The sequence below is a fragment of the Arachis hypogaea genome, chromosome 16 (assembly GCF_003086295.3).
Source record: "Arachis hypogaea cultivar Tifrunner chromosome 16, arahy.Tifrunner.gnm2.J5K5, whole genome shotgun sequence".
In the NCBI taxonomy this organism is placed as follows: Eukaryota; Viridiplantae; Streptophyta; class Magnoliopsida; order Fabales; family Fabaceae; genus Arachis; species Arachis hypogaea.
The window spans coordinates 148,770,946-148,836,977 of NC_092051.1; the positions used below are offsets into that span (position 1 = coordinate 148,770,946).

At 31.1% G+C, this 66,032-nt stretch overlaps 6 protein-coding genes across 10 annotated transcripts; 2 read left to right on the forward strand and 4 right to left on the reverse strand.

Moving 5' to 3' along the window:
* Window positions 1-16,359: 16,359 nt before the first annotated feature.
* LOC112697794 (protein DCL, chloroplastic-like) lies at window positions 16,360-19,670 on the reverse strand. Its single transcript, XM_025751119.2, has 3 exons — window positions 19,331-19,670; window positions 18,102-18,216; window positions 16,360-16,788 (listed from the first exon to the last, which is right to left on the reverse strand). Exons 1-3 carry the CDS (start codon window positions 19,540-19,542, stop codon window positions 16,612-16,614), a joined length of 504 nt encoding a protein of 167 aa, XP_025606904.1. The 5' UTR covers window positions 19,543-19,670; the 3' UTR covers window positions 16,360-16,611.
* A 3,407-nt stretch (window positions 19,671-23,077) lies between these two features.
* LOC112697796 (F-box protein At1g47056-like) lies at window positions 23,078-25,634 on the forward strand. Its single transcript, XM_025751122.3, has one exon. It carries the CDS (start codon window positions 23,708-23,710, stop codon window positions 25,394-25,396), a length of 1,689 nt encoding a protein of 562 aa, XP_025606907.1. The 5' UTR covers window positions 23,078-23,707; the 3' UTR covers window positions 25,397-25,634.
* A 1,807-nt stretch (window positions 25,635-27,441) lies between these two features.
* On the reverse strand, window positions 27,442-33,769 carry LOC112697795 (transcriptional repressor ILP1-like). Of its 2 annotated transcripts, XR_003151307.3 has the most exons (7): window positions 32,005-33,769; window positions 31,080-31,247; window positions 29,635-30,305; window positions 28,624-28,912; window positions 28,103-28,392; window positions 27,743-27,979; window positions 27,442-27,645 (listed from the first exon to the last, which is right to left on the reverse strand). XR_003151307.3 is itself a non-coding variant. In XM_025751120.3 (6 exons), exons 1-6 carry the CDS (start codon window positions 33,187-33,189, stop codon window positions 27,796-27,798), a joined length of 2,787 nt encoding a protein of 928 aa, XP_025606905.1. In that variant the 5' UTR covers window positions 33,190-33,769; the 3' UTR covers window positions 27,442-27,795. The 2 variants fall into 2 exon arrangements, 1 of the variants encoding a protein (XP_025606905.1); XM_025751120.3 differs by having other exon boundaries at window positions 27,442-27,979.
* Window positions 33,770-34,551: 782 nt separating this feature from the next.
* LOC112697797 (mannose-P-dolichol utilization defect 1 protein homolog 2-like) lies at window positions 34,552-38,288 on the reverse strand. The gene is made up of 8 exons (XM_025751123.2): window positions 37,804-38,288; window positions 36,845-36,998; window positions 36,252-36,324; window positions 36,091-36,157; window positions 35,870-35,929; window positions 35,375-35,435; window positions 35,216-35,257; window positions 34,552-34,955 (listed from the first exon to the last, which is right to left on the reverse strand). Exons 1-8 carry the CDS (start codon window positions 38,071-38,073, stop codon window positions 34,849-34,851), a joined length of 834 nt encoding a protein of 277 aa, XP_025606908.1. The 5' UTR covers window positions 38,074-38,288; the 3' UTR covers window positions 34,552-34,848.
* Window positions 38,289-41,631: 3,343 nt separating this feature from the next.
* On the forward strand, window positions 41,632-45,134 carry LOC112697798 (uncharacterized). Its single transcript, XM_025751124.3, has 7 exons — window positions 41,632-41,946; window positions 42,109-42,162; window positions 42,309-42,434; window positions 42,570-42,678; window positions 42,825-42,866; window positions 43,009-43,065; window positions 43,923-45,134. Exons 1-7 carry the CDS (start codon window positions 41,783-41,785, stop codon window positions 44,538-44,540), a joined length of 1,170 nt encoding a protein of 389 aa, XP_025606909.1. The 5' UTR covers window positions 41,632-41,782; the 3' UTR covers window positions 44,541-45,134.
* Window positions 45,135-52,947: 7,813 nt separating this feature from the next.
* On the reverse strand, window positions 52,948-57,403 carry LOC112697799 (cysteine proteinase mucunain-like). Of its 4 annotated transcripts, none has more exons than XR_011873559.1 (5): window positions 56,630-57,370; window positions 55,461-55,696; window positions 55,103-55,368; window positions 54,269-54,903; window positions 52,948-53,414 (listed from the first exon to the last, which is right to left on the reverse strand). XR_011873559.1 is itself a non-coding variant. In XM_025751127.3 (5 exons), the coding sequence occupies exons 1-5, from the start codon at window positions 57,108-57,110 to the stop codon at window positions 53,328-53,330; spliced, it is 1,398 nt and encodes a 465-aa protein (XP_025606912.1). In that variant the 5' UTR covers window positions 57,111-57,403; the 3' UTR covers window positions 52,948-53,327. The 4 variants fall into 4 exon arrangements, 1 of the variants encoding a protein (XP_025606912.1); XR_011873561.1 differs by having other exon boundaries at window positions 54,269-54,797; window positions 55,021-55,368; XR_011873560.1 differs by having other exon boundaries at window positions 54,269-54,804; window positions 55,021-55,368.
* Window positions 57,404-66,032: the final 8,629 nt, after the last annotated feature.

Sequence of the window (66,032 nt, forward strand, 5' to 3'; positions counted from 1 at the left end):
ATGATGAAGGATTGAACAGTGATGAATTAGAGAAGGTATCGAGTGAGGATGATGAAGCCAGCAAGAAGAAATTTCCCGTTCACAAGGAGTTGAAGGATATGAGTAAGTATAAGTGGGAGGCTGGAACTCTCTATGCAACAAGAGAGGAGTTCAAGGAAGCTGTGACATCATATGCTGTTCATACTGGGAGAAACATAAAATTTCCAGTGGTGGACAATGTCCGGGTGAGGGCTAAGTGTGGAGATGGTTGTGAATGGTTTGCATATGCGGTGAAGATGGCCAATGAAGATAGCTGGCAGCTAAGAATAGTTAATGATCATCATTCTTGTAACACTGTATTTGACATAAAAGTGATGAAGTCGAAGTGGCTGGCGAAGGTCTTCAGGAGAAAAGTAGAAGAGAATCCGAAGTTGAAGCTGGGCACCATACAAAGTAGGACTCTTAGGAAGTGGAATGTGCAGATTTCAAGAGCAAAGGCATTTCGGGCCAAGCAGATTGCACTGGTTGACATTAATGGAACTTTTAGGGAGCAGTATAGAAGACTTTACGACTATTGCCATGAGTTGCTGCGCACCAATCCTGTTCATCTGTGAAGCTGCATGTTCAATTACCTCCAGCAGCCCAAACTGAGCACCCCAATACAACAGTTGACTTAAGTCCACGATTTCATAGGATTTATATTTGCTTAAAGGCTTGCAAGGAGAGTTTCATGAAGTGTAGGCCTATGATAGGGCTTGATGGTTGCTTTTTGAAGACACCATATGGAGGATGGCTATTGGTTGCTTTGGGGTGGGATCCGAATGACCAGATGCTACCTATAGCATATGCAGTCGTGGAGGCTGAGACAAAAGATTCATGGACGTGGTTCCTCTCAAACCTAATTGATGATATAGGAGCGGATAAATTATTACGTAGCACGTTCATGTCTGACCAACAAAAGGTAATTTACTAACCTGTATTTTAGTGTAATTAGTTATAATTAGTTAATTAGTTAATGTTAATGTTCTTGTAATGTTCTTTTATAATTAGCACGTTCATGGCTTCTGCACTATATGTTATTGTTCTTGTAATGTTCTTTTATAATTAGCACGTTCATGGCTTCTGCACTATATGTTATTGTTCTTATAATTAGCTAGTCATGTGGCTTATGCACTATATGTAATGTTCTTTTATAATTAGTTAGTAATTGCTGTACCTATATGTTAATGTTCTTGTAATTGACTTTTATAATTAATTATAAATTGCTGTGAATTAGCTAGTCATGTGGCTTCTGCACTATATGTTAATGTAATTGTAATGTTCTTTTATAATTAGTTAGTAATTGTTGTACCTATATGTTAATGTTCTTGTAATTGACTTTTATAATTAGTTATAAATTGCTGTGAATTAGCTAGTCATGTGGCTTCTGCACTATATGTTAATGTAATTGTAATGTTCTTTTATAATTAGTTATAAATTGCTGTACCTATATGTTAATGTTCTTGTAATGTTCTTTTATAATTAGTTATAAATTGCTGTGAATTAGTTAGTCATGTGGCTTCTGCACTATATCTTGCTGTTCTTGTAATGTTCAACATATAATTAGTTATATGTTGCTGTTATAAATTGCTGTGAATTAGCTAGTCATGTGGAGAGCTGCACTATATGTTAATGTTCTTGTAATGTTCTTTTATATATAGTTATAAATTGTTGTGAATTAGTTAGTCATGTGGCTTCTGCACTAAACTAATTATTTGATCATTATATTAAAATTGTGCACTTTGCACCAACAGGGCCTGGTGCCAACGTTTGATGAATTACTTCCAGGTGTTGATCACAGATTCTGTGTGAGACACCTTTATGCCAACTTCAAAAAAAAATTTCCAGGGCTGAATCTTAAGAAAAGGATGTGGAAAGCTGCAAAATGTACATATCTAGCAGCATGGGAAAAGGAGTTGATGGAAATCCGAGCCATTAGTGAGGGTGCCTATCGACACTTGATAGGAATTCGTCCAAAGTATTGGACTAAATCAAGGTTTGAATTCTATCCTAAATGTGACGCTCTTGTCAATAATATGTGTGAAAGCTTTAACTCTGCAATTGTTGAATCAAGGGAAAAACCAATATTGACAATGCTAGAAGATATTAGAGTTTATTTGATGAAGAGATGGGCTGAAAATAGGGTACTTATTGAGAAGTATAAGGATGATATTCTTCCTAGGATTAAGCTTAAGTTACAAAAGGAAATAGATGCTTTTAGGTGGTGGTTTCCGGTTGCTGCCGGTATTTCAAAATTTGAAGTCATAAGAGGCAGGGACAAATTTGTAGTGGATCTTCTGAAGAAAGAGTGTACTTGTAGAAAGTTTCAAATGACAGGTTTACCTTGTCCGCATGCAGTTAGTGCAATTAATTGTGCTAAGGATGATATTCGAAAATATGTTTCAAGCTGTTACACTAAAGCTGCTTATGTGGCTTGTTATACCCCCATGATTAACCCTTGTAATGGACATACAATGTGGGAGAGAACTACCCACCCAGATGTGATGCCTCCACCACATAGAGTGCCAATTGGGAGGCCTAAGAAGAAAAGAGCAAGGGGGAGGGTGAAGAACCACAGGGCCCAAGCACATCTAGGCTGGGGTTACAACAAAAATGCTCTCGTTGTCTGAAATTGGGTCACAACAAGCGAGGCTGCCCTCTTAGAAGGCCAAACGTGAGTACTTGTCTAGTAAATATAGTTTTATACATAACACTGTTTCTTATGCTGTTTACCTCTTTATAACTGTAACTTGTTGCTGTTTTTTGTTCATGTCCATCATAGGAAACAACTGCTGCCCCATCCTCAGCATCGCCAGCCCAAAACAATAATGCTGGAACTGCTACAACATCACCAGTCCAGCACAGCACTGCAAGAAATGCTGGATCTACTGGCTCAGTGCATAAGAGTACCAGGTTGGCTAGTGTTGCAGCAAGGCCTAATACCCAACCAAATGCACACAAAAAATTTCAGCCACCAAGACCAACTAGAATTCTTAGGAGCAACTCTACTTCAACTGCACAGGGACAACCCTCATCACAAGGGAGTCAGACTCAGAGTGCTCTCACAGGGTCTTAGTTGTGTCACATCTTGTGTTTGGTGTTTATTTTGGAAAATTGAAAAATGTTGGCATTTTGTATTATGACTTATGACTTATGACTCCAATTCTTCCTTTGTTGCTGAATTATTTTGCTTAGGACTTATGTAATTAAGTTTTTACTTTGGTTATGACTTATGTTAACTAGAGATTATGTTGATTAACAACTTATGTTATTTTGATAATGACTAATGTGATGGATTCCTTCATGCAAATTTATTTTAGTGCACTGCTGAAATTATCCCTCATTACTTGAGTTTGTCTCTGCCACAACAGGTTCTTAATGCCAATTTTAGTGCCAAACTATTTTAATCCTTTCAGAGATATTTTTGAAACATAAATTAAACTTCAAGGACAACTATATTAACAAGTTTTCGAGTTGAGTACAGTTTTGTAACTGATTACAATCAGTCAATCTATTCTTACTTCTGCTAATTTCAGCTGTCCCAAACGCATTAATACCCTAATCTCAAATGGGTTCCATTCTTCACCCACAAATAAACCATTAAAATCACCATAAACCAACTCAACACACCAAAAATAACAGCCACCAACAGTTTGCATTTAGCATAAACTAATTTAGTCTTCAAGGTGGAAATCTTCATCTTCAACCTTGCAACCTCAGCCTCTTCTGTCTCTGCAACTCCATCTGCCCAGGAAAAAAATGTGCACTCCTTCCCAATCTGCAACATAAACAAAAAAAAAGAACTTGAAGAAAATCATGAAGACATCAAAATAAAAAGCACTCAAAACTAACATCAAAGTATACACAGCCCCAAAATCTCCGGCCGGGATTTTCTGGTGTCTTCGACCATCTCAGTACAGGGGGTTCACCACAGTTGCATATAAGCGTTCGTCGTCTCCGACTGCTTTTTTGTGATGATACCGAGCCTTGGGAAGCCATTCGTTAGGGTTTCTTATTCTTACACACAGTGAAGAAGATGAAGAGGAAGACGTAAATGAAGAAGTTAATTTTAGGGTTTGAGGTTGTGATTTTTAGCCATATCATTTTTGTAATATAAATTTTTAAACAAAAAATTAAAAATTATTTTAAAAAACGTTTTAGAAATGACTCACACACATAGTTGCCACATAGAACTCCTTTATTGCCACGTCACTAACGTCTGTTAGTGATTTCAACGCTGTTAACGTTCAGGGATAAAATTGATGCAAATCGAAAACTTTTGGGATAAAATTGAAACAAATTGAAACTTAGGGGTAATTTTGAAACTTTTAGTAAACTTCAGGGACAAAAAGTATACTTTACCCTTAAAATTTACACCTCTGCTGCAGATTTTAACCCAACACTACCTGAAAGCCACTTGTTGTCCACAAGACCAAAATTAATTAAACTCTCTCTGGTGTATTCAAAATGTCTGATTTACAGGTACTATAATATGAAGTGGTGATCCAGAATTCCAAATAGATTGGAACCCATATATGACGGTCTGCATAGAGATCTGCATAATACACCCAAACACAGACTATAAATACACCCGATAAAAAATTAAATTTACACCTCTGCTGCAGATTTTAACCCAACACTACCTGAAAGCCACTTGTTGTCCACAAGACCAAAATTAATTAAACTCTCTCTGGTGTATTCAAAATGTCTGATTTACAGGTACTATAATATGAAGTGGTGATCCAGAATTCCAAATAGATTGGAACCCATATATGACGGTCTGCATAGAGATCTGCATAATACACCCAAACACAGACTATAAATACACCCGATAAAAAATTAAATTTACACCTCTGCTGCAGATTTTAACCCAACACTACCTGAAAGCCACTTGTTGTCCACAAGACCAAAATTAATTAAACTCTCTCTGGTGTATTCAAAATGTCTGATTTACAGGTACTATAATATGAAGTGGTGATCCAGAATTCCAAATAGATTGGAACCCATATATGACGGTCTGCATAGAGATCTGCATAATACACCCAAACACAGACTATAAATACACCCGATAAAAAATTAAATTTACACCTCTGCTGCAGATTTTAACCCAACACTACCTGAAAGCCACTTGTTGTCCACAAGACCAAAATTTAGCAGAAAATCATTCCAATTCCTATCAAATGAGTCTTTGCTATGAGGGTTTCATTTTTCCTCTTTGCTACATGTAATCAATTGATTCTTAATCTCGTTTTTCTTCCTATTTGTGCTCCACTTCGCCCTGATTCAGCTGACAATCTGAGGTTGAATCATCTATTATCTTCAAAACGAGTTCAAACTTTGATTTCAGAAACCAGAAAATCGAAAAGAAAACGAAGCTGGAGTTACAGAGAGAAGAACTAACGTCAATGACGAAGAACAAACCAATGAGAAAGGAGAAGAAAAGAACGATCGAAAAACCAGGGGAAGACGCGCGAGAAGAAGAACGATGAAATTTGGAAAGAAGGAAAACAAAGAAGGAAACAAATCTTTTAAATTTGGTAGTTATACAAACGCGGGATCTTTGTATAGCGCGTGTAAGTGACGTAGGAGTTGCAACGCGTTTTAGTGGATTAGACGTTAATGAACTTGTAATAGTTACAAGCCCTAATCGCTTGTATACTGAGCTTTTCCCTTTAAGTAAATATTTTTTATGTAAAATTAAATATTTGATGGTTATATTGTTTATGAGACGATTGTGTTCTTTATAAAATGATTATGTTGTTTGTATTAAATTTTTAATTTACATATTTATTAGATTATATAATATTATATATTTGTGAAAATCTGCATATAGGATGAAATACTTACGGATTGACTGTGGTAGAATTAAGATTTGATTATTCTCAATCTATAAATAAAATAGAATTAAATTTTAGTAACAAATTCAACCTGTAAATAGAATTAGAGTTGGGTTAAACCCTATCCTACCCTACTTATTATCACTCCTATAAATAATTGTATTTGAATAATGTTAAAAAGATAATAATATAACATTATTTTATTTAACTTAATATTTATAATTTTATATATATAATATTTATAGTTATATTTTAAATTATTTATTTAATGAGTAATAATTAAAAAATAGAATAAAAAAATAAATAGATTAAAGAAAGCCAAAGAAAACCCAAGTTAAAATTCTATAGTTCTTAAACTATGACACAAATATTTTTTAATTATTTTTAGTGCTAGAAATTACCTAAAATTTTGACTAACAAGTAAAGGTAAGATTCGTACAATTACAAAAATATCTACAATACAGTGGCAATATGGGAAGTTGTAATAATTATCTTCCTATTAAAATGTTGCATAATTGTATCATGAAAATATTAATTACTAATTAATACTAGAATTATTTTTTGGTGATTTTATATCTAATGAAACGATCTAGACTGCTTGCTACTTTGCTTGACGGTATTATTCGTTTTGACTCTTAAATCGTTAAAACGATTCATAAAAAAAATATCTATATTCTTATAATACATATTTGAGAGCCACAAACTCGTTTAAAACGTTTTTTTTAAGATATTTTTAAATAATTAAAATTTAATATATATAATTAATTAAATCATATTATTTTTATTAAAATTAGGTAAGATAAATTAATTTGACCGAAAAAATAGTGAATTAAATCTGGTCTAAATTAATATTATTTTTTTATAGAAAATTATTACAATACTCTTATTATAGAAAATAACTAAAATACTTCTATTATATATATTAATTTTGAGAATCCTAAATTTTAATCATTTACTTTTTGTCGTCATAGGATTAGAATTTAGAGTTTTCAAAATTTATATATATATAATAGGGGTATTTTAATTATTTTCTATAATAAGGGTATTATAGTCATTTTTTATAAAAAATAAATTTAGACCGGTTCAATATTTGATTCACCATCTTTTCGATCAAATTAATTTGTCTGACCTAATTTTAACAAAAATAACACAATTTAATTAATTTTATATACTAAATTTTAATTATTAAGAAACATCTTTAAAAAAAGACGTTTTAAACATCTTTATCTGAGTCGCTCCCTACATATTTTATTTTCTCAAGAATTCATGTGACACCTTACATCTAATCTTATATTTGGTTGAATAATAAAAAAACATTGCAGTACAAATTCATATAAAATTTTCACAATTCTTAACAGTATCATCATGATGCAACTGGTAGCTAGGTCAATAACATACACAAGCTAAACAACCACATAGCCTACAATTAAGTCAAAAGCAAACAAACTCATTAGATACCCAATGAAATTAATTTTTTGAGAAAAAAAAAAGATTGGAAATTCGGAATAAATAAACAAATAACACCACCACAAAGTCCTCATGAAATAGTATACGGCAATTGAATCATTGCTCCAAACAAGTTGGTTTCTGTACACAGTTGTCAACAATACAAAAAAAATTAAATAAAATTAATGATTCCAATAATATTTGTAACTTGTTAGCTATATATATGGCACCTAACCAGCTATGCATGAATAAGAACAGCCCATAAAGATAATAAACTGTTAAACCCACTTAAAGATAATAAAAAAAAGTTTATTAAATAATCTTGGCAGTTTTGATTTATATTTAGTTTATAAATTAAATGTGGTCCAATAATGAAAAAATAGTTTAACTTATTCAAATGGTAATTATTATTATTATTATTATTATTATTATTATTATTATCAAAATTAATACCTTTATTGTAATCAAATAGTTCGATTATAATACCTAAGGGTGGCAAGCGAAGAAGCCCGTTCCGCCCCCGACAAAAATTTGCCCTTTAGCGGGCTGGTCTGCTCTGCCCCGCTTAATGAAGCGGTCCTAAAATTTCACACCGTCCCGCCTAATAGTGGGTTGGCAGACTTGGCCCGCCAAATCTATTTTCTTTTTTTTTTTAACTATTAAATATTATATAATATAAATTATAAAAAAAATTAAATAATATATATAATTTCACAACTATTTTAATAAATTTATAATTTCTAAAGATATAAAAAAAATTATAAATTTTAAATTAACAAATATTAAAGTCTTTACAATTATAAATATGTAATAAACATAATCATAAACTAAATTTTTTGAAACAAAATAATAAAATTAATATTATCCAAAGTAAAATAAATATTGTTTAAAATATATAATTAAACATCTATAAATTTAGAATATAATCAATCAAACGTAAAATATAATCGAAAACACTAATTAAATGGAAACTGAGATCTTGTTAAAACCTATTTCAACATGATCATATCAAATATGTTGAAATTAAATGGAATAACAAATTGTTGATTGGAATAGGAGTAGTTAAAAAAATTTGAAATATTTCATCTCCTAAAATTGAATGTCTTTCAAATTTATATTTTAATCAATAAAAACTTAATTTGAATAGAGAATTAGTAAAAATTACACTTGCCATTCTCTTTGTTTTATTGCTTGTTTGCTAATTTTTCTTCTACTTGAAAAATCAAGATGCAATTTTAAAATGCAAAACATAAATGAACTTTTCATAAAGAATCGCACATGCAAGCTTCTTTAGAATAATGCCAAAATCCAAAGAAGATTTTTAGAAAGAGACGTGAATGTGGCCGTTTTCTTCTTCCAATATCGATGAAGCATTGCTTTCCTTAGTGAGATAAGATAATGGAGAAATGCAACATTAAATTAAACCAATTCATAAACTTTCAAATTCAATTACTTGTAATTACATGTATTACTTTTCAATATACATTATTTGTAACTATAAAATCAAAGTATCAAACACACAACAAGAAATTGAGTTTTGACTGTTAAGTCACTTACAATTAGAAATGTATATGAGTTGGATCGATCTTATTTGATTAGATTCGAATCTAATTTTAATATTTTATCGATTTTTTTTTAAAAATTAATCCAATGTTAAATTTATCTAAAATTAATTAGGTTGACTCAATATAAAATTAGTTATATAATTTTGTAAATTTTATATGATAAATTAAAAAATTATTTTAAAAATTAAACTTCATAAATATTATATTATATTTATAACAAAATAAATTATTTTAAAGTAAAAATAATAACTCATAATATAAAAAAATATTAATTCATATATATAAATATAGTATTTTATTATTAATTTTATCTCAAAATATATATCTACATTATAAAATACAATCTCAAGTCTCTCCGAACTTACTCGAAAAATGATCCAAATCTAAACTAATTAAAAATAAAACTGAATCAAAATGACAAACTCAAACCTAACAAAATATATTTTAAATCTGTGATAAAATTGTAAAAGAATAGAAAAAAAAATGAAAAAAATTTATTGAGTGTTGATTGATTGAATTGTCTTGTAAATTATGAAGATAAAACTAAATATATATAGAGTATTGACTTATAAAAGATAAAAATAAATAAAGATAAGATAAAAATAAAGATAAAATAAGATAATAAAAACTAAAATTATAATTGAATTATGTATTTTATTGGACTAAATTTGTGAACTACGAAACTTTTTTATTATTGTTATAGGCTAAAATAAAAGAGTAATTTAATAACCTGAATCGAATTGTAAGATGGACCGTTTCTTAAACAGCCCTGTTCAAAACCTATTGGCGAAATCATAATAGCAATAAACGTACATAAAAATTAAATCTATGAATAATAATGTCACAATTATGGTAGCATACACTTTCCAACACCATTTACTACAAATACATAGCACAACACAGGTCAAGGACAACTCGATGATTCTTCTTTTTTGGTACGATAAAGAGATGTCTCTGCAATCTCTCCATTACAATAAATAATTGCAACAGAGCACCAGAAAATAGAACCATTGATGAAGCAGCAGGCAAAAGACACAGAGTGCATGAGCATGCTTTTTTTTATTTTCCCCTAAAAAATTTCTCTCTTTCAACATGTGGCATGCAATTAATAATATCGATAAAATGAGCAAAATAACTGTTTTTGTAGTGTGTAAAATTCAGCACGTACTGTTTGAGACATAAGCATGGTAAAGGGTTAATTTTTTCCCTAGGCACAGTAGGGATACAGAGGAAGGCGGGTAGTGGCTCACCAATCTTTAAAATTTTAAGAATTTATATCTTATGTATTTAAAGAAATAAAAAATATTATATAATTTAGTAGTTTTATATATATTATTTATGAATTTATGTTTTAATTATTTAATTTATTAATATTTTTTACTTAATTAATTTAATTTTATACACTCAAATCTTTGTATTTTTTAAATTATTTTTTATATATTTATTTTTATATCTACTTTTAAAAAAATTATTTGTTCTTTTACTATTAATATATATTTAAATAGTTATATTTTAATAATTATATTGTGTATTTTAGATATTTTTTTTGTAAAAAATACACATTTCTTCTAATTTACATTCTTAAAAAAATTAATGTATTTTTTTTATTGTAACTTATTTCGACTATCATTTTATTTTAATATTTATGTCTTCTATTCTATAAGACCAATAAGAATACGGTGCCTTTCAAGTAATTAATAGTTTATAATTTAATTTTAAATTTTTTAAAAATTTTAAAAAAATTAATTTTAATTAATAAAATATGTGATAACTTTTTAATTAAATATACTATAAATTATTTATATTTTATAATTTGATAATATATTATTGATATTGTTTTTTTATGTAACTATCATGTTAAAAATAAAATTACAAAAAAAAATTTATAAGATTTTTTTTATATATAGATAAAACTAATTCAATAATTACATATTATACTTAAATTACTTTTATGTAATAAAAAATAATTAAAAATTTTGTCTAAAATGTAGTCCTTTCATAATAAAATTTACGGATATGTTCCTACCTAGTTAAGTAGGTGCTTTATTTCTTTTTCTTTTTATTGACAAAAATTTAGGTCAATTTAACAATGATTGTTTTACTAAAATTTGAGTATATAATAAATAATTAAAAAATGTTTGTTAAATTATCTATCAAGTAAACCTTCGAAATTTTAACTGTTCTCAAAATATATTATCAATTAAACCTTTTTTTTTTTGTCTAAATTAAGTTATCAAACATTCAAACTTTACTCCTCTTTTATTATTTTTCTCTTTTTTATTCATTTATTTTCCTCCCTTTATATCAACTTTCTTTTTAATCTTGTAATAGGTTACGAACTTTATTCCTTCTTTTCTTTCTCTCATAACTAATGTTAAAGTTATTGATTTAAAAAATTATAAAAAAAATTGTATACTAATAATAGTCTTAATATATTACACATATTAGAGATTAATTAGATAAGTTCATACATACATATATAGTTCTCTTTTTTCCCATCTCTTTATTATTATTATTATCAATTCTTTTACATCTAGCATAGGCTCGCTCTCCTAGGAATTGAAGTTGGTCAATAAAGAGAAACATGCGCGGAATAGGGCTATGCATGGCATACATTAAATACCTAATGTTAGGTATGTTTAATTATAAATAACCAGGTATACTTTCATTACATATATTTATATTTATTTTTTTGTTGGTGCAATTTACCATAACAATACTCTTTAATAATTCTTAATGAAAATAAGTAAGGAATGAAAGATTGAAAGTGAAAAGGTGATGGTAGATATATAGAGGTAGTTCTGGAAGCTAAGCTAGTCATTCATGGTTTCTAGCACACTACTAAAGCAACAAACCACTTTTTTTTTTCTCTTCACTGGCCTTACACAATACACTACTACTTTTAGTACCTAACCAATGTTGTTGGAGATAATACTCAATTTGGTCTCTAAATTTGCATGCAAGTCTCAATTTAGTTCATATAATTTCAATTGCCTTTATTTAGTTCTCAAATTTCATGAACATAATTCATGTTAGTCCTTGAAATAATTTTCAACCTACAAATATTAACGGAACACTGTTGTGAACATTCGGATGCCACACTAAACTTTGTAAAATGATGTCGTTTTAGTTTTGGCATTCAAATAAGCCAAAAACAACATCTAAATGGTGCTTATTAAAATTTTACTTAACAAAATAAGTGATATAATGCCGTTTTTTAACTATTTAAATATCAAAACCAAACATGCATCATTTTACAAGTTTTAACGTGACATTTGATAATCTATAATAGAGCTCCATTAATATTTTTATACTAAAAATTATTTCAGAAACTAATATGAGGCATGTTTATAAACTTTGGAGACTAAATAGAGGTAACTAAAACTTCAAAGACTAAATTAAAACTCGCATGTAAATTCAGGGACCAAATTAAGTATTAACTCAATGTTGTTGGTAGTGTTTAAGAAATTGTCAATTGACCAAAAAATAAATAAATATTTTAAGTTTATTTGTTACGTGTAATAATTATCCAAAATATACAAATAGAATGTGGTAAAAAAAGGAACAATAATTTTCAAATTTATAAATCACATAAACAAAAAATCAATTTTCATTTAGAATATATGTTGAATAAAATACACATTAAAATATATAAACAATATATATATATATATAATATACATGACTATTTAACGATTAATTTTTAGTATATACATGATAATTTTTAATGAAAAAGTAACATAACGTCATAACCCTGCTAGCAAATAGTAACAAGAAACACAACATTGGCTATTGGCAAAGTGGTGCAATTGCAAAGACCAAAGAGAAGGTGACTCTTAAAAAGAAGAATGCATACATCAGCCAAGACCATGCAAATGGAAAATCTCATTATTGCAATGTGGGTTGTGTAATAATAATGGCCCACATGGGATCGTGTTAAAATCATGGTCCGTCACTACCCACATGCTGGTCCACGATACATATTCACTCATTAATCATAATGTTTTTCCCATAATCATAAAATTACATAACAACAGTTTATGAAAAATAAAATAAAATAAAATTACATGACAGTTCATTGTACATATGAAGAGTCCTATAATGTGAAATTAATGATAGCCAGGGTTTTGACTTTTCTTAACTCTCATCTCATCATCACTTGTCTTTTATATTTTTACTCTTTTGGTTTTAACCTTAGAGTTGTTGTGTATAGAATTGGAAAATTTTAAAAAGGAAGAGGAATGGAAAAGAGGGGGAAATGGATAGGAAGACTTGGTGATTTTTTTTTTTTTTTGGAATCTTTTAAAACTGCTAATTAGTTTGAATTAGGAATTGCAGTTAAATGAAGTTTTAGTCAGGGCAGAGGTAGATGAAATATTAGAAGGGATAAAAAATATTTACATAATAAAATAAGACTAAAATAAAATTTTAAAGAGAACTAAACTAAAATTTATATATAATTTATATGTAAAAAATTAAAATTAGAAAGATCATGGCCTCCTTTGCCACTATGTGGCTCCGCCGCTGGTTTTAGCAAAATATATCAAATCTATTGTATGTAAAGTTAGTGTAAGTTTATTTTTTGCTATGACCAACCACTTCTAAATCATAAGTAAATTCTATATAATGAGTTAATATTATCAACATGAATGACCCGCCTAAAAAAAATCTTCGTCACTCCCCATCTTTTTCATTCCATATTATATTGCTCTTCAGCATAATTGGTTAATTTTTATCAACTAAAAAAATTTAAGGCAATCATCAAACAATTATTATTATTATTTCACTCACATCGAATGTAAAGTAGCATATTGTGTAAAACCAATTTTACGAAAAAAAAATGAAAAGTTTTCCTGGCTTCAGGCATTAGTATTCTGTTTTCTACATTATTTAATTAGTAGTTAAGCTACTTAAACATGAAATTAAAGGTGACATTCATATGTCTTTTTGTCTTTTGGGTCAAAGTGGCATTCGCTACTGCAACACATCAAAGCAGTTCAATGTACAAACATCTTACGACTTAATTTGATATCATCTTAGTGGTTAATTCTATAGTTCACAATTTATACTTACGATCTGAAGGTCACATAAAAATAACTTTATCCTTGTCTTAATTGATATTTAAATTTAGCTCAATTTTACATAGTAGAATTATATATTAAAATTATAAAAAATATTATCAAAGTTTTACCAAGACTCAACGAGTGATTAGATAAATAAGAGAAATAAAGGTTAACCATCAACTACAATAATTAGTAATGTCGCATCGTTTTGGCAGTGCAGTAACCTCCTTTACTTTTCATAATCATCACAGCTGCATGAACTTTTTACCTATCAAATTCCATTAGTAACTGGCAAGACTAGACATCTCAACTTAATAACTGTAATTACTTGGCGCATAATCATTTTCTAAACCAAAAAGGTTAAACCAAATGCAAAGAATGAAAGGACAAAGTCCTTTTAAAATGCATGCCTCTTACACTTTGGACTATTGTAGTGCATTTTCCATTTATATTGCTTGATTCATTAACTGTTCCTCAAGAGTAGTAAGAAACTAAGAATACAAAGTATGTGTTTTGATGTGCAGTTGAAATTTTGAATATCGTTGCTGTATTTTTTAGTTTAAAGTTTAAAGGAATATTCTATGTAACTAACACATACTTCTCTACTATTATATTAGAATGGGTGTGAAGCTTATTCTACATAGACTTTATATCTAATTCAAGGGAAAAGATCTTTCAAAATCAAGAGATTAGTAAAATGATAAAACAAAAGTCGTCATTGAATTAGTATTTTTTATTATATGTGATTCCTACTACCTTGAAGAGCTTAATGCCCACTTTTTTAATATATCAATCTTCTTATTTTAAAAGAGCTTGTTACCGAATTCAATCTTGTTTAATAAGACAGTAAGACATTGTTTGATATATTGTTGGATATATGTATCATCCTCACCTTTTGGAACCAAGACTCAGCTGTTATAAAAACATGACACTTTCATGCAACAAAAGAAGCAATTTAAGGTGAAAATAGAATGAAAAAAGGAAGAGTCTGCCAAAGTACCAACTAAGGAAGAAAAAAGTTATTTAATAAACAATTCTTCAAATTGGCAGTTAAAAAGAATCAACCTCTCCCAGACAAGAGTACAAGACAGTTCTCCAACTTCATGTTAAAGATTAAAAATAAAGCCTTGAAATTCAACTCAAGGAAATGGGTGTATTAAAAAAATTACTATAATATGGTCACATTTTACCATATGAGAATGGTGATTCTGTTATAACGGCAGAAGGTTTGACTTATCAGTTTTGTCTGCAAACCAATACATTGAAAGAAAGATGTTCTTGTCTTGGGATCAAGAAACACATTCAACTAAACACCTACAAGATAGTCCAAACACAGTTTCCCCCATACTTTGACTTGTGCAAAGGTGCCTCTGAACCTAGTTGGGACAACCTTGCCCCTGCTGAGGTTGACCCTTTTGACTCCCCCCAAAATCTCCAACAGACTTTGTCTTACCTCAACCACTCCTAAAATAGCCCGTGAACAATATAGCTGTATACAATCCAGAAAGAATGGGATATGTAAAATCCAAGGATTCAAATAGGTTACCGGGTAATACTACGGTGAAGAGGAAAGTTGGGTGAAGAGTGAAGATTATTTGTTTTACGATAGAAAAAAAATATTAAAAACCATAAAAACATCTTATGAAATGCACACTTCCCTTAAACATTTAACTACAATCTTCATTCTTCGTCAAAGAAATTTCCTAAGTTACCACTCATTTTAGGAAAATTTTTATAGACTTGTGATATTTACATCCTCAATGGTTCCATTCACAGTGAGGGAATTAGTCCACATTCCCTGTGAAAGCATCCTCCAAACATATTTCAGCCCCTTTTTTTCACCTTTTTATTAGAGAAGCAAAAGTACTTTTGATAATAAGTAACAATTACAATAAGAACAAATTCAATTGACCTCCTCTAAAGTTTAGATTCAATGAAACTCATTGTGACCTACATATATTTCTCCACGTGAAATTTACCTTTTTTAAACCTACGTTTAGGGGGCAAGTCCAAAACAAGTAAAAACCTATGTTTTTTTTGTTTTTTGTGTTTTTTTTTGTGGGGGGGGGGGGGGTGTTACTGTTATGTTTATTTAGTGCTATATGTCACAAAATACAAATGTACAAAGGAAAGGTCAATGCATGGTTTTAGAGTAAAGAAAATTCAGGTGGATGTGGGTGTATTTTATACTTAAGAGTTTTTTACAATACATTGACAAGAATATTTTCCACTTTTGTGGTGAAAGAAATAAGTGGATGCAGTTAACAATGTTCTAACTTCTAACCTGAAGAGAAGGAGCTTTGGAAAAACATTTTAAAATAAAAATGCTGCAGAGGACACTGTAAGGTAGTAACTTTGTTACTAACGTCAAAGAGGGTCAATCAACAAACACATCATTCACTACTGCCTAAAGGTTTACCCAATCAAGAATTTCTAGAATGCCAAGTGTTCCAAACTTCAACAAACTGAAGTTCACTTCAATCATTTTCAGTGTCTGTTTCCCTTCACACAAAAGAAAAAGGTAGATATACCAGTCAATGGTTATCAACTACCATTGACAATCAATAAGACTAAGTAGGTCACTGAACACTAGGGAGAACAAAAAGGAAAATAAAAATGAAGCAGTTGTAAAAGTAGTCACATTACCACAGATATTAAGTAATCGAGTTCAATCACATTACATTACACAATTAATTTTCTACGTTTAAAATGCTCTTGAATAAACCTTTCTGCATGAGTTGGATACTTATCTCTAATGTATTCCTGAATGCACTTGTGATACGAGAAGTCAACCCAGCCACCATCAGTTCTTACAACAAAAAGGCACCTTGATTGTCTGAAATGAGGATGACGATCAACCTACAAGTAAATAGAATCATATAGTCAGCACTTACTGCCTACTGGATAGAGCCAGAATAGGTAATTTACAAGTAAATAATACTCATGTTAGAAATAATTGTTCAGTTTTAATTGTGCACATGCATTAAAAATTTGATTAAAGGAACATCAACTTTAGACTTTAGAGCAACTTATGTATATTTCCAAAATTACTCTGATGACATAACTTTAATTATTTGTTGCATTAAGAAAATAGTTAATGTTGTGTCCTAAGTATTCATAAGTGCTCCTTCAAAATGCATTAACATTGAGGAAGCAATGCAGTTATTAGCACTTGAGGAATCAGAGAGTAACTAATGCAAAATTGTTTATCAGATAAATTTGTATAAAAATTAATTACATCAAAACGTTTCCACGGTCGAATCCATTTTGAATTTGATAAATGCATTGCTTGTGAAGTATGTGTTCGTGTATGTCTTGTCAATTATATCTGAAAATGATCTGTAAACCTTATTATGACTATCCCTCATCGGTTGTCCGCAGATTCCATTATCCAGAAGTGTATCCACGACTTCCGATTTCTATCCTTATACCCGTAATAGGTATTGATATTTATCCAGATTTTATTTTCTCATTCTTGGTCGACAAAGTTGAAGCCATTCTATCAAAAGCCTGGCGTTGGTATTTCTTGTTTTTATTCTTTTTTTTTTTTGGACATTCTTGTTTTTATTCTTAGAATGTCATTGTCATCTACATAAAGGCCTAAGTTAAATGGGCTTGGCCTACTAAGTTCATGCATATGATAGCTTTCCATTAGTCAAAAGCCCAATTCCTTTAGATTGGGAAAGAAATAAGTATCCAAAGGAACATCATTAACTCCCCCGCCCTTCTAGTTAGGTTATCTTTTGGGCTTTAGCCCCATTTCAATAATAAATAAAAAAATGACCCCCACCCCCAAAAAAGGAGCAGCATTAGCACCAGCATCATCAATAGATTCTATCAAATTATTCTAAATATGAATTAAAATGTAAAGAGAGGAATATATATACACTTAGATAATAGGGTTATAAGTAACTTGGCATTTTGAGGACTTTTTACTTGCTTAGAAGACTGTAATATTGACCCCATTACTAATTTGCTATTCCTTAATGAGCAGTTTTCAGGCTGATTTCACATAATTAAGGACAAATGAAAGTGATTACAAAATATAAAGCAGATAATGCGATGGTATCATCAGTTTGTCACAGCATGAAGGATGCTGCATGGCTACCACAGATTGCAGAATCATCACCTATGAATCAAGTCAAACATGTATACTCAACTCTAGAACTTACCATAATGGATTCTATACCACTTCCAATCTTATCTTCAGAATGTGGATGGTATGGAAGAATCATCTCCTCTACAATTTTCTGATCTTCAACAGTCAATTGTGCCCCATCCTTGTACCTAGCATAGAAAATCAACGACATAAATATAATCATAGTCATTTCATGATGACACCACCCACATATTCAAATAGTAAACATGGTAATTCCAATTAAAGATGAAAAGACTCTTATTGATTCATATCAGACTATACGTTCGGGATCCTTATTTTTGTGCATTTTATTTATGGTTGTCTAATTAAGTTTTTCCACAAACTAGCAAAGTCTCTTTTGTTCTCTTGTTCCTTGCATAGATGAAAACAACAACAAAGTCTTATTCTATTAAGTGGAGTTGGCTATGTGGATCAAACAATGTGTTAGGTATCATGTATGCAGCAAGTCCATTTATATTTAGATTAATTAGATCTCTTTTGACTATCTCATTCAAAGTCCTTTTATCTCTCTCTCTCTCTCTCTCTCTGCTCCTAACCACAAATTTATCTTCCATCTGATCTACCATCCTGACTTGATACTCTATTGGTCTTCTCTCTACATGTACAAACTACTCAAGACGAAATTCCACCATCTGCTAATAGGTGTTACTCCGAATTTCTCTTTCATGTTCTCGTTCTTTATTCTATCTACACAAGGCGTTGCATTACTGCCATTCCATGCATAAAATCATTAATTACAACAGAATCAAACCAATTTCATGTATATTATATTATACATGCATTGTCTTTTCTTTTCTTCCTCTTTCCATCACAATGACTTACTACAAAGGTTCAGTTTATAAGTCTGATTGGTGTTTGAAACGGGAGTACAAAAATTGTACAATTCCTTTAGAAGATTTGTTACTTTACTTATCAGGAAGTTAATTATATATTTTATAATATTAAAGTGATATAACAAAGCACCCAAGTGATATAAAGTGTGTATCGTTTAGAAAAAACAATGCTTTCAGTCTATATCTTATTAAACATGAAACCAGAAACCGTTTATTAACAGTTCAAATGATGCATTTTACCCTCTAAAATGCAGCTTGCAAAGCACTCTAAAGGAACTTAATCACAAAGAAACTACTTATTTGTACTTGGAGAAAAACAAAAGATAGAACAAAGAGTAATCAATGACTGAGACAATATAACAAACAGAAAGAGTGCAAAGCTAAATAACAAGCATAGTTAGTTAACTACCTTGGAGAGTGAAGAATATCTTTGGTTAGTGTAACCACAGGCTCAATGTCCCTCAAAATCTCCTCTTCCTTCTCCTTCCACAGGGGGTCCGGGTTTGTAGTCGGTGTGGCGGCGGTGCACCACGCTCGATGCTGAGGCGGCGCAAGAGTGAAGCGAAGGTGCCGATGAAGCAGAAAATGGCGAAGAAGATTAAAAGGAGAAGAATTTCTCATAGCTGAAATTTTCGGGTTAATTGATTAATACGTGAAAGTGAAAGTCTCAATCAGCAGTGTGTTAGAACTGTCAAATAAGAAATGACAATGGAAACTGGAGCAATCGGGTTATCAATCCGAATCGGGTCGGGTTTTGGGGGGGGTGTTAGAGGGTTAATAATTGAATTTGGTTGGGCTCTATGAATTAGGAGGCCCATTTTGTTTCACGAAATTTTTTTTTTAAAATTCTATTAGCACGCCCTGACCAAAAAAAAAATTCTATTAGCACGCTAAAAATTAATATCTAAATCAGTTATCATGTATTTAACTATTTATTTTTAATCCATGACCCAAAAAAAAAATTATTTTTAATGTATATTTTATATTTTTATAGTGTTATCGATAAAAAAGTTTATAAAAATTATTATCAATAAAACATATTTTTTATGATTGTCTTCATCGTAAGTGTTATTCTGGTAGTTATGAAAGTTGTATATATGGTATCGAAAGCATTGTTTATTTGTTAAGTTGTGTAGTTTAATATTTAGCTTGATTTCCTCGTTGATGTGGATATTGAATCGAATTTATTAATAATATTATCTATTAGGATTTAAATAGAAAACTATAACGAACTTTTTATTTTTAATATGATGAAAGGAATTGTGTATACGTGAGTTATGGGAGTGTATGGTGATTTACTGGAATATGATGGTTGTTTAAGAGAAATCGAATCATCCGATTAGAGGTACTAAAAATCTTGGGTCTGATTTGTGTATTAACAGAAAATTTTGGGTCCAATTTCAGAAAACTCTAGATCCGATTTGTATTCCTCTCTCTCTCTGCAATGAAATCGGATCCTCCGATTTGTATACTTTTCACAGTTTTAAAAAATTTCAAAAATTATAATGTTAGGTATATCACCACTCCTACTTCCATAAACTTAAAAAAAGAAAAGAAAAGAAACTAAACTTATTCATTTGAACCTTTTTTTTTATGAATATACATAAATCAAAGAAGTTAGAGACAAATAATAATTTTTATTAGGTTCCCATCCAAATCATGTTTAATTGCTTTAATTATTCCAACTATCATTATTTTAGGATAAGCTCTGTTAGTTAGGAAAAACCAATGAGACCAAACTCATAATTCGGCATTATTCAGAATTATATATATATAAAACAATTGTTTGGAATACATACACTGTGTAATTGTTGCCACGTAAATATAAATAAATAGATTTATGACCTTTATTTAAACTTATACCCTCTTGAATTTTCCGCACTAGTTAATTTTAATGTAATTTTCAGCAAATCAAGGAGCATGCATAATTTTATTAGGATACGAAATTACGAATTAATGTCTCTATTATGAATTTATGATGAAGGACAATATAATGGCAGTAATAGGACTTGGGGTAAGCTAAGCACCATTTGAATCTTCTAGGAGTTTCTATCACTTTTAATTTTCTCACCATAAATTGAAGTTCGTGGACACAAAAAGTTTGACAAAAGAAAATTTGAGTCCACTCCACCCAACTTGCTTTAATGGTTTGATTACGACCGAGTTGGTATTTGTATTAATTGTTCTGCGCATATTTTCATATTTATTTAAGAATAAGAAACGCGAGTTTGATATAAGAGTTTAACCTTACATAAATCTTAGGGTGAGCACACATAGCGGGTACTCGATTATCCGTCCGAATACGAATCAAACTAATTAAATTGGTTCTGAAATCAATGGGTAATCGAGTTCAATCTGAACCAAACCGATAGTCTTTGTTAGTGATTGGTTTGGATATCGGTTATGGAAATGCAGAATCCGAACCAATCCACAAATCCGATCATATATTAATTAAATAAAAAAATAAAAAATATATATAGATTTTTTTATTAGGCAAAGATTATTTACTATTAATATGTTTGGATTTTAATGAGTTTAGTTCTTAACGTATTTGGTATTTCACATGTTTGAATTATTTCTATTGATGTTACATGTTTATTGTACTTGTTGAATTTTTAAGATAAAAATTTGATTTTTTTTTTATGAATTTCAAAGTTATCGGGTACCCAATTACTCGAACCGAACCAATCCGTTCTTAATCGGTTTGGTTTGGTTCGAGTACATATACAAAAAAACACAAATTCAAATCAAAAACCAAACTAATTATATTTTGATCGATTCGGTTATAATTTTATCATAAACCCAAACAAAACCGACCCGTACTCACCCCTAATAAATCCAAGCCTTTGTACAATTTTGAGCTTGAGAAAATGTATTCGTTTTATATTGTCTAAAAATATGACTTTTATAATAAAAGAGAAATAATATTTTCTTTTAATACTCCTGTATTATTAAAACTTCTAGATGTGTTTGTATAAATTTGAAAATTCAAAATTCAAGTCTTATTTTAGTCTTCTCCAGCAGCTGCGGTTGCAAGTTCATTTATAAAGTGACACGCACTATTGCCGGCGTTAACACTCAAAAACTCAAATGTCTTTGTCAATTTCATACTTATGAATCATCCAAAATATCATTCCACGCACTTGTTTTAAGTTTGATGCGTGATTTCCAACGAAATCTTGGCTGTTTTTCCCTTTTAATCCAATTTAAGTTCTCCAAAATCTATGTTTTGGGTATATACTTTTTAAGGGATTAACTAAAATATGTTATCTTAAGATTATTGGTTAAAAAGAATGAAATATTTTTTAATATATTTGATGTATAATATTTTTAAAAATTATAATTATTTTTTATTTTCTACCAAAATTTTTATTTGTGATATTTTTAATAAATATGCTTAAAAATTTATTAGCTTGAAATAAAAAAAATAATTATCATAAATTTAAACTCTCAATATTTATTTAAATAAAAAGACAAACAATTAATAAATCAATTCAAATTGATTTTTTGGTATTCCTAATCGAGGTTAATTTATTATAACATAATTATACTTGTATAGTTCTTATTGAAAATGCTTTTAAGTAATTTTTCTTTTTTATATATGTTGGGAAAAAAATTCCACATATTATTTCATCTTTTGAAATTTTAATTCTTTCATTTCACATTCAAAAAAGTTAAATCAATCTTATTCGTCTCAATTTGTTTTGTTTTCTTTCCTAACTCTTTTCTTTTTATTGTTTCACTTAATAAAAAGCTAATGTTTGACCATATCTTAGCAAGATTGTCCATATGAAAAGGAATATAATACACCACTCGTTTATTTTATTTATTTTATTATTATCATGGACGTAGAAATTAGAAATCAGCAAAGAATCGTTTTTTCCCCTTAATTTTCTTTAAATGCGTTCTTATTCTTAAATTCTTAAATACTTTTCTTAATTGTTGAATTCACTTGTACTACCCATACACAACACACTTAACAAAATTCTGAAAATTAATAGGAAACGCTGAAACATATGATTTGCATTTTCATCCCCACGCTAGTTTTGTGGGGCTATCCGCACTGTATTCTTAACTGTCACTGCCTCACTGGTGTGGATCATATGACCAGTCTCCACAGCAGCTACTTTATTTTGTCCGTTTTAAAAAGAAAAGTATATACTCTTCCCATTATTATTTTAATTTTCAAATTAGATAAAAGTAAATTTATTTAATATTTTGAGTTTTATATCAGACTCATATAATGAGTTACCATTTGTTCAAATTTGTTGGCATATAAATAACAGAATAACAACTAGGTGAATTCTACTATGTCTATAATTTGATGTCTAATTTTTACCTAAATTATTTTTTATGATAATTTTTGAATATTTAATAATTATTTATTTTTATATTTTTAAAATTAAATATTAATTTTTAACTTTTTTTTAATAATTTAGACAAACACTTTTACACACGTACCAATCACCTAACAACTATTTTAAAGATGTTTAGTGATTACTGCTTAGTTTATCTCATCACAGCAAACAGGAGACACAAAAATGGAAACAATAAAAAAAAGTAGAATGGAAACCGATTTCACATCCGCGACTGAAACTCTGTGAAACCCTCCAAACACAGCATTTCCGCATTTTAGCACACTCAACAAAAGAAAACTGAATAAAGACGCCTTCTTCTTCTTCTTCTTCTCTCGTAAGAGCGAAACCAAATATGAGTGTTAGTGACTGAGTTACTATCAATCTCGACCGTCCGTTTTCTCAGCTGATTTATTAAACCACCGCCGTGGATGGGCAACACAGCTTCCACGGCCGCCGCCGCCGTCGCTAGTCGCCGCGAGAGCGCCGCTGTTCAAGGAAACCGTTCCGGAATCTCGTCCAAGTCCAGATCTGTTTCTTCCTCGGTCTCTCCGATGATCTCTTCCACCGTGAACTCCGTTGACGACGACGGCGGAAGCCGCCGTGACTTCGTTGAGCCTGATTACATCTCCGATCTTCCCGACGAGTGCTTGGCTTCGGTGTTCCAGTCGCTAAGCTCCGCGGATAGGAACCGGTGCTCGCTCGTTTGCCGGCGGTGGCTCCAGATCGAAGGCCAGAGCCGTCACCGCGTCTCGCTGAACGCGCAATCAGAGCTTTTGCCGGCAATACCGTCGCTGTTCTCGAGGTTCGACTCCGTTACGAAGCTGGCGTTGAAGTGCGACCGCAGATCCGCGAGCATCGGCGACGATGCTCTCGTCTTAATCTCGCGGCGGTGCCCTAATCTCACGCGCCTCAAGCTTCGCGCGTGCCGTGAGCTCACTGACGCAGGCATGGAGGCGTTCGCGAAGAACTGCAAGGGTTTGAAGAAGCTTTCGTGCGGATCTTGCATGTTCGGATCCAGAGCCATGAACGCGGTCCTTGAGAACTGCGGTTCGCTCGAGGAGCTCTCCGTCAAGCGCCTTCGTGGTATTACGGACGCCGCGGCGGCTGAGCCTATCGGTCCAGGCACAGCTGCGCAATCACTTCGTACGATCTGCCTGAAGGAGCTCTACAACGGACAGTGCTTTAGTTCGCTGATTCTCGGCGCAAAGAATCTGCGAACCTTGAAGCTTTTCCGGTGCTCTGGTGATTGGGACAAGCTATTCCAGCTCATCGCGGAGCGCTCCGCGGGCGGCAGCGGTGCTCCTAGCATCGTAGAAATTCACCTCGAGAGGCTTCAGATTAGTGATGTTGGCTTGCAAGCAATTTCTAATTGTTCGAATTTGGAGATTTTGCACCTTGTTAAAACCCCTGAGTGCACCGATGTAGGCTTAATTGCTATTTCTGAGAGATGTAAGCTTCTAAGGAAGCTTCATATAGATGGTTGGAAGGCTAATCGAATTGGTGATGAAGGTTTAATTGGTGTTGCTAAGGGTTGCCCTAATTTGCAGGAATTGGTGCTTATTGGTGTTAACCCTACGAAATTGAGTTTGGAGATGTTGGCTTCGAATTGCTTGAATCTAGAGAGGTTGGCTTTGTGTGGGAGCGATACAGTTGGTGACCCTGAGATATCTTGCATTGCTGCGAAATGTGTGGCTTTGAAGAAACTTTGCATCAAGGGTTGCCCTGTTTCGGATCATGGGATGGAGGCATTGGCTAGTGGATGTCCAAATTTGGTGAAGGTGAAGGTGAAGAAGTGTAAGGGTGTTACATCTGAGGGTGGGGATTGGTTGAGGCAGATTAGGGTGTCACTTGCAGTGAATTTGGATACTGGCGATACGGATCATCAAGATGCAAGTGCTAGTGATGGTGGAGCACAGGACAATGGATTGGAGTTTCCTCCAATGGCTGCCCATAATGCCGGAGGAGCCGGAGGAGGTGCATCAGCCGGTGTTGCTTCGAGTAGTACCGGTCGATCTACTTCATTTAAGTCGAGGTTAGGGCTTTTGTCCGGGAGGAGTTTAGTAGCTTGCACTTTGAGAAAGTGGACTGGTGGTAACACCAGTGCCCGGCATGGTTAGAGACAGAATAAAAAAGGCATAAGCAAGAACCCTAGTCTCTGACCATCTTTCATTGTTTTGTGTTTGCATCACTTGATTCTCTTATTTTCTTGTATTTAAAAAACCTGAAATTTATGCTGTGTGATGTTAACTGCCTCCTTCTGAATTGAATCTTCATAGTCGGAAGTGACAATCACATTGCTTTTGATTTCTTTCTGTTGGTGTACTAGTTGATGCTTTACTTGATTTGATAAACTCATTGACTTGTCCCCATATTCATCATCCATCTCATATACACGTTCTTAGGTTAATACTGCATGCTAAAACATGGTATGATAAATTGATCACATACTGATACATTGCTGGGTTGTTCATATCGTTAAACAGTCTTTTCTCTATTTTAGATTGAAAACTGCAGCATTTAATCATTTATAGTTCATGCTAGTTTAGGGAGACGGAGTTTGATAGTTCAGATGCTTCATAGTGAATGGCAAAAGAAATTATTTTTGTTGGTTATCTCAATGGATGAGTTTGTATAGGAAAACATTAGCAATGCTAAAAAAGAATGTTCTATTACAATTGCAGTTTGATGTTACCCATAGTTTTAACTTTTTAAGAGTGTTTTTGAATTTTGATGCTCCTTTGTGATATGGTTATAAGCGTGTGATTTGGCTTTGATTTGCCTTCTTGGGGACAAAAAATTTGAGAAATCATGCACCAAATCGATTCACAATTGCATCACCATTGAATGCGGTTGATTTGCCTTGCGGATGTTATAAAATGGGTTACATTTTTTATTAGAATCCAGTGGTTGGGTAGATATGAGCCAATGATGCACCCGTATCTGTTTAGTGGTTAGTCAAAGAGACAACCTAACTTCAATCTTCAATTATTGTTTTGATTCACCCCTTCTTACCCCGAAGCTTTATTAGGTCCTTGATAAGATATTGTAATCTAAGGCCAAACAGGGAAAAAGGGATACTTCGTGCACATGCATATTGCAGCAATTCTATTTTATTTCGAGGGCTGTTTTGGTCCTTCATGGTGACTACACTGCGGCAATCACATGAACTGTTTGTTGATTTTCCTTTTTGCGGGGTCAATAAAAGTTTCTGTTGATTTATTCAACTATATTTTTGCCTTGTGCATTTTATTTCTTTATCTAGTATCTGCTTTCTTTTTACTTTATTTTCCAACTTCCCAAATAATGGAATACCCCCCCCCCCCCTTTTTCTTTTTTCTTTTTTGAAACTTACTGATCAAAACATTATTTAATTGTGAAGTTGTGGTTGGTAGTCGGTACCATGGATTTCGGGATTAGATTTTGGGGGTAGTTTATAACGGAATAAATTTAGTATAAACAGAATTACAGAAGTCTACCGGGTCATATTTATTGTCACACACATACACATGTATATTACTGTTGAGGAATAAATTTGGCAATGATCGAATTAGTTTTTGAAAAATAAAGTTTTCTAAATTTGGCTCTAAAAAATTTTATCAATTACATTAATCATTTAAAAATTATAAATTAATCACCTTTGTCATTTCATTAACAGTTTTCATAATGTAAAATATTAACTAATAGTAAAGAGACAAAGTCATCTCTATTCAATATCAAGAATTATTTTCTCTTACATTTGTGATCAAGGGTGAGAAATTCAGAGTGAAGTTTCATTCTTCTATTTAGAGTTTTAAGTGTTTAACATATACTCTAAGAGCATATTTTCAACGTATTGAATATATAATCGAAATTCACGTTCCTAATTGAGGGGACCCAAGTTTCCTATTTAGCATATCGTCTCATTCAAATCATTCTCATTTCTTGAATCGTACCCGCGTTCCCTCAAATCAAATTTCTTCAAAGGTACGTTTTCGATCTTCTGTATACGTTTGAAAAATTGATCCGCTATTATATCGATTTCTAGTTGTGGAAATCGAAGCTGAACGTGAGGGGCAAGTGTAGGATCATCCATGGCTAGTCAAAAAGGCAATTTACGATTCCAACTTCCAAGAGGCACCATATGGAGCACCATGAGCATATGGAGCACGAACACAAACTTCAATGACTAGAAAATGCTGATATATATAGATACATCTTGCTAAAAACATTCCACCCAATGACCCAAATCTACCAAAACTGAACAAGGAAGAATACTTTACATAGAACAGTAATTCATTTCAGTATCATGTTATGTAAATCACAGGAGATGATGGAAAATCTTACAGTGGTTCTCCGTGTACAAGGGAAAGAAAAATGTCTCCTCAGGCTTGAAGAAGGTCCATAGGAAAATCATATATCAAGCTATGAGAGTCAGAAAGCTATCTAAACTCACTTCAGAAAGGCTCAACTAAGGGTCAGATTACCTTGTATACCAAGAGTGGTGTATAAAGACACATTGAATTCAAGCTGTGTTCACTCACAATGCCTCCTTGAGATGGAAGGTTCTAGCTATGTTCCTAGCGTGGTCATATTCGTTGAGGTCGACAAGTATTTTCTTTAACCGGCGGGCTAGATGACTTGTGTCAGTCTCGGCTGCATTTCTTCTCTCTAAAATCCTTGCAAGTGACAGCACATAAGCCACCATGGGCTGCAATTTGTGGCTACAATAGGTAGAAAAAGAGAAAACACACACCTTTAGATTGTTGACGAGAAAAAATCAATGACAGACAATACACCAATTGCATGTGTGACAAAGTTAGATACAACGTATGATATCAACATACCTGCTGTCTCCAACAACACTTGGGCCAGCCCAGACCCCAGATAGGGAAGCAACGACACGTTCTGTTCTTGTTATTGCGTCATGAACATTTTCCGATATGCTTCTAAAGTGAGGTAGAACTTTTCCATACAAAAGCTCGTCAAGGGCAAGCTTCTCTAATACTGACATTGAAAATATATCCTTCCACAAGCAAATATTTCTCAATAATCTAACAGACACTCCAAACCGATATGCTGCAACTCCTGCAGCATCTGGAACAGCAGCTAGTACTAATGGACTCCAAGTTGGGACCTACACAGCATACAAGATGAAAATTAATTTATCCAATGCTTATCTTATATATCCTCCAAGGCCAAAATAGTTAAAAAGAAATGATCATTCAGACTAACCCCAAAAAATATATAATGCAGACTGGCAGAAAGTAAACAAGGAACATATGCAGAGAGTTCAGTTTTGAGGAAAATGAGATACATGAAAATGTACTTTCTAACTACTTTGTCAATATGAGCTTTCTGAACATACCATATGATTAGCAACAGCATCGGCCAGACGTGTACGAATGGAAACCAGCAAATCTGCAAGGGCTTCACTTTCATGTGACACATGTTGCACGACTAATTTTGTGGCAGCAATAGCATTTATGGTTTGCTGCTGACTAAACATGTCCCAGCAATGGGAAATTTCATAATGCAGAATAGGCAGTGCAACCTTTTCCACTAGATTTGGGACAAGTTCAAGATCAGCATCATTTTCATCATGAACAAAATCTTTTCCATCGCCAGACAAGCCATAACTGAACAACAATTTATACCTGTAGATAGAGAAGGGGAAGAGAGAAAACATATTAGAGATTGATGGAAGGAAAAAGATGCATAGCATCCTAATACAATCAAGTTAGGGATCAAAATTAAGTGACTAAGGAAATAAGTCAAAGGGGACTCCAGAATACCCCCGAAAAACTTCAAGAAAAATATAAGAGTAAATGGTCAACTTTGTCCCTGAAAAATTGCTTGTTCTTCAAATTAGTTCCCAAAAGATTTTTTTTTAATCAAATTCGTGCTTAAATATTTTAAGTTGGTCACATTAATTCTTCTGTCACTTCCTTTGCTCATGGAGTCAGAGTTTACTAATATAATACGTTAAGTGACGCCACAACACACACCTAACCATCCTAGTTGGGTGCTAACATGATAAGTTTATAAAATTAGATCAAATCCATCTCAAATTGAGGGATTTTAATGCCTCAAGGTCCCCTTCAATTTGGGGTTGATTTGACCTAATTGTATAAACTTGTCATGTTAACAGTTAATTAGAACTGCCATGGGTACGTTGTGATTAGTGTGGTATCACTTAACATGCCACATCAGCAAATTTTGACACCATTAGCAACAGAAATAGCAGAAAAACTAATGTGACTAACTTAAAACCTTTGTAAGGACAAATTTGATTAAAAAAATTTTCGAGAACCAATTTTGAGAACGAGTGAGATGAATTTGACCATTCAATCAGATAAGTAATAAAAGAAGTCAATACCATTTCATATTTTGGAAGTCTAGTCCCTTACGAAGTGGGTCCCACCTCAGCAGTTCCAATCTTACATATGGAGAAAAGATCAATGGAAGACTCAATGAAATATAAGCATCAGCATAGCTTGAGGAATACTCTTTTTTCCATTCTTCAAATCTTCTTTTGACCAAAGACAGTTGACCATATTCCTCAGAGGCATCACTGAAAATCTCATCGGCAGCCTGCAGTACCAGATCCTGTTGTGACTGATATGCTTGGCTTTCGTCACCACTCTCATCAGTGCTTGATTCACCCTCTACTTTATTATCATCCAATTCCATGGATGACAGTTTTTTAGAATCAAATGCACGAGACCTCTTGCGTTGTTGACGAGCCTCAGCCCTCACTTTCAATTTCATCCGTTTCTCAAGATTTAAGTCTCTACCAAATTCATCTAACTCCACTGGAAGATCTTTTTGTTTTCTTATAGCCGCAAATGCATCCTGAGCTGCACTTTTGGCAGCTTCAACATTGTTACCTTTCCTGCTTAAAACTGACATTGCAGCCTTCACAGCTGCTTCTATCTCCATCATTTCATCATCATTATTAGCGGCTCTTCTTTCAAAAACAGCTGACGCACGATCTTCATGAATTTTCTTCATTTGCTCTTCAAGTTCTTCAATGTAAAATGCTTTATGCTGAAAACAACAGCAGCAAATAATCTTAGTTAAAGCCCAAGAAGTGATACCCTCAAAAAGGCATTTATAAATAACAAGCAGACAATTCAGTTTCACGTATTTAATATCCAGCAGAAAGAAAATACATATTCATTAAGTTTATAAGAAGTATCAATGCAATGTAAATTTTTAACTCATGAACTTATTTCAGTACTTAATCTTATATAAAACAAAGGTCATGATAAAATACCCACTAAAATAAAGAGGGTAGAGAACCAGAAAAACTCTGGCTCAAGCTAGGTTCTGTACAGAAAGATGAAGCACATTAGGTGGGTGAATTTGATATTTATGCACACAACATAAAAATAACAAGGTCAGTCAAATATTCCCTAAAAAACTATATCCAAAAACATTCTAGACTACTAAAAAAACTATTTTATGGTTGACCAGCTGATTTGGAGGCAAATATTAGAAACAAGCACTCTGCTCTGAGCCCATAATAGTTAGGATAGAGATATTCGTTGACATACATGATAATCAATTAATCATATGAGCCCAACATAAAATATATCCTGTAAAGAATTAAAAAATGTGCCAAATGTACTCATGAATACAACCAAGATGGGCATAGTGAAGAAGCAAACGAGGCAGAACTAGTGAAATGAAATTAAGGAAAAAAACAAAACTCTACGACCAACAGTGACCAATCTCTTTCTGCGATACATATATATATCATCTACATTTGATTGTGAAGGATGAACCAAAAAAGAAATTAGGAGACAGAAATGTGATTACCTGTAAAAAATCACATATATTGGTGACATAATTTCGGAGCCTTTGCATATACCTGTACTTCTCATCAGCTAGCGCCAAAGAGTTTTCAAGAGTAGTAATATTCAAAAGGGAGGCAGACAGATTTTCATCAGTTTTATTCAGTGATGACACTGTTCTTGCATGAGACTCCTGCCATCAAAATCCATTATAAGAGAAAGTTTGGCAAATTTCATACTAGACCAACTCCCATATACAAGGCAATTAACAGATTATATCCAAAGGCTATAAAAGTATGCAATAATTTATAATTTATCCATATAGACATTAGTCCCATATAAACACATCAACACAATCATGCTTCAAAGAGTAAATGTTAAAGTGATGTGCACCTCACATCAGTGTCCAATACATGTCAGAAATGCAAACACACCGTCAAATTGGTGTGTATGCTTCATCGTTCGTGGTGAATAACAAAAGTGCAAAACAAAATGTTAGCTTAAAAGGATGCATCACCAAGAGCTTAACATTATTCACGCACATTATATGATTGAATAGATTAAAGAGAATATGATTCAGTCAATTAGCTCGCGTTTATGATAAAATTCACATTCTTGTCTTAGATTGGGGCCTCCATTCATGCTCATGCCTCAACTCTTAGAAAAACACCTTGGGCAGCTTCCACGTCATCAATTGTGTACAAAGAAGTAACAAAAATTTCCTACATAAAGAAATTCAATGAACCACTATCCAATATTCTAAGCTTGTCGTGCTTCTAATTAGATTATATACCCTAAATCCAAAATTTCCCCATATCAAGCTAATCAGACAATAGATATAAACAATGAAACATGACTAACTTTCATAAATATTGATCTGATTCATCCAATCATAAATATTGTAGTAAATCAATCCAAGCATAGCCATGTTAAAAGCAGTACATACATACCCTAAGCCTCTTCACATTATCCTGCAAAGCCTTTTTCGTTCTCTCAGCTTGCTGAGATATGGACCCAACATCCAAAGCCGGCGTAGCTTCAATGGCTCCCCCAATGCTTGGGCTCACTGAAACCCCAGGAACCGTGCCATACACGGTTCCAACCGAGGGACCAATAAACTTGTGCTGCTGTTGCTGGTGCTGAACTTGCACAACAGGAACATTAGTGGCAACCCTACCTGACCCTTCGTCGATTCTCTTCCCCAACCCTTTCCGAACCTGCTCCTCTTCCCACATCTTCTCCTCCTCATCCTCCTCATCATAACCATAACCATAACCAACATCGTCATCACCCTTCTTAACTTTCAACCTCTCATCCACATCCGCATCCTCAAACACACCCTTCTTCCCAGCATCCTTCTTCTTCTCTCCAAACATCGCAATCCGGCCACGAAACTCCGGCTCCTCGTCGCTCAGCCCCTCTGCCTCACCGTGATTACTCCCCCCATCCAACGAGATATAATCCGGCGCCGCGGGACGAGCCTGCCGGAGGCGCTCCCTCTTCGCCCTAATTGTCTTCTCATCCGGAATAACAGAATCCTTCCCATTCGCCGCAATCCCTACGGCGGCCAATTTTGCCTCCATGTCCTCCTGCTCCCCTCCGGAATCCGAATCCCTAGCAGCATCGGCATCCGAACCTAACGGCTTGACGAGTCCCTTGAGGACAATAACAGGCTCGGAAGAAGGCTTCGGATCCGAACCCGAACCCGAAGCGGAAGCACGAGAGGCACTGCTGCTGCTAGTGACTAAGGTTCTTGTGTTCTTCTGGAGCTCACGAAGGGCTTCTTTGGTGTAAGTTCCGGCTAAGGGTTGGACATTGGAGGGTACGGACGGAGAAGAAGAGTGAGCGATTCGGTCCTTGAAATTGGTGATTTTATGGGAGGAGGAGGAGGAGGAGGGCTTGGCGATTCGGGAGGAGGGTTTTTCGGCGGCGGAGCGGTGGGTTTTGGAGGAGGCACGTGAGGGGGGAGCGTCAGCGTCGTCGCCTTCGTCGTCGGCGAAGCTGAGGAGCTTTGGGGGCTTTTTAGGCTTGGTGGTGGTCGTCATGGCGGTGGTTGAAGGTGTGCCGTCGTTGGCATCGTCATCGTTGGGCTCGGTGGCGCGGCGGCGGAAGTTCCGTGATCTGGCGGAGGACATAGCGAGGGTTGCGGCGGAGGAAGTATGGCGAAAGGGTTGAATGGCGGTGTGGGAATATGGTATGAGTATACACACAACTGACTACCAAATCGAACTCCAAAACAATTTTGGAGCTGAAATAAAAATCCTTAAAAAATATATAAAATATTATACAAGGTGTCTCGGTACGGGTTGAGAGATGGGTCGGAAATTTGCGGGTCGAGGCGGATGCCGAATCACCTGAGTGGAGCAATGGGGTACGGTCAAGTCAGAATAGATCTGAGAGATATAAAGTGTGTGGAATGAATGAATACCTGGAAAGACCTGAATCCTCTATTTATAGAAGATGGTAGCTGTCTTATCTTATCTTATTTGACTAAGATAAGGGTGACGTTTAAATTCGAAAGTTGGTTAGTAACCTTAGTAAGTCGGTTCCTGACCTTCTAGAAGGATTTGGTGGATCGGACCCGGATAGCCGGATTCGGGGACTATCCTGAGTCATGGGATCCGTTGGGGCGGATCCGTAACAAATATAGAGTGGTATAATTCATCAAGTCCGAAAAATTAAAAAGTGGTATAATTCATAAATAAATGTTATGAAACAACATTTTCCAAATTTATTTATGATTGGACTATTTTTGACAAAGGTTATTTATCATTTTAAAATTTCTTTTTAGAATTTGTTTTTGGTAGTTAACTCTATTTTGTTTAGTGTAAAGAATAAAAAATTGTTTTCAAAGTTATTTGATGTCATAAAAAAAATGGTCAAATAGATTAGAGGTATCACATTTTTTATGAACTGATTTCATGCCATAAATGTGTTTGGAAAACAGGGTAATGTTACTTATAATATTTGATGGATTGAGTTGATATTACAATTTTTTCGAGAATTAAACTGACATTACATATATTTTTTAGAAACTAAATACTTTAGATTATAACTTATTAATCTATGGAATAAACATAATTTCATTTTTTGACATAGATTTACAAAGAGAGCTTAAATCTTAATTAACAATGTACCTAAAAAAATAATTAAACTTTTAAAAAAATGCAAAGCTATACTAGCCAGTAACACCAGTGTTTGGTTCAGTTTTTTTTTTTTTAATTTATTTATCAAAGAGAGAAGTTTACTCATTGAGAAGAAAATTAATAATCAAAGGTTTTTGGTTGCCAGCCAGCTGAGCTGGTAGTTGGTGATTTGTGTTTTTATCTTTCATGAATGCCTTACAATAGTCCATGTTTAAAATTTTAGGGTTCTGGGTCTTCAATGCTGCTTAGATGTATATTTCATATAATATTATATTATATGAAATATTATTTTAAAGTTATATCAGTGTTGTTCACTTGTTTGATCCTAATTATACAATACCTTATAAAAACTTGTTGAAATGTTAAAATTGCATTAAGTTAATACCAAAACAAAAAGATTACATGAAATCAATTGAAATACCCAAAAAAAAATATTACATTACTCTCCGAAATTACCCATTTAAGTCCCCCAGTTACCCATTCTAAGTTGGCTACCTTAAGAATCAGCAGTTGAAAAAAGGTAAATGTTCAAAAGGGTCAATTCAACAGTGATAAAATTCTGAGTATGGCTTCAAGGACGTAGCACCTGTTGAAAGATGAACACGAGGAACTCTGAAGTAGCAGTATACATGACTTTGTATAGTTCTTCTATTTCGTTTTCTTCTCTTTCTCAGTGACCCTTGGCTTTTGGTAGAACAATATCTGGCTTAGGATGGTGAAATTTGTAGCAACACCAATTGCGGAACCCATTACAACTTCAAAAGAATTAAGGAAACAGTCACAAATACATAATTAAGATACGAATGCAGTACTGCTAAAGAGTTAAATTAAAAGACCACCAAAAACATAAATATTGAAATGAATTTGTTCTAATGTAACACCGTAAAAACCTTCATATGTTCGTTTGATAAAATAACACGAACAGTATAAAAATCGCTTTGATGGAAGTAACAATAATAATGACAGAAAAATTTATTAGTTGGGGGGGGGGGGGGGATAAAGGAAGCAAGGATACCACTTTTTGGTGCATTTTCTTGGAGGCTTGTGAATACTCTAACTGCAACATATATAAACATAAACATTAATTTGCAAACAAAAACAAACTATAAAGAAAATTTCCAAAATGACATAAACAAACTATAAAGAAAATTTCCAAAATGACATACTGGCTTACCCATTGAACCTGCAGAATTCATCAAAGAAGTTAAGAAGCTGAGCTCCCCTGTACTCCTGTTCTGCTCAGAGCAAAGAAAATAACAAATATGAGGAATAAGAATGTAGAAACAAGTCTCAACTTAGATAATTGACAAGCATTATAGATTAAACAATACTATGACAAACGCAGAAGTGTAAAATGAAAATCATATCATCAGAGATGAAAACATCCTAGCCTAGGAATAGTAAAAGCACGCAGTTTTCTTCAACATGCAGGAAGAACGGGAATATAGATTAGTCAAACCAAAAACCCTTTTATGAAAGCTTCAAGTGAATCATCAATTCATCGTGCAGTGCAAAGTGCACAATGAAGGAAACCATTTACTCAATGCCGCATAGGAAAGAAGTTGGGGAACCAAACATCACAATCATATATGCATGAATGTAAGTAATGCAACTAGGTACATTCTCTAGTATTGGAGGCATATAAGGCGAGCCTTATGTTTTCACTTACAGAAAAGTTTTTCAATATTTGAGGGATTCTGGCAAAGAGAAAGATCGCATGCTGGGATGCCTACAAAAGACCATACCCACATCAGGAATATTGGACATGGAGTCATCATAATTTCATAATTAAGAAAAAGGCCATGATGTCAACAGCCATGGAACAGTTTATCAAAGATTTAATTGGTGAAAATTTTCAGTAACATCAGTAAATGCATGTTGAACACTCACATACAAAGCCTCAAAGAGAAAAGGATCAATTTGACCAGCTAAGATAGTCGGTGCTACAGCACAATATCTGTAAACCAATGAATCAAGGAATTGGTTGACTATAACTAATGTATTGCAGAATGTAAGTATAAAAACTCTGTTTCTGCAAGCAAGTAGGATACATTAATGCTCGGATCCATGTTGTGGTACGCAAAGGTCGAGAATAGTAGTAGATTATGGCAACCAAAATTAAAGCTGCATCAGAGATAAACAAAGGAAGCCTGTTAGATCATTTCAAGAAACAGAAGTGCAGCACAGCTATTCCCGACTAGAAATAGAGCTGTACAAGTTGCATGATCAATAGAGCATGTGACACTTGTGCAAGTACTAATTTCAGAATATCGATTTCTGGTGTAAGATTAATCGAAATAATGAGCAAAATGGGGTGAAATTACATATTTTGGAAACAACGAGGGATAATCTCATTGCCCCAAATTAAGAAAATAGGTATCCCAACATTTGAAACATAGAGGGACAGTTTCATACAAAATCTGAGATACAAGGATAATCAACCACATAAACATGTAAAACAAGTTCATTGTGTGGGGGAAATGAGCCCAAAAGCTTGATGCAGATTTTAATCAGCAACCAAATAATCATTTCTGATAACACAATGCTAATAGTTATATGGCATAATCTAAAGTTGAATGGAAGAATGATGATAAATATATATAAAGCATAAAAATAAGTAAAAATATACAAAACGTTGGTTCACCTTGGATCAACAGAAACAACAGTTCCCCATAAGCAGAGAAGGGAAGCCCCTTGTGGAGACAGTAAGCCAGTGCTATGGTATAACCAACAACCTCAAGCTCGAAGGATATCATGCTAAGACCTCTCACACTCTGGTGCTTCAGGATCTTCATAATCTGCATGAACACAGGAATCGCACAAACAAAACAACTCCGTTTACAACAAAAACATAATAAATAAGTTTAGCTTAGCAACGTGCATCATCATCATCATCATCATATCTTCAACAACAGCAATAGCAACTAAGCCTTGTTCCACTAAGTGAAGTCAGTTATATAGATCAAACAATGCCAGAGTGCTCTATATTTATTCTAGTGTTAAAACTATGTATATTTAATTCTGTTTTAATGATTTCCTCTAGAGTTTTCTTAAGTGCCCCTCAACCTCTAGCTATAAAACTACTCTCCATTTGATCCACTCTCCTATCTAGAGCCTCAACAAACCATCTCTGAACAATTGCAACCCACCTAAGATGATATTCTACTATCTTTTCTATACTCGCCATCACCACCCGAAGCTTGCACAAAGCAATTACTGACAATCATAGACCAACATCATTTACCACACTCAGCAAAATCAAGAAACCTAGCTTAACTCTGAACACAATTAGACAGATAAGGCAAGTTCAAACCGAAGAAAACACATATTTAACAAAACACTCGAATCAAATACAACAGGTTAGTTATGAACTCTATGACAGTTATGCCAACTCAGCAGCAAGCATGCAGTTACAAACAAAAACAGTTAGAACTCCGTTACAAAAAAAAAAAAAAAAAAAAACTCGATCTCCATCTGTTCCTCACTTCGTCACAACATTTCCTGATTCGTCTCATTTCTAGCTCAGATAATTAAGGAAACCTAAGCTTAAAGTAATCAAAGAACGATTATGGAAGAAATCCCTAAGATTCAGGATTAATTGACCTGAGGGAGCTTAACGGTGGTGGAAGCGGCGACGATGGCGTAGCCGAGGAGCTTGGAGATGAGAGGGAGGAGGCAGTCTTTGTGAGGGATGGTTCCATGGCGGAGAGAATTGAGCGCGCAGCTGACGTCAATACCAATGGCGGACAGATATTTTTCCATTTTCACAACTGACTCAGTCTTCTTCTTCGGTTTCTTCCGATTCGTATCTCTCTCGCTCTGAATCTCTCCGATCTCAATCCACTTGAAGAGTTTCAGGGATCCATTTTCCATTCAATTCTTCTTTTTTAACTTTTATTTTTTAAATTTTGCTTGTTGTTATTATTTTTTTTAAACAAAATCATAATTAGAAAAAACTAAATTAACTAATACCCTAAATAATTTTAAATAAGAGTCAAAAACTAATATTTTCAATTTTTCAAGATAAAAAAACATTGAAGTTAATATTTTTTTCATGTTCTTGGCGAAATTCTTTCGTCTAAAAAAAATAAGTATAAAAAACTAATATTTAATTAGTTAATATTATCTAAATTTGTCAATAAATTATAACTTAAATGAAATAATCTTTCCATATTCACTTAAGAGGTTGCGTGTTCGAATTTCTCTATCTTTAATAAAAAAAAGCACTATCTAATTTTTAATTATGATTTTTTTTTACTTTTTTTTTTAGAAAAATTAGTGTTTAGAGTTAAAATTTAGAATTTAGAGTTTAAGTTTAAAATTTAGGATAAAAAATTAAAAAATTAGTTGATATTAATTAAAAAATATTTAGTTTTTTATTAAATTCATAAAAATATAAAAAAGGATTAAATTGAACCCTGAAAAATCCTCACTTAAACCCTTTCTTCTTTAATGTTAGTTGAATTCCATTATTGAACAATATTGAATATGTTATAAACATGCATGTTTAGCTTTAGACCACTAAAAAGAAGTAGAAGTATATATTTCTTTTTAGTTGTCCCATTAAGAATAGCATAATATTTTTGAATGTGAAGTGTGATCAAATTAGCTATAAGATAATTTATATTATGAATTATGTGACTATTTTTTATACTCATTTTAAATTTAACATCTTATTGTTATAAAATTAAATATAAATTATAGTTCAAATAAGAACCATATCTATTTGTTTTATGATAATATAATAAGCTAATTAATCAGAAATCATTTCAATGATGAATTCCTTTCTCTCTCTCTCTCTTTTTTTTTTTTTTTTGGCATTTGGTGAAGCCTTTATTGGTAGTTTGGTACATTGCATCCACCAATTTAGAAATAATGGAAGTTAATTAGAGGATTGAATGGGCAAGCTGCCTGAAAACTGGGGTATACTCTTTGGGCCCATATTTGAAGTATTATCTATCACTCCATTTACTTGCCCATCCAACAGGGTGCATCATTCACTCCATTGTTGATAAAAAAGGTCCAGCTTGTTGACCTAACATTAAAACTGCATGGACCAAACTAATTTGGATTAATCAAGTGGTCAGTTGATTCGTTTATTTAAATAAATATTTGGGGTTTGAATCACGCTTTACATATGCAGTAATTTATTGATAAGTGGCAGATCTTTAAATGAAACTCAAATATGCGACGAATTAGTTTTTGATCTGTCGGACTGGAAGATACTGTAGACAACAAAAACAAAATGCATGGACCATGTAGTCTTTGTTTGTTTCCACAGACATGTTATTACTATTATTTGTTTTTTTTTTGCACACAAAAAAATGGTAAAAGAATCTAAAATTTTAATCACTATGTATCTTTTTATAGTTTAAAATTTGCAGTTGAATCTTTGTATTAAATAGAAATGTTTAAATTAGATATTTTCTAATTATTTTTTGTTAAAAAAATAAATTTTTTAGAATATTCATTTTTATGTTTGATGTAGAATGAATTCTCAAATAGATTAAATATAAATATTCTAAGATTATTACATATTTTTCGAAAAATAACAACTAGTAAAGATGTAATCATAAATTTTTATCTAATATAAGAATTTAATTATAAATTTTTAAACTGTAACGGTGTAATTTAAAATTTAGTAAAATTATAAAAACTAATAAAATAATTATTTTTTTTATAGACTTTTTCAAAAATGAGTTTTTCCATATTCAAATTTTTAATCTTGCACTTAATTGCTTAGAACTTGAACCAACTTCACTTAAATAACTCTGATTGGGTTGGTGATCTTAATTTTTCATTGTACAAATAAAATCTTATCTACTTTTGTTAATGAGTGAGGTGAAGTGAGATGGTCCTTGAAATACAATGAACATTATTGGTAGAGGTTGCAACCAAAAATTAAAGTTAGCTTTTAAGCTTGTACTAATGTAAAATAATAACATGATACAAACCAGAAAAGATATTAATAGGTTGTGACAGCAACAAATGATTGCATGGTGTTTTGAGGTCACATAAAGCAAATGAAAGTGCTGAAATCAATTGTTGATGAACAAGACCACACTTTAGAGACAACAGGTATATAGGACACTGCCAATAAGGAACCAATAATTTTTTCATTTTCAATTCATTCATCTATCATCATCTATCATTATTATTAATTATTTAATTAATATTTAATAATACTCCTTCTTGTTATTTGGGTATATATATGTCTGAATTTTAAACATCTAAATCATAATTTTAAGAATAAATTACACTTGTTCCGTCCGTTGGATATACTTCGACTCAGATAAAACTATAAATCGGAATCTAGTTAAAACTAAATACACACGTGTTATATAAGGAGTATGTGGAGAATAAGTGTTTTACTCTCCTAACGGACTTATCCATAAAATCAAGTAACTACGTATCAACCTAAATGGACACAAGGAATCTCTCCGTAAATCTCTCTAAAGAAGCTCACTAAAGAGCAGTTATTACATAATTAGGCCGACTAAGTAACCGCCTGTAGCACAGCAATTCTATAAATATATTCACTGACATGAAAGAGGTACATTATTCACTTTGAATATCATATCTATTATTCACACTCTTACTAACTTGAGCGTTGGAGTCCCTTTTGCAGGTACCCAACGCCGCCGTCCTTACAAGAAGACGATGTTCCTTCCTCTCACTCCCAAGGAAAGCAAGTTCAAACACTAACAGGATAAGAACAACACTTTTTTTTTTGTAAAAATCAGGTGAATTTGTGTATAATATTCCCCTATTTGTAAAAGTAGAGACTAATATATCCTAATATAAGCTAAATATTTTAATAGCATAATTGTTAGTTTCAAACCATAATTCAGGCAGATGAAAAAAAAAATCCAAACTAAACTATAACTTGTTGACATTGTATATCATAGGATATATAGGATCAAGTGATAGAGAATAATAGAAAGAAGAAGAAAACATTCTATATGCTGTTCTTGTTAGTTTAGTGAATGAAAAATAAAAATATCATATATTCCTAAACTCTACATTACCATTGAATTATAATGAATCTTTTTAAAAAACCAATTTAAACTAGTTGTGTAGTTAGTTTACTTGTTTGTTTAAGTAAGTGTTAATGGTTTAAATCTCGCCTTGCATAAACAACAATTCATTATACATCAATAAATTCTTAAATAAAGCTCCAATTCATGATAGATTAGTTCTCATCCCGATAAAGACTAGGTAACAAGAGAAAAAAAAATTTTTTTTTTTTCTCTTTAAGAGTCATAAATGCCTCTCACCAAAGGGACCAAGAAGAAAGGGAAATGTGAGAGTAGTTGAGGTCCCACCAAAAAGAAAATTACAACTTACAACAACTCTTTTCAATATTGGAGTGATCATGTACATATGATCATCATTGATGACTTCACTTCTTGTGGTGCCTGCAAGCCACAACAAAGTGGGCACCATTGACACCCTCATTATTATTATTATTATTGTGTCATTAGCATTTTTGTCTTTATAATTAATCTTTGGCAGTTCCTTTTTTCTTTCACACTCTCCAAGTCTCCATCCACACTCATTCACTCACTCACAATAACCAACAATGGAAAGTGGATTACCCTTGCTTCATTGTCTCTTGCAACATACTCTTAGAAACCTATGCTCTTCTTCAACTTCTTCTACTTCAGATTCTTCTTCTTCTTCTTCTTCCAAATGGGTTTATGCTGTTTTTTGGAGAATTGTACCAAGAAACTTTCCTCCTCCAAGGTAATTAAGTCAATTCTATAAATGTAAGCCGAATTTACCAACTCAGATCGGTCCAGTGGTGAGTAAATTCATAGTTATTCGAGTTAGATTAGTCAAATTTCTGAATCGGGCTCGAATGTTAGATTCTTGTGGATGGATCATTGATTTGCTTTGTTGTTGTAGGTGGGAATTTGGTGGAAGTGCTCTTGATCGTTCCAAAGGGAACAAAAGAAACTGGCAAGTTTAATGGAACACAAAAAATATGTATCATTTTATTTAGCAAAAATCAATGATGACAATTATTGTACATTATAAATTATATATGATATGATAGTAATTTTTAATTATAGTAGTTTTTTTTTTTTGTCACTTTGGTTAATTAGGATCCTTGTTTGGGAAGATGGATTCTGTGATTTCAATGAATGCCAACATGGAAGGAGCTTGAATGAAAGGTTTGGAGCTGAAGTATTCTTCAAAATGTCTCATGAAGTTTACAATTTTGGAGAAGGGTAAGAACAGAATGACTCAAATTGCTACATTTTTTTCTTTCCATAAGAAAAGAAAATTCACAATTCACATATAAAGGAAGAAGGATTAAAGTATGATTTTTTTTTATATATTTTTTTTTCTTTTTTTTTTTTTAGATTATTAGGGAAAGTGGCTGCAGATAATAGTCACAAATGGGTTTATGGTGACACTCAAAATGGGTGTGAATCTGACTACGTTGGTACATGGAATTCTTCAAGTGATCATGTAAGGAGTTAATTGTTTAAAACAAAACACAAAAAAGTGCTAAAAAAAGTTTTTTTTTTTTTTTTTTTACCTCACTTTTTTTTCCTGTGTCTATTATTTAAAGCTAAAATCTAATATTCTATAATTTATACTTCTAATATTGGCAGCAACCAAGAGCTTGGGAGTTTCAGTTCAATTCAGGGATTCAGGTTGGTAAACTTTTTTCCCAAAAATATAAAAAGTCCAAAAAAAAGGCTTTAGAATCATGTTATTATGTAAATAACATATTTGTCAGAAAACTATTTTCAACTTGGATTTGATCTGACCAAAATTTGTAACCATTTTTTGTAGACTGTTGCTGTCATTGGTGTTAGAGAAGGCTTAGTGCAACTTGGTTCATTTAACAAGGTTTTACACCTTTTCCCCTTCTCTAAAAGATTGAAATATTTATAAATAAGTCCTGAAAATATGGGGTTTTTTTAGTTAATCATACTCCAATAATGATTTGAAATTATGCTTTCATAAGTTATTTATAACGTTATATTTAGTATCATAAGAATAAAATATTTTAAGACTTATGATTAGTTTGTATTTTTTTATTTTTTTTATCAGTGAAAACAATAATTTTTTTTATAAAATTTTTAAAATAAAAAATATCAAAAATAAGAATAAAAACACAAACTAAACGCTCTATAATTTTTAGGTAAAAACTCAGATGCAATCAACTTCAATCAACTTCACGTGAAGTTGATTTTTTTTTAAATCGGTAGTGAACAACTCGACCTTTTTAGGGAGTACAGAGTACTAATGTCAAGTGATTAAATTTAATCCCCTTCGACATTGCCATCAAGGACCAAAATCAACCACAAAAAAGCAGATTAGACAATAAACATAAACTAATAAACAAGTAAACAATATATACAGAATCAAAACATTCTTCAAAAGTAATCCGTTGAATTGGATTTTTTTGTTGTGTACTTTCATCGCCTGTGCTGCATAAGAAGTCAAATTGATAGTTGATAGTTGATAGTCGTTAGATGAAAATTTAATCAAATCAATCAACATCTGTCAACTATCAATTGCACCTGAATTTTCACTTAATTTTTTTGTATACTTTTTTTAAGTTTAAGCTGTCAGTAAATTGAATTAAGAATATATAAAATGTCTTTCAAAGACCAAGTTATGTTTTGATATTCAAGTCTTTTACATGGGGTAAATTGCAAAATCTTGATTAATGATATTAAATCCAAGGTTTGTTGTTTCAGATTGCTGAAGATCTGAACATAGTGATGAGCATACAAAGAAAATTCAGCTACCTTCAAAGCATACCAGGTGTGTTTGCAATTCAAAGACCATCATACTTACCTATCCAACAACAAAATCCATACCTTGCAAAATCCAATTTCCAAATCATGGACTCCAATAATGACATGCCTCTCTCAAACTACAACATGGTGATCAACCAAATTGGATCAATTAATAATAATAATAGTAGTAGCAGAATACTTGAAGAAAAATCAAACTATTTTTCCATGGTAGCAATCAACATGATGGGAAGGAATAATAATAATAATAATAATAATAATAATAATAATAATAATAATAATAATAATAATAGCCTACAAGATGGAACACAACAAGGGCCAATGCAACAACAAAGTCTTTGGTCAGGTCCTTCTACTTTGCCAAACATGTCTTGTAGTCTTGGTGCATTGCTATCAAGGCTCCCTAATGAAGTTCCATCATGCTTTAATCCCAACTCTCAAGTTCTTGAAACCAATAATAGGATGATCATCAACACCACAAGCCAAAGGGTCAAGATTGAAGATTGTGGATTTCATCTTGGTGGTGATGCTGATCATAAAGAAAACGCCAGGTCGTAAACAAATAAATGCGGGTTTACTTTTTCTGTTGAGTTTAATTTTGATGCACTGACAATATAAAACGTTTTATACAATTGTGTAATTGTTCTTTTAGATTACTATTCACGCAGTTAATGTGAAACGTAATTATTTTACGGATATGATATTATGTAATTAGATGCGCATGTAAAATTATTTTAAAGTGACAGTGCATCAAATTTAAATTCTTCTGTTTTTGTTTTTTATTTTGATTATTTTTTTATTTTTTGGTAAGATTTTGTGAATGTAGAAACAGAGAATATGATTTTATTATGTTTATATTTCTTTTATTTTAGTTTTTTATAGTTTTTACTTCACAAAATTATAGCAAAAATATTGAAAATAAAAATAAAAAATAGAATAAAAACTAAACACGTACCTAAAACGATGTAAAGGAGACAGAAAAGTTAATTATGTCTTTATCATTATTGATACTATTTTAATTTTTTGGTCGATAAAAATTAGATAAATTTTGTCTCAAGATAGAGATCTTTTGTTTTTTTTTTTTATAAATAAATTTGTGTATATTTCTGACATGAGATGATTACCCATCGAAATTGAATTATTGTTAATCATGTATTTTGGATATTGAAGTAGCTCTTAAATGTCCTTGAATTATTTGATCATGATTCATGTGATCACTCTTTAAGTTTAACAGCTATCTTGTTAGTATATGGTTGGTTACTTGGACAACAACATTAGGTCACTAAACAACACTTTTTAATTTTAATATTGGGCAACAATTGTGTTTTTAAATATACAGATCTAACTTTCAAATTGTATGTTACCTTAAATTTTAATATAGACCTTTTAATAATTTTAACTATTAATTTTAATTAATATATTATGTATATTTTTAAAATATTTACACTAAAATTAATTATTAAAATCAGTCGTTAATATATTTGTGTATAATATATATATATATAATTTATTTTATTTTTAATATATATTTATATTTTAATATAGATATTACACTAATAACTGATTTTAGTGACTAATTTTAATATACATATAATATAATTGATATATTTTATAATTGAGTTAAACTATTAAAGGGTTAAAATTAATGAAACACCAGTGTTCTAAAAACACTTAAAATTCTTTCGTTAGTGGATTAGATATACTGTTACTCGTTTCTAAAAAAATCAGCCACTACACAACGGTTTATGTTTATTGGTGGCAACATTATTAAATTAGTCATAGACTCATAGCTTATGTACTATTACTGAAACCGCTACTACTTTCTTTTATGTTTTCTTTTCTTTTTTTAGAGCATTAATGATAAAGATAAATGCAATTGCAGATGGTATCTGCTGCGGCTTCTTCCTTTAAACACAATCCATCACATATTTATGTTGTGTGACATACACATTGATGCTATCATAACAACTTGCACTCAAATTGTGGTCTTCACACTGTTGATGATATTTTCTCTCAGGCAATAATTGAATAAAATAACAAATTAAAAAGGGCCATTTTTTTACAAATTAAGTTCATCCTTATTAAAGAATTGATGATCACAATATTTATAGTCCTTGTCAAACCTGTGACCACTGAGATATCATTTTCTTTTCTTTTTTTTTTTCATCTAAATTATTAGAATTCAAAACTTGCAAGTTCAACCTCAACTAATTTATTTTGAGTTAACACCTTAAAATTGATTTATTATTTAATCAAATCACAAGATTTTACGTACATAGCAAAGTGTTTGAAATTGAAAACAGAGATATAGAATTGATTTTTGATATTTGTAAGAAAAAGTTAAATTATATATTTTGAATTATATACGAAGCAAAAATCAAACTCTTATGCTATTCTTTGATACCAAATCAAAGAACTGAGTTCAATTTGAGAGTGTTCTAAACACTAGCTTTTTAAGAAAAATAAGTGCTAATTAATTTTACAAGAGAAAATAAAAGTACGTTTGATTTGCGTCTATATATTTTATTTTTTAAAATTTTATAAAAGAAAAAAAGAAAATTAGGATATAAAAAGTGAAAAAAAAAACAAAATTTTATGGTTTTGACTAATTTTTTCTATTTCACAAAATTTTAAAAATAAAAAAATGCAAGTTAAACATGGGCTAAAATTTACTGAATCACTTTAAACAAACAATCAAGGCCTCAATGAAAAATAATAAAAATAAAGTAACCATAGATAGGTGAATGAATGAATAGTAAGTGGGGCTGGACATACATTGTGGGTAGGCCTATCCCTTATTGAGATGGGGTGTTCCATTTTTAAGGGCTAATAATGTTGAAAATGAAATATGAAATGAAAGAGGATGATATATAATTGAAGTCTCCATCAAGTTGCTGTAAGAGACAATTGGTATTTGGCCCTTGCTCCCGTACACAACATTGTTTCTTTTTGTACAATATGTTCGGTTGCTCTTTTTAATTGAGTAAAACCCCTTCCCGGTCCGTAACCATTTACAAAATTGACCTAGCGCTCCCTTACCATTAGAAATTAATAACGCGGTCCTTAACCATTCTCTCCGTGTGACTAAAAGGACCCTCTTACCTCCGGTACTTCCGGTTAAAAAAGTCCTTTCGATCACACGAAAAAAATGGATAAGAACCGTGTTGTTATTTTCCAATGGTGAGGGAATCGGGGAGGGATTTTACTTAAAATTGGAAAATAAATTAAAAAAAAGCATTGTTTTAAGTTTTGCATCTAATGCATTCTACCATATTTTACATGTGGACGTAGAGCAAACAACGTTAAATTTAATAGATAGTACGAAATCATTAACAACGAAACTTAACACAAAAGTGATAATTATTTGGGTTGATTAAGCATTATTATGTCTTGGATTTAGGGTTTTAAGAGTATTAAAAAAGTTAGTTCAAGAGTATTATTTTATACACCTTTTTCTAAAAAAACTAAACTACTTTTTTTATTAGTGGAATTAAATTCATCAACCATAATTTTAATAGTAGGGTTACACGTAGAGACTAAATATTCTTTTTAGATTTTTAGAAGTGATATTTATTTTATCCAAATGTTCGTGATATGACGAATTAATTTAATTTAATTTTACGTATTTTAATTTTGTTTATTTAATTACTAATTTAAATTTTATGTCAGAGAATTTAGAGTTTTCTTTATTTAACCTAAAGTTGAGTAAGTTTCTTCGATTTAATTTTTAAACCAATGAACAAATTATATTGAGGTATTTCTTTCTTGTTGCATCAAGAAATTGAATACAAAGAGAATCAGTTGATTTTTTATTCAATTTCTTGATGCAACAAGAAAGAAATACCTCAATCTAATTTGTTCACTGGTTTAAAAATTAAATCGAAGAAACTCACTCAACTTTAGTTTAAATAAAGAAAATTCTAAATCTTCTCACATAAAATTCCAATTAGTAACTAAATAAACAAAATTAAAATACGTAAAATTAAATTAAAATTAATTTGTCATATTACGAACATTTGAATGAAACAAATATCACTTCTAAAAATCTAAAAAGAATATTTAGTCTCTACGTGTAACCCTACTATTAAAATATTTAGTCCCTAACTATCTAGAAAAGGACCTGGTGTCCTCTGACCATTAAAAAATAATAACATAGTCCTTATTCATTCTCTAGTGTGACCGGAAGGACCCTCTTGCCGGTTTTCGGGTAAAAAGTAACCGAAAGTACCGGTAAGAGGGTCCTTTTGGTCACACGGAGAGAATGGTTAAGGACCGCGTTGTTAATTTTCAATGGTCACACGGAGAGAATGGTTAAGTACCGCGTTGTTAATTTTCAATGGTGAGGGGGCGCCAGGTCAATTTTGTAAATAGTTAGGGACCGGGGAGTGGTTTTACTCTTTTTAATTTGAATATGGAAGCAAAGGAAGTGTTGGACTCGAGTATGGGGAGGAGGGGTGTTTCACCTCGTCGTGGGATCAGAGGAAGCAAAACTCGGACCTTGCGAGTTGTGTCCCTCAAAGCGTAAAAAAAAATTACCCAGAACAAGAAAAACGGAGGGTCCAAATTCTACGTTTCAGATTTCAAATTCCATCAGCTGCAAATCGGACCATGCGATTTGTGAAGCAAAATTTCATGACCAAAGAACTCGCATAGTCCGAGTTGTGTACTCTGAGTTTTTTCAATTTTTTAACACAAATCGAACTGTACTCTGATTTTTTTCAACTTTTTAAACACAAATCGGAGAGACCCTCCGATTTGTGTACTCCCATAATTTTAAAAAATACCAAAAATTACCATGTTAAAGTATATCACTCATTTTGCTTTCATATCAAAATTTTTTAGCCATTTTTTAAAAATTATTCACAACGGATAAATTGGTCTCTTTAAACTTTCAATCAAATTTTAAATATGAGTTAAATAAATAGATAATAAATTTTATTATATAATAATTAAGTCACAAAATATATTATTATTAGATAAATTAATTATTTTTAAAAGTAACAGAATGACTAATATGATAAAAAAATACTTGTAAAAATTTTTAGAAAATAAAATTTGTTCAAAATAACATGTTCAATTTAAAATTTTTTAAAAATTATTTTTTTAAATTTTTAGTAATATAATTCATGTATTATATGACTATATCCTTATTACTCATACTATAAAAAATTTTAACTTAGCTCTAAGTCAGTAACTCCATTGTAGATGACAACATTTGCTAGATATTTGTTGTAAGAAATGAGGTGTATTTTGTATTATTAATTTTTAGAGCAAGATTAAAAATAGAAAATTTTTATATTGTGGCTTTTAGTTTTAGTGAGTCGCTAACGTTATTATAGTGATGACTAATCGTGAAACACGATGAGGAGGACATTGGACATACTTAGTTGGTATACCCGAAGATAAATAGAAAATTCATACTTAGGTTATGAATTTTGTGACATAGGTGGCCTTATTCCATTGACAAAGACTTCTCCATGAATAAATCTTATAATAAAATCAATGGTTAAAATGGGACAAAGAGCAATTGATTTGATATTTTTATTTTTATGTTTTTGCCCATCATTAGTCACATTATCTCTTTTAGGCCACATATAGTACAAGAGATATGACTGGTCTTATTCGGCCAAAATTCAAAGCATTGAATCAAAAGAAAATATCTCGGATAAATGATTAAATTAGTTTTTAAATTTTTTTTAATTAAATTTATCTTTTAAGTATTTTAAATTAATCATATTATTTTTTCTGGTATTTTTTTTATTAATGGTATTAAAATTTTTTAATGTGATATGTTAAATGATACTATAAAATACATATAAAAATTTAATTGACTATTAATATAAACAATTTATAAAATTAAATTAAATCAAAATCTAACTGAGAGAAGAATTTGAGGCATTGGAATTTCTCAATTTAGGAGTTGATTTAATCTAATTTCGTAAACTTATCATGTTGGCAGCCAATTAGGACCATTAAATATGTGTTGTAATGTCACTTAAGGTATCGCATCGACAAATTTTGACGCCATTAGTGACGAAAAAACTAAAATGACTAATTTAAAAATGAGTAATTTTTCGAGAACTAATTTAACCATTTATTCAAAATATATCTATCTAATGACCATTCGATGCGACGTGCATGTGTATAGGGGTGGCAAACGGGCCGTTGGGCCGGCCCACGTAACCCTCCAAAAAATGCAGGCCGGACTAGAAAATTGAAACCGCCAAATAGCAAAAGCCCGCCTAACTCGCACCGCTTAAACTGCGGGTTTTGGCGAGGCGGGGTGGGCTTTCCCGTCGGGTTTAGTGTTTCTTGGTAAGGGGTATTTTTGTAATTTTTTTGCCAAAATCTAACTTCCCTCAACCCAACTTACAAGAGAATGAAGATGAAAATTGAATGTTTTGGATTATGTTTATTTTGCTTTGAAAACAATATTTATAATTATGTTTTGGATGAAAACTTGGTTTATAATTATGTTTATTAGATATTTATAATTACAAAGATCTTAATGTTTGTGAATATAAAAATTATAATTTTTTATATTTTCAAAAATTATAAATTTATTAAAATGATTGTAAAATTATATATATTATTTAATAGTTAATAATAAAAAAAAGAAGATAGATTTGCCGAATTTAGCCCACCAGCCCACAATTAGATGGGACGGAGTGGGATTTTAGAACCGCCTCACTTGATAGGACGGGCGAACTTCTCTTCTTGCCACCCCTACATGTATAATAGTAGGGTTATTAATAATTTAATTAGAAATAGTCGTGGATTAATTAGAATTGAAATCGATATTAATATTTTATTAGGTCTATTTTTAAAATATAAATTCAATTTTAAATTAATTTAAAATATATCAGATTAATTAAAATGGATAAATATGATATATAATTAGTGTATATGATTTTATAAATTTTATATAACAAATTAATAAGCTTTTATTTTTAAATATTGAATTTAAGAAATGTTATATAACATTATACAAAAATAAATTATTTTAAATCCAAAACAATATCATATAATATAAAAATATAATATTTTATTATAAGCCTTATCATAAAATATATATTTTAAATATAAAACATGATTTCAGATCGATTTAAATATTCGAATTCATACTTAAAATTACAGTATTTTTTGATTATTCAAATTCAAACCTAAAATTATACCAAATAAAAAATAATAAATTTAGATCTGACAAAATATATTTTAAATTTAAACTAAATTTTGAACCCGGTTTTAAATACTACTATTACTATCTAATACGATTCATTGGGAATGGATCTTCTCAATTTTTTTTAACAATTGAGGGAGTAAAGTGTAATTTCTCACCATTAATTTTATAAGTGGAACAAAAAATAAATATGAAAAAAAGAACAATGAAAAGTTAGAAATCACACTTTACATTCTCAATTTTTTTTAACAATTGAGAGGATCCATTTCCCCATTACAACTACTTATCCCTTGCAATTTAGATCATGATCGACACATTTAGACCGATTACAAAAGAATCATGTTGTGAATATTCACCTTTTTTAGCAAACATATTAACCCACTTAGAAATAAAGGTTAAGAAAGAATAAAAATATAAGGAGTAAAAAAAAGCGACGAAGGTAAATTCGTAAAGTTGTATTAGCTTTAGGGTTGAGAAGAACTTAACAAGTGATTTACTACACACTCATATATACAACATTTCAAAATTTTATTCACCACTTAACATTCTCTAAGATTTGAATTCGATTTCGGTGTATTATGACTGTGTAGGATAAGATAAGACATTGAGAATAAGGTATTAAAGACAGAGATACAAAATTTTGTATTCTTATATCTTATTTGGTGATAAATTAGAACAAATTATGAAAATTTAAATTTATTTTTATTTTTTTTTCATTCAAAAAATTTGAAATGAAAAATATAATAATAAAAAATATAATTATAAAAAATTAACAAGAATAATAAAAAAATAAAAAATAAATTGTGTCCCTTATTAGTGTCTCCGTGTCCTTATTGTTAGGATGGACACAAAATACATTAATTAAGTATCTATCTATGTTTTCTTTGTCTCTATATACGATTTTGTGACACTATATCCGCATCTCAATATCCTATATCTATAAACAGATGCACCCTAGTAGCGTTTGGTGGAGAGACAGAGATAGAAATACTGAGACTGAGAGCAGAGACTAAGAGACAGGGATTGAAATAAATTTCAATATTCTGTTTGGTGCAAAATGGGAGACAGGAATTGAAATAAGAATAAAACTCTAATTTAATTTGCATAAAAGGTAAAATTGGAATTAATTAATTGAAATGAAAGTATTTTAGGTATAAAATATTATTAAAGTTTCAGTCTCCATCTCTAAAAATTTCAGTTTCCTGTGTCCCTACTTTTTAGAGGTACTGAAATACTGAAATTTTAGAGACAGAGACAGAAATTTCAGTACCAGCCTCTGAACTAACAAACACGATACTAAGTCTCAGTCTCTCAGTCTCTGTCTCAGTACTAAGAGACACATAATTTATTACTCCAACTAAAAAATCGATAAGGGAACCGTTAGGGTTGGGCCAATGAAAATGTATCAAGAGCATGTAGCCTTTTAAGAATTTAAGTAGATCTCATTTCTTTTTCCATGCAAAAAAAGCATCAGTTTTTTAAAGCAGTTTGGTTTAAATATCTCAAAAAAAGGGTCATCCTTAAACGCTTCTTGCTAATTAGCCAACCATGTAAATAAATTTTCCATAATGTTTTGCATTGCCTGTTTTCAAGAATAAGAAAATATTTTCCATACCAAATACCTTGTGTTAAATCTTTAGATGATGTGATCAAAATCACAAAATGAAACCACATATAGATCTTAAAACCAAAAGAATCACTCTCAGAATTACTAATCACATGCAAATAAAAAGAAATTTCCCAATTATCGCTATATAATCTAACAAATTGCAAAGTTGGAAAGTCCAATAATCAAGTAGTCCTTTGTTTGATTGAAACTTTGAGAATACAAATACTACATCACAACATAACCAAATAACGTTCCCTTGTTTCTGAAATATGAATCCAAATAGTAGTTACTACTACACCCAACATAGATATTTAAATGCCTATGTACACAGTCAATGCCTGTGACTGAAATTTGATAAAGAAGCATAATTCTATCATCTTTGCATCACTATGGTGAAGATGAAGACCCATGTGTTACGTGCAGTTTGATGAAACTAAAAGGAAGATTAGTATCATATATAGTTGGTGTTATAGTCCTTTTCCTTCTTCCTCCATTGTTGTTTGTTTTCATCACTAGCTTCTTCAGCACGTAAACACATTCTTCAACTTTAACTGCTTTAAGCACTGCTCACACCATTGAAGGCCCAGTGAGGTTTAGCTGCAGTTCTCTTCAACGCCTTCACTCCGAATGGGTTGTTCTTGTTCTGCAAGCAATCACAAGAACATCAATGAGTACGGTTTTCTATCATAAATTAAGGATGAAAACAGAGGAGTAACTAACGTTATGTGAAATTGATAGTTGAGAGTCAGTTAAATAATTTGACAGGTTTGATTAAACTGTCATCTAACGGCTCTCAACTATCAACTTTACATAAAGTTAACCACACCCTGTGTTTCCACCTAATTAAAGAGTAGTTATACAAAAGGGACATCCCAAAACAATCAAGAATCAAGTTTAATCCACAACATATATCACTAGTAAATCCTAAATTAAAAGGTTAATTACACTAGCTTTTTGAAGTTAAACACTTTCACATACAATAGCCCTTGATCTAGAAAATGTGACGCTCATCTATCCCCAAGTTAGTAGTGACATCATTGACACCCTATCTTATAGAATGACATGATGATAAATGAAAAATCTAAGATAAAGTATATTTTTTGAAAGGGAAAGTATGAGGAGCCAATGAAATATTTGTACAATGTGTACAATGGAGGTTTAGGAAGTATTAGAGATATAACCATTAGTATTACATTTTCCTATCAGTTGAAATTTTTGGGATAAGTTGTACCAAGACATGGTATTAGAACTTTTTGGGAAGATGTTTATTATCCCTAGTACTCGGATGAATTTTGTAATCAGTTTTGTCATGAAATCACTTATCCCAAAAGTTTAAGGTAATAGGAAGAAACAACAAGAATAGTTATATCTCTAAAAGTTCTTAATGTTTGATTTATGTTTTAAAGTTACCCAAACAAAATAGATAAAATAAATAGGAATTGAAATTCATGAAGTGATTGAAAGCAAGAAATAAATTGTGAAGATATAGGTCCATACCTTGAGGCAAAGACCTCTGAAAGTGTCACAAACGGGGTAGTCGGCAGGGCAGCAGCTGTAGTGATCATCACAGCAGGTAGCACCTTCAAGAGGGCAGCATCCCCAATCAAAGCACGCATTTCCAAACTGGAAAAGGCAGCAGCATGTGTTTCCAGATTGGCAGCTGAAGTAGTTATCACACACGGACGGCGGCTTCACAGGCGACGGCGGAGATGGTCCGGGGTTAGGAGGATTGGGGCCATTCTTAATAGGGTAAGAAGGCTCGATGGCGATTCCACACTTGCCTGCTCTGCTGTTACCAAGATTCCGCTCCATTCGGATGTAACCGTCCTCTCCCCAGCTAGCTCCCCATGAGTTCCTCACAATCCAATACTCATGCCCACCTTCTGTCCCATACCCTACAGCAGCAACTCCATGGTCCAATGCTGTTCCACATCTTCCTGTGAATACACCCTACCACACCCAACAACAATCACCGTAAACATTCATCCAAAATCATAAGAAAAAGTATAGGGTACCAACATATTATCTGCAAACTTATTGCCAACAAAAACACATATATAAAAAGACATATTCAGAAAATATATCTATGAAGACGCTTCTATTAAACACAGCCATAAAAAAATAGAATAATGCTAGGGGACCAGCAACTTTTGTAATTTGTAACCATCAAATAGCCATCAATGATGATTTTGATGGTGTGAGATTAGTGTGAGATTTCATCCAATGGCTCACTTTTCTTTGCTGGTTACATGCTGGCCAAAATTTAACAAAGTTGCTGGCCCCTAGACTTTTCCAAAAAGATATTTTTATTAGACACATCCACAAAGACACTTCCACTAAACACAGTTATAAATAAGAGTTGGCCGAAATTGGCAAAAATGCTGTTGATAGAAATGCTGTTGATAACAAGCGGAATTGAAATCATAATTCATGCATCTAAAGGGTTGCAAACTTACAGATACATATAACTGGAATTCCCTGCCACCTCCTTCAATGGCAACTGCCACTGGCTGATTCGCAACGGCCTTTTTCAATGCCAATTCATCATAGGCAGGAACATCTTCATAGTCATCAATGTTCACAACCTTAGCATTTTTCTGTGCACAAAGGGACACATATTTGATTGATTAATAACAAGTACATTTTTATGCAGGTGTCAATAATACAAGAAAAGTGCAGAAAAACTAACCCTGTTTTGGTCACATGTGCCATCAAAGCCAGTGTAAGGGTAATCGGCTTCAGAGTCAATGCCACCATTGTTGATGATGAACTCAAAGGCATAGTCCATGAGTCCACCACTACACCCTTCGTTGTATGATGTATCACAGTCCACAAGCTCTTGCTCTGATAATGAAATCAGATCCCCTGTTACGATCTTGTTTATTCCTTCCACTGCAGCAATTGTTGAGAATGCCCAACAACTCCCTACATCATAAAATTCATATTTACATTTAGATTAATAACATTAATAACATGTAACAAATTATTAATCTCAAGACTAAATGAGTATTCAACCGACAATTACATCTTCAAAATTCTTATTACTGCTTCATTTAGTAAAGGATATAAGTATGTATTAATCTTTGCTACCAAATGCAAAGGGTCCTGAAGAATCTTATTCAATAAAAATGGCTTTTTTATAAAATAAAAAAATTAAATGATAAATTATAAATATTTTTCTCTTAACATTCCCCAAATTATGAATGATTTAAAATCAAACAAACAAGTAACTTAACGGTGATTGCTTTTACTTTTTACCATTTTTTTTCTCACAAAATCTCAAAATCCTGAAAATAAAACTATAAAAAGTAAAAAATAAAAACGCAATATGGGTCAGTGAGTAAATAAACGCCATCCTAATTCCTGAAGCATGGAAGTCATGACATAATGCACCCAAAAATATCCAGTTTCTCATGACATATACTAAATCATTAGATACACTGACCAATACTTCAAATCTGCTTCCATTTTCTCATTATTTTAATTTATCTTACTGTACTAATTTCAATCTCTTCCTATCAAGATCCAGAACCTCCAACACTTGATAAATCATACTAAGTCGCTTCAAAAGTAATTTTTTATTTTATATTATTTTTCCAAAAAAACTAATAATAATAATAGTAATAATACTCTGCAGATATTTTCAGATAAAGTTTTCAGATATTATTAGATCATGTGGGTGGTCACAAGTCACCAGTCAAGTCACAACCAACCAATAAAACAATCGCATCCATAGCAGCTAAAACAAAATTCAAATTAAAAGAAAAATACATTAATAAATAAGAGAGACAGAAAATTAATTTATAAAATTTATGAAAAAAAGGAAAATAATTTTTCCTTTTCTTTTTTTACACTTACCACATCCTCCTTGGTCTTTGACTGCAACAACAGCACCTTCCTTCCTCCAATCAACACTCTCCGGCAACTTGTCCCCGACACGTGGCGCGTATCGGTTGCTCCTGGTCTTAGCCTTCATCATCCGACGGTTAGGATCCATCCTGGTACCCAAATACTTAGCCCTGTACTCCTCGTTGGTCAGATCGGCGAACCGGTTCAGACCGAGCTGGAAAGTCCGGTTCGGTAAACTGTTCTGTTCATCAATGAACCGGAGGTTATCCTTAAAGATCTCGAACCGATTCTTGCTCTCGCCACTTAAGAGACCGTTACTTGATTTCTTTCCATGCTTCACAAGCCATTCCTCGTACATAGCCATGACTTCCTCATCGGTTCTCCATGTGTTGGAGTGGGTTTTGTCGTACGAGATTATGGACATGTCTGATGCATATGAAAGAGTGAAGAGAGTGAAGAAGAAGAGGAGGATGGTGTAGGATGAAGCCATGGTTGTGAAGACAAAGAAGAAGAAGAAGAAGATCAAAGGGTTGGAGAAAGGGTGCAGTGAAGGTGGACTTTATAAAGGCTTAAGAGGGTAGGAAGATAATTTCGGTTTATATTAAATTATTGCATTATTATTATATATATTATATAATATATAATGTTCATTATTAGATTGTTATGACTTATGTGAATGATTATTAATGCCTATATTAGGTAGGAATATATCAATATAATGTGAGGCTATGGGAGGAGCGACGTAGAGCATATTTCGGAACCTATCAGAAAAATTAAAAAAGACTTTTTTTTTTTTTAATAAAAAATAGAAGACTCAAAACCGCAACCTCTTAATTGAATATGGGAAGACTATATCATTTAAATTATAATTCATTGGTCAATTAAAAAAGATTTTACCTTGAAAAGAAACATATTTATGTAAAAATTGATCATAATTTAAATTAATTATTTTAGTCTAAAAAATAATTTATAAGTAAAAATAATATTTTAAATTATAAAACTTTTTTTAACTTAACTTTCAATATCACGTTTTGAAATAATTATTTTATACTCACTTTTGTAATTACATCACCTCTCTTCATATATTTTTAATACGATAAATTATTTGAAAATTACTTTTTAGTTAAATATCCAAACATATAATGGATTGTCACATAATTAATTATTTTAAAAAATAATCATACAAGTAAATATTACTAAAATAAATTTAATTTTTCAGCATTTCTAAACATATTCGGTCTCTAAATAGATTATTTATGGGAATAAAATGAATTAGATATGAATATATATATATATGATAAGATGTGTTTACGTGGTATTATAGAATAGTGTAATATTATTTAAAAATATCAGTTAATTAATTTAAGGTATTAGACTATTAGGTGAGTCATCAAAAAAAAAAGTCATAAAAAAAAAGACTATTAGGTGATTACTTAAGTAATGAAAATATATTAATTATAATAATTATTCTGCTAGATATAATTAAATAAAAATATTTATAAAATTTTCATACATTATTGTCATTGTATTTAAATTAAATCTATTATTTATATAAAACATTCTCATAATCTATTTGTTTCTAACATTTAAGATCTTCTTACTACTTTTACAGCTAGATTGGTGTGATTAAGAAATCTTCTTAATTAAGAATTATCTTTTTAGTTGAACTCGTATATTTTCTGTCTAGAAATGAAGATTATGTTATGTTGATCCTTGATACGTAGCATTGTCTTGAATGTTAATATTATTATTGTTAGATCCTGTTAATATGTAGCATTCTCTTGAATAATATTAAGAAAAATATAGATAGACAATGAAAATATTAAATAATGTGAATAATAGATATATAAATTATTTTAATATTAAGATTTAGATAATTAATTTAAAAATGTAGTGTATTTTTATTTTATTAGTGATTATTTATGTTGTTCAAGATAGTCATTATTTATCTAATATTTTTCATAATATTAATATTATTATTTTAATTACGAGCAACTTGATTTGCGCATCGTGTAAGTGAAAAGCCCCTTTTTTAAAGAAAAAAAATTGTTTGAATTATAAAATATCAATTTATTCATGCACAGATGCACTAAAAAAATGGTATTAATATTATATTTACTCTATGGATATTAAAAAACTAAATGAAAAAAAAAAAACCCAGCGTCATTTGAAAATATATAAAATGAAAAAAAATGAATTACGTTACTCCTCTTTCTTTCTACCTTTTTTTTTTTTAATTTACGTTTTGAATTGCATACTTCCATTGCATTTGATTCCATATAAAGTAAAATTACAATGATGTCATTGCATAAAAAAAAGAGATTTAGTTAAACACTATCCTAAGAATATTGATTAAAAGGATAAAATTTTATTTTTAATATATTCAATTAAAAGATTAAAACTTTATATTTGATTTACATTTTTATACACATTATCTAATTATATACTATTTTAAAGAGTATTCTTTATAATATGTTTGGTTTACAGTTTGTTTACTTTTCCAAAAATCAGATTTTGGAGTGTTATATTCTTAAATACATTTTTTAATAAACTTAAAATATACTTGTTAGTAAAACTAAAAATTAAATAACAAATTAAAGTTAGTATTATAATAATTCAATTTTATGTTATTTTAAACGTTTTTATAATAAAATAAATAATTTAGATTAACAATTGTCAATTTGACACATGCATGGGAAACCCAAGTAAGAGAGATAAATTCATAAATAAATTAAAAAGGGGAATAAAAGTGAATAAGACTTTGGAAGAAGAGAAGAGAAGAAAAGAGAAGAGAAGGGTACCCACGGAAATGGGAAATGTGGCCCAATGGAAACACTCGCAGCTTGTTCACTCTCTCACGCGCCACACGCCACGCGCCCATCACCTTCACATGTAGATTCATTGAAGTTTAGTGCTACAAATCATTAATTAATTCAGATAAAAATATCTTTGATTTTTCCATACAAAAATGTTTAGCTGCCGTTTATTATTTTCTATAAACTAAAAATGATAGTCGTACCTTGCTTCAATATTATTCGAAGAATATTTAGGAGTAATAATTTGAGTATTATAAGAAGTTACAATTTTTTTCAATCTATTATCTTTTATTTTGTTTTTTTAAATTATTATTAAAATAAATAAATAATTTTAATTATATATAATAAATATATAATTATAAATAATGACAAATTCAAAAAATTTAAATAGTAAAGGTAAATATATAACACATACAAACATGTTAAAACATATATAATTAAACGTGAAAATATTAAATATTAAATAATATATTATTTATTCTCTATCAATATTAGTATATTAATAGATATAAACTTAGATATTAACTTATCTTTTTATAAATTAAATACATGTAATAATAGTAAACATGAGATTAATTAAGATAGTAAATATATTATCTTCTAACCAAGAGATCCTTTAATCGATTTTTTAAAATAACAAAATACATTTTTTTATGAATGATATATGATAAAGAGTATTTAAAAAAAAAAGTATGCATCAAACTTTCATATCCTCGTTATATATATATATATATAGATTACGTAATACTTGTTCAATTATTTAATAAAAAAGGGACCAACATTATTGATTTGTAATAATAATAATAATAATAATAATAATAATAATTTTTTGATACATTATCAATGTAAGCAATATTTTATATATATTTAATCACATAATATTATTCATAAAAAATAAATATTTTTTATATTAATAACGTGAATATTCATAAAAATAATAAATATAATTAAAAGATTGTAAATATTTTATATTATTAATATGTTAAAATTAAATTTTAATAATAATAATAATAATAATAATAATAATAATAATAATAATAATAATAATAGATCGATCCACCATCTATTATTAGAAGGGTAAATTGTTAAAATAATATTTAAAAATTTATGTCACACTGACAAAAATAATTTTTAAAGATACGAATGATAAATAATTTTAAAATGTGATAAAAATGATAAATAAATATTATATCTTTTTATGTATAACAAAAATATTTTTGTATTTAACAAGTAACTTATTTATTTGATCCGATTTTTTATGATAATATTTAAATAAATTAAATATTTAAAATATACAAAAAAAGTTAGAATAAAATTTAATCTTTAATTTTTTTTATTTTCAAAAACATTGGTCATTCAAAATTTAAAAAAATTAAAATTACTCGATATAAAATCACCAAATTTTGATAACAGCAAGGCCTTTTTGTTTATTAATGTTTGTAAAAATTTATCCAAATCTTATCTATAAATCTCTTTTTAAAAATATATATTTAATATCTAATTTTATTATCGTATTTTTTAATTTTTCAGGAGCTTATTTATCATTTTATATTTTTTACGATTGTTTTTATTAACGATATAAATTTTTAAGTATCATTTTAAAAATTCACTGATAAATAGAAACATAAAATACTTTACTATTTTAACGATGTTTTAAATGATTTTTACTAATAAAATAAATTTTTTACACAAAAATTAATAAAGTAATTTTTATTTCAGTACAGAGGTAAACATAATTTTTTATGGGCCACAGATATGCATAGATATATACTTTTTAATCTTTTTAATAAATTATTTATTTATTTAAAATAAATTTATTTATAGAATTTTATTTTTTAAATATTTAGTTCCAATTTTGTTGGCACAAAAAACGAAAACTATTATTTATTGTCAACAAAAACGAAAAAAAAAGGAAAGAGAAATATGGGAGTGATTGAGAATGATTTTTATTTATTTTTTATTCATTTTCAGTGGCAATGAGCCAAAGACAATGTAAATATTAGAAAAAAAAAATTGCTCTATTTTTGCTGAAAGCAACGGCAAAAATACAGAAATAATTCAATGCTATTTTCGCTGCAAGCATTAGCACAAATGTTGTCATTTTTATTTTTGTTTTTTGTGTTAGCAAAATTATAACTAAATGTTTAAACAAGTAAAATTCTATAAATCAATTTATTTGAGTAAATAATTAATTTATTTTATTAAAAAAAATTCCCACCATAATGCATATGTCCGTATCAAATTATAGATATTACATAAACAAAATTATAGATATTAAATTAAATAAAAAATTATATTTATTGTTATTATTTCTCATATATTATTTTATTTAAATATTTAAAGAATACAAATTTATAAATTGTATTAAACTATCACAATATTCATACAAAACCCAAATAATTTAAATAAAAATACAAAAATGTAGTATACATAACAAAAATAAATAAAAGAAGAAAAATAAACTTGTCAAGAAACGAAATGTTTTAAAAAAGAAGAGAAAAGAAAACATCAAAAAAAAAAAAAAATACGCAACAAAAATTGGGACTTGATATATAAAAACTAGAGTAAATGGACAAATAGGTCCTTAACCTTTTTTTTCGCGGACATTTTCGTCTTCAACGAAGGGAAAATACATTTAAGTCCTTCACCCCCGAAAAACGTAGACATTTCAATCCTTTCGTTGAGTTCAGGCGTTTGGACTGGACGGAAAAGTCTGACCTGGCAGAGGTGGCACTGACCTGGCCGTTACGGAGGCTACGTGGCAGGGATTAATTCGAAACAGGACATATAAGTCCCCGCAACGAAAACAACGCCGTTTTGGTAACCTCCCCCAATCTTTCAAATTTCTCTGCCCTTTTCTTCTTCCTTCGTCCTTTTTCCCTTCCATTATTCTTTCTCGGCCCCTGCCTCCATCACCGCCGCACAGCCGCGCCTACGTCAGCCACCATCAACGCTGGCGACCTCCTCCTTCCTCTCTTTTGAGTAGCTGTTAGCCCTGTGAGCGATCCTCAAGTGTATCCATCTCATCCAGCATGTCACAATATCGATTCGGGAAGTTAGATGTGTCCTCTGCCGGGACTCCCATGTCGGGATCAGAGAAGAGACCAGTGCTCTCTTTAGCTGGTTGTTTTCCTTTCCCAGTTGATTTCTTTCCTTTGGCAGGTTGTTTACCCTTGCCAGTGGTCCTCATCCTGGAAAGTACAAACAGTCTATAAGAAATGGATTGACAATAACGGCTCACAAGAAAGGGTAAAATAGGAGAAACAGCAGCTCACAAGCAGGACCTCTACACAATTCACACTCATACAATGCAACCATTCAAAACTATACAGTGGTGGAATTGAATGAAGAATGAGTGATGCACATTGACAGAAAAAATTAAAGTTGATAAACCTCAAGTAAAAATTTGAATATACATGTGGCCATTCATGTAATTCACATTGCAAAAAGAGGTTGAATGAAGAAGTACACATCAAACATCAAAGCATCACACAAACACTCTTCAAAGATGAGTGGAAATAAGGAATATGAAGCAGCTTAGTGAAATATAAGAATGGAAAATCTCAACTAAACAGATAAATAACAAAGCCGGGTTAGTGATTAATTGGCCTTGGTAACATTCAAAGCGAAAAGCGTGCATACCAAGTCAATCAATCAAAGTGAAGATTGAGTTTTGAAAACAAAACTTTTTTAAAATTCAGCAGCATCTCAGTAGTACATAGTACATTTTCCAAAGTCAAATAAACAATTTTACATTCCATATAAATTCCTTGATAATTAAGCACACAAAAATTATATATACACTCATAGGGAGGGAATGGACAAGCCAACATGTGATGAAAAATCAGCAGCAGCTAAACATGAAGCAACAACAAAGTGGGTGATTGAGCTTGAGCAATTGACAGTTAAAATTTCAAGAAAAGCACATCGCTCTAGCAGCAAAACAGCAGTAACAATCCAAGTTGCAGCAACAAACAGTACAAAGAACATGTAATTTACTCAGTCAACACTCTTTCCAATGAATTCAACAGTCAATTATACGTAGAGAATGTAGATCAAATAATCAAGTCTCACTGAATCAAAATTGAAGTTCAATATGCATTAAGAAACTAACTAATCCTAACAATGAGAATTTACACAGCAACGGTGTAAAACATCAGTCTCAGCAATTTCCATTAACCAACCCTAATCCTAACAAGTAACAACTCAAGAACAATTGAACAAACTACATATAATGAACTACAAACAGTAATTGCACAGACAGCAGCATTAAGCAAGCAAGACTTAATCCACTATCCACGCCAAATTCTCTAACAACCTAATGTAACTAACTAATCTAACATAATTGAAATTAGCTAAACAAAACTAACTAAACAATATTAATTAACTAATTGCAATAACATAGTGAATTAAACAGAGAGAAAGAAGACCTGGAAAGCACAAGGGTGGTAATGAGAGAGAGGAAATGATGGTTGGGCCCTAATAGCGACGGTGGTGCGCCGGTAGAGAGACGGCGGCGCGGCGGCAATGGGTCGCCGAGAAGGTTGTCGCGGACGAACAGTGGGTGGAAGGAAGGTGAGAAGAGAGAGAGACTAATGGGAGTAAGGGAGTGAGAAAGGGAAGAAGACGCGAAAAGAGAGGAAGGAGGAGGTCACCGGCGTTGATGGTGGCTGACGGAGGCGCGGCTGTGCGGCGGTAATGGAGGCAGGGGCCGAGGAAGAAGAATGGAAGAGAAAAAGGGCGAAGGAAGAAGAAAAGGGCAGAGGAATTTAAAAGATTGGGGGAGGTTACCAAAACGGCGTCGTTTTCGTTGCGGGGACTTATATGTCCTGTTTCGAATTAATCCCTGTCACGTGGCCTCCGTAACGGCCAAGTCAGCCCACCTCTGCCAGATCAAACTTTTCCGTCCAGTCCAAATGCCTGAACTCAACAGAAGGATTAAAATGTCCATATTTTTCGGAGGTGAGAAACTTAAATGTATTTTCTTTTCGTTGAGGACAAAAATATCTACAAAAAAAATGTCAGAGACCTATTTATCATTTATTCTAAAAACTATTATCTAAATACATGTTGTGTTTCTAAAAATGTTATCAAATTCATAAGAGCAATGTTGTGTTGGGTCCTCGCCATTCACGCCCATGCTTGGATCTTATTTTTAAAGATCTCAAGATATTGTGAAATTACAATTTAATTTTTCAACGGAATAATCTATTATATTATGAAATAATGGTATAAGTTGCTTATACTGATCACAACTTTTTCACTTTTTACGTTTGCTTGTAAATAATTAGTTTTTTTATTTATTTAAACAAAAAACCCCAAAAAAGGGGAAATGATAATATAAAAATATTCTATGTATACTAAAAAGTAATCATAAATTAGTATTATATAATATTGTATATTTATACATATTATAGTAAAATAATTAAATATTTAATAGACAAATAATTAACTAAATTTATTTATAATAATATATATTTTTTATAAAATATCAAATATATATATATATATATATATTGATAATTAATTTTAATATAAAATTTAATATTTAAAATTTACAATTTATTTTAGTATATATAATATAATTAAAAAATAATAAAACGTGAAATATTGGAAATATCTAATCTTTTAATTCTTTTGTGTGATAAAAATATCTACCCTCTAGTGGGCCATATAGTTCTTGCTAATTACACGAAAATTGAAGTTTGATATAGACAACGTGCAAAGATCTCATATTCATTTAGTTGCAATTGAATACGCCAAGTTGCGTGAGGATAAAATCACCTTATTATGTATATTTTATTTCAGGTCACATTCTCTCTAGCTTCATACTCCTAGAAACAATAACTTATATAAATATTTACATTATAAATTTAATCTTAATGTATTATCAGTGTAAAATAATTTTATACGTGTATTTAATTATATATTATTATATTAATAAAATAATTATTTTTTATATTGATTACCTAAATAGTTATTATTAAAAAAATAAATATAATTATACGACTGTATAAAACATTTTATACTATTAGTACATTAAAATTAAACTCATATTCACACAAACAAATAAAATACTAAATTAAATGTTTCCATTAATAATGTAAATTTTTTGCAATTGTTTTTATACCATGTGACATTATTATTACATGTTTATTTTAAATGTTCATAAGACTAATTATTATTAGTAGTACTTATTATTTATGTGAGTGTAAAATTAGGCATCTTTCTTAGAACAGAGACAAGTTAGTATCTAATAAAAGACTAAAAACTCACGTTGTTCATAGATAAGGAATCAAACTTGTTTAAATGTGAACTAATTCCTTATATAGATACTTTTAGTTAATTTTATAGGAAAAATTTTAAGTGTATGGAAAATATCGGTGTTTTAATTATTTTAATCATTAATTTTAATTAATGTATATTATATATATTTTTTATAATTCAGATCACGGTTAAAACAATTGGAACACCGGTGTTTCCGATACACTCAAAACACTTCCAATCTTATATTAGTTATACAAAGTATAAAAAGACATACTAAATGTTGAAGTAATTATTTAAATAAATGATCATGTAGAAAAACTCATGATCAG

Bases quoted from the DNA above. Each gene is read 5' to 3' on its own strand.
- LOC112697797 (XM_025751123.2), bottom strand. From the start codon at position 38,073: ATGGAAAATGGATCCCTGAAACTCTTCAAGTGGATTGAGATCGGAGAG. The intron at 35,930-36,090 runs GTGAGTGTTCAA...GGTCTTTTGTAG, and splicing joins TTCTCTTTGAGGCTTTGTAT to GCATCCCAGCATGCGATCTT. The intron at 35,258-35,374 runs GTAAGCCAGTAT...TATATGTTGCAG, and splicing joins GAATTCTGCAGGTTCAATGG to TTAGAGTATTCACAAGCCTC.
- LOC112697799 (XM_025751127.3), bottom strand. From the start codon at position 57,110: ATGGCTTCATCCTACACCATCCTCCTCTTCTTCTTCACTCTCTTCACT. The intron at 55,697-56,629 runs GTAAGTGTAAAA...TTTATGATGTAG, and splicing joins CAAAGACCAAGGAGGATGTG to GGAGTTGTTGGGCATTCTCA. The intron at 54,722-55,227 runs GTAAGTTTGCAA...TGGGTGTGGTAG, and splicing joins AATTCCAGTTATATGTATCT to GGTGTATTCACAGGAAGATG.
- LOC112697796 (XM_025751122.3), top strand. From the start codon at position 23,708: ATGGGCAACACAGCTTCCACGGCCGCCGCCGCCGTCGCTAGTCGCCGC.
- LOC112697794 (XM_025751119.2), bottom strand. From the start codon at position 19,542: ATGAGAAATTCTTCTCCTTTTAATCTTCTTCGCCATTTTCTGCTTCAT. The intron at 18,217-19,330 runs GTAGTTAACTAA...TTTCTATGCTAG, and splicing joins GATATTCTTCACTCTCCAAG to GTACAAGGATGGGGCACAAT. The intron at 16,789-18,101 runs GTAAGTTCTAGA...ATTTACTTGTAG, and splicing joins GTGGTATAGAATCCATTATG to GTTGATCGTCATCCTCATTT.
- LOC112697798 (XM_025751124.3), top strand. From the start codon at position 41,783: ATGGAAAGTGGATTACCCTTGCTTCATTGTCTCTTGCAACATACTCTT. The intron at 42,867-43,008 runs GTTGGTAAACTT...CATTTTTTGTAG, and splicing joins AGTTCAATTCAGGGATTCAG to ACTGTTGCTGTCATTGGTGT. The intron at 43,066-43,922 runs GTTTTACACCTT...TTGTTGTTTCAG, and splicing joins AACTTGGTTCATTTAACAAG to ATTGCTGAAGATCTGAACAT.
- LOC112697795 (XM_025751120.3), bottom strand. From the start codon at position 33,189: ATGTCCTCCGCCAGATCACGGAACTTCCGCCGCCGCGCCACCGAGCCC. The intron at 30,306-31,079 runs GTAATCACATTT...TGTTGTTTTCAG, and splicing joins ATATATGTGATTTTTTACAG to CATAAAGCATTTTACATTGA. The intron at 27,980-28,102 runs GTATGTTGATAT...TACCTATTGTAG, and splicing joins AGTGTTGTTGGAGACAGCAG to CCACAAATTGCAGCCCATGG.